At 35.7% G+C, this 72,089-nt stretch overlaps 4 protein-coding genes across 5 annotated transcripts; 2 read left to right on the top strand and 2 right to left on the bottom strand.

Annotated features, from left to right (window-relative positions):
* Positions 1-5,096: 5,096 nt before the first annotated feature.
* On the bottom strand, positions 5,097-6,166 carry LOC123535154 (sodium-dependent proline transporter-like). Its single transcript, XM_045317705.2, has 2 exons — positions 6,039-6,166; positions 5,097-5,897 (listed from the first exon to the last, which is right to left on the bottom strand). The coding sequence occupies exons 1-2, from the start codon at positions 6,142-6,144 to the stop codon at positions 5,563-5,565; spliced, it is 441 nt and encodes a 146-aa protein (XP_045173640.2). The 5' UTR covers positions 6,145-6,166; the 3' UTR covers positions 5,097-5,562.
* Positions 6,167-24,772: 18,606 nt separating this feature from the next.
* On the top strand, positions 24,773-29,816 carry LOC123535234 (uncharacterized). The gene is made up of 3 exons (XM_053518974.1): positions 24,773-25,098; positions 26,724-28,784; positions 29,224-29,816. Exons 1-3 carry the CDS (start codon positions 25,068-25,070, stop codon positions 29,412-29,414), a joined length of 2,283 nt encoding a protein of 760 aa, XP_053374949.1. The 5' UTR covers positions 24,773-25,067; the 3' UTR covers positions 29,415-29,816.
* Positions 29,817-31,247: 1,431 nt separating this feature from the next.
* LOC123533623 (uncharacterized) lies at positions 31,248-53,320 on the bottom strand. 2 transcript variants are annotated; one of them, XM_053518972.1, is made up of 6 exons: positions 53,190-53,320; positions 46,982-47,213; positions 45,279-45,426; positions 44,106-44,251; positions 43,208-43,387; positions 31,248-41,562 (listed from the first exon to the last, which is right to left on the bottom strand). In XM_053518972.1, exons 2-6 carry the CDS (start codon positions 47,178-47,180, stop codon positions 41,381-41,383), a joined length of 855 nt encoding a protein of 284 aa, XP_053374947.1. In that variant the 5' UTR covers positions 47,181-47,213; positions 53,190-53,320; the 3' UTR covers positions 31,248-41,380. The 2 variants fall into 2 exon arrangements, with proteins under 2 accessions (XP_053374947.1, XP_053374948.1); XM_053518973.1 differs by lacking the exon at positions 53,190-53,320 and adding an exon at positions 47,803-47,892.
* A 115-nt stretch (positions 53,321-53,435) lies between these two features.
* Positions 53,436-71,695, top strand: LOC123533622 (mitochondrial ubiquitin ligase activator of nfkb 1-like). The gene is made up of 3 exons (XM_045315345.2): positions 53,436-53,626; positions 58,978-59,180; positions 60,034-71,695. The coding sequence occupies exons 1-3, from the start codon at positions 53,516-53,518 to the stop codon at positions 60,767-60,769; spliced, it is 1,050 nt and encodes a 349-aa protein (XP_045171280.2). The 5' UTR covers positions 53,436-53,515; the 3' UTR covers positions 60,770-71,695.
* The last annotated feature ends 394 nt before the right edge of the window (positions 71,696-72,089 follow it).

Below are 72,089 nucleotides of genomic sequence, written 5' to 3'. Positions count from 1 at the left end.
ACTATTAGTTCATAAGTTTGCCCTTATATAAATATAGATTCTGGATCAGTTTTACATAAGAATATCTTAAAATTTGTCCCAAAACCGACCTTGTGGTAAAATTCTAACATTTAATTTGACACTGTTCCTGCGATTTATTGTGTTTTTAATGATTACCATTCAAAACCTGTTACTGAAGGAGCTCTAATCCTGTTGTAAGGACCCGTTTTAGCTTATGTCTTGTTGGTATATTAATATACTTGTTGCGATTTAATCTCTTTTTGGGTCCTTTCAGCTTTGCACATGGAAGAAGAAGGTCGTTTGCAAATAGATGCGAGGGTTGATTTTGCCTCTTATCGAAGGAATCCTCGGTTGTTTATACTTGCTGATGTTTAATATCCCACCCTCCACTCCCCTTATTTTGCTTGTGTTCTCCTTTTTCTTTATAATTTCAGGTACATCTTATGTGTTCAAGTTCAGCCTACACCTTCCTTCCCTTCAGTCGTTACAGCTTCACATGGAAAATTGGCAGTTTTCACATGTTGATGTATGGACATGACAGTGTCTGTTTTCCAGAACTGTGAAACGTGTATGTGTCATATAAAAACGTTTAACGTAGTCACTGATTCTGTATGTCTGTTTTTGTATACCTGATCTCCGTTGAATTCTGATCCCAGGTCCGGCGGTTAGGTCAGCCTCCACCAGTATATCTTAACGTTGTGTAATAAGAAGTTTGTTTGTTTCAAGTATACTGTATTAGGCCTCTGTTCACAGGGCCTCCACATCTGCATTTTAAACATATACTTTATATCATATGTATTTGTATATTGACATTTATGTGAAGCTGTGACCAATTTCTGCCAACCATTGATTTAAACGAAATTAGATACTAATTGCTTGCTATTGTAAAATTGTTAATAGTAAAAGTAATGTATTCATACAACTGTCTTGTGTTGTTCTTTTTAGTATTATTACTTCTGTGCCAAGCTATCTTCAGTAACTGACTTATTTTCGTGAAACATCTTTCTTCTTAGTTTAAGCTGTGTGAGATGTATACTTCTCACAACAGACTCAGTAATAGAAATAATAATGACAAAATTAACAAACACTAAAAATCTCCCGAGTTAATTATTAATCATATATTATCAATGTAAGCATGTTTATGTTTTTAGACAGTACGTCTAAATTAAATGTACTTCACTGTACAGTTCATGTTTGTTTGTTTGTTTGTTGTTTTTTCGGGGGGGGGGGGGGGGGGGCGGAAGATCTTATGCCATTTTAAACAATATTTCATTTAAGGTGGACAGTCTATGGATCTATATTTATAACAGGGCATACTTATGAACTCATAGTCTTATTAACCTTTTACAATGCACGTACTCGTGTTTCGTTAAACGGCTTCATATTTGGCTGCATGGCATCAAATTTTGATACGCCGCTCTAAATCACACAACACGGTTTCAGTATGCATTAGACGGCGTCAAGCTTTAATGAATCGTTTCATTTTACACTGCACGAACTCATGTTGCGTTAAACGTCTTCACATTGGACTGCATTGCATCAAATTATTTTACACCGCTCTTGATTACACAAAGCGGTTTCAATATGCAATAGATGGCGTCAAGTTGTAATAAATCATTTCATTTCACACTGCACGTACTCGTGTTAGACGGCTTCACATTGAGTTGGATGGTATCATCTTTTGTTGGATGACTTCATAGTACGGTGCATCGCAACAAGTTTTTCAATGCATCGTTCCATGTTTAGATAGACGGAATGAAGTTTTGTGTTAAATGGTTTCAAAATACAATGCGTCGAATGCAAATTTATTGGACGGGATGGAGTTTTAGACTAGACGGCATTGAAATGCACTGCACTGACTGACATGTTTATGAATGGATTGTATATTAACTAATTTTGGCGGTAACCGCCGCCCATAATTGTGCGACCCGCAACAGTTTACTGTTTATCATAAGAGTCAGTGTGTTTTAGAAAATCTATGTGAGTAACTCAGTAACAAGTAGGCCTTTATTTGAAACTTAGGCTACTTGTCCGGTTAATATTTAGCCGCCTGATTTCCACTGTTCTATTTTAAGGTCTAGTAACAATTCCATCTTTATAATTGGAATTGTGGACACTCGATGTTACATAAACCATTTCAAATTATTTTTATTAATCTAAGATATGGTAAATATGCTTTGAAGGACCACATTTGTAACAGATCGCATATGTAACAGAAATCATGCACATCTGTAACAATTTTTGAAACGAATGTGATCGATGCCGATTTTTGATTTGACATCTGATCACATTTGTCACATGTCATTTTCAATCGGAAAAATGAACAAAAAAGTGCATTTTTGCACCTGAAACACATTTGTAACATGTTTTAGCTCTCTTGTAAGAAGTGAAAAAGTAAGCTGTTGTGATCATTCTTTGTACGTCGTCCGTCGTCCGACCGTCCGTCCGTTCACATTTTTCTTGTGAATACGACAGAGACATCATTTATTATTTGATTTTTTACACCTGAAACACATTTGTAACATGTTTGAGCTCACTTGTACGAAGTGACAAAGTAAGCTATTGTGACCATTCTTTGTACGTCGTCCGGCCGTCCGATCGTCCGTCCGTTCACATTTTTCTTGTGAATACGACAGAGACAACATTTATTATTTGATTTTGACAAAACTTGCACAGAACTTATATAATCTATGATATCTCGGTTCCTTTCGAAAACCAGCCATATCACTTTATTCGTCTTGGAGTTATGGCCCTAGAGATGGCAATAATTACTGATTTTAGCCTTGAGAACGCGATAAAGACCACATTTTTTGTTATTTTGACTCAAATTGCATCAAATTGAAGAAGTACATGTAGTAATAGCAATAGAAGTAGCGGCATCAGTAGTAGTAGTACAATCAAAATGTTAACAGTTGGCAATGGAGGGTATTAGAGTTGTAGATCTAGTAAAATTGTCCGTTAGGTATGGTGGGGATCACTTTTTAATAGATATTATCGTCGAAAGTCTTTTTAGGAGCCGGTGTTTTACACGGAAAGAGTAACTTTTTTAAACAGAATAATGTCCGGGAATCGATATTGTATGAGAGTTCGAATGTAGTAATTTCGGCAGTGAGTATTTTACATGGAAGGAGTCACTTTTTCTATAGAATAATAAATGGGGTCGTTATTCTATGATATTCGAAGGGAGTCATCTTTAGGGAGTCAGTATTTTACTTGGAGGGGTCAGTTTTTCTATAGAATAATTACCGGGGGTCGTTATTCTATAGAGTTTTCAAAGGGAGTCAGTTTTTTATAAGGGTAGTCAATATTTTACAGGAAAGGAGTCACATTTTCTACAGAATAATGACCGGGGGGTCGTTATTCTATGGGGCTCGAAATACTTCATTACACCGGCATGGGTAAAATCACCGGAAACGCCAGTCCGGTATGCAAGAATGACTATTCGAAGACTGCTCATGGCTATTGTTCTGATGCTGATGCGTCGGCGTCCGCGGCTGCTGGGGGTTTCGTTTTGAAGAGGCTGCGTTTTTGGTGCGTGGCATTCCCTGTTTGATATTTTTCTTTGGTTTTTTTTTTCGCTATACAAGATAGGTTTTTTCGTTTTCGTTTTGTTTATTTTTGTCAGCTTTAAACATTAAAAACACTTATACTGGCGACAATGGATACATCAAATGAAATATGTCCCACTTAAAACCCTGACGTGAACTTTATTGGATTATATTTACTGAGAGAGTTTTCTTGCCAGACCTGGTGCTTGCATTCGTATGGAAACACTCTTATTTTGTATCTCTATAGGAGCGGCACGAGTAACTCCATCGGTGAGGGTGGTGCAGTGGATAGTTTTGCAGATTACGAAACCGGCGGAGCGGGTTGAATTCCTGGTCGGGGCCGGAATTTCCAGAGATATTGTGTCTCCCACTCACCCAGTTAAGACATTACGTCTATCGGTGCTTTTTACCAGACCCTTAAACGAACGTATGAGTGTAAACTCGTATATGAGCAAGGGTATAAATTCAATCCAAATTAATGTGAAGACCTAAACATCGACTAGAGTGTCGAGGAACACACGTTCGAGACCGAGTGAAAACTACTCGTATCTGTTGCGATTTTCGGCACTCGAGGCTGTTTCAAGCTGGGAAGTTGTCTGTTACTAACATAAAGATACTGTTGTACTGATTTTAATATTATTGACATTTTTATCATAATTATCATCATCATCATCATCATAATAATAATAATAATAATACACAATGTAATCATCATCATCATCATCATCATCTTGTTCTGGTCCGTTCTAGGATCAATGGTAAGATTAACTGCCCTAAACTGTATTACCTAAATACTTTTGAAAACAGGCGCTCTGAATCCAACAAACAAGCATAATATTCATCAAAACCATACTACAAGGTGCCACAATTTGAGACGTTTGGAGTAATAGGTGTAATATGAACACAACAGATTGTCAATAAATGGTGGTTATTTGTAATCAAGTATTTGGAAATCTGACTAAAGCTAGTTATCCGGGCACACTGGTTGCAATGCCTCGAATATTCCCGAAGGCCCATTTTCTCATGATGCGGCTCAAATTTTTTTGACGTCATTGACATCGACGACGCTAACTTGTGATGGTGCTTATGACAGTCATTTAATGATGTTGCGATGACAACCAACTCATTGAACATTTGCAGTATAAAACTCAACATGATACACATGTGCTTCTCATGTCAACACCCATATTGGACAAACACATTCGTAACACATTTACCTGTTACGAATGCGATCGCATACGTACGAAATCTGTTACAAATGCGATCTGTTACGAATGTGGTCCTACAATGCTTAGTTTATTGACTTGATTACAAATAATTTTAAGTACTAGCTAAATTAGATGAATGTCAGCAATTGACATTGTACTACAGTTTCCATTGCCTTATAATGCATACCATATCAAGTTATTGTCCTTTGAAAATAATAGTGGTGCGCAATTTATTTTGAAATATTACACTGGTATTGAAAAGTTAAAGCAGCTGTTCATATATGTAATACAAAAACAGATTTAATTAAAACTAACTGGGTTCTTCTATTTCAATTATTACTCTATTATATCATAATTCAATTCATATAAAAATAGACAGATTTGCGCTTTGAACGAGACTTTATATTTCGGCTCGTTTTGCCTGGTCGTGCGGGAGCTCCAACACGACAGCAAAACATGGCATGAACGAGACAACCTACAGTACTAGAAAAAGAGATTTATGTAGAATTTAAACGAGTTTCAATCTATATACAAAGAAGCTTATATAAAAAATCTTATAATGTTTGAAAAGTGTGGAAAGATCAAACGTTGTTTACAATACCGTTCTAGTAATAAGGAAAATGCGATACGCAAGCGATTTTTTATGAATTGAGTATTAGGAATTTTACTTGCGTTTCAGTACGTACACTTTATGAATTCAATTGGGTTTAATGCAATTTTAATTGCGTAAATACGCAAATACAAATTTTCTTAGTTTTAGTAGCTAAAATACCATTATACATCTACTGTAAAGCGCAATTCTAAACTCACTGCCAAAACTCTTCAGCAGCAGACATTTCTGTTCCGGTTACATTATGATGTACAGAAACGTCTGTTTTTGGTCCACCTGCCCATGCAGAAGACGTCATGTTGGCGTCAGTATCGCTGCCATTTTGTAAATCAACAAGTACTAAAGCGTTGCTGTTCCTTGAAACCAAAATTCGATTACTTTTACAAAAAGGTGTGTTCCAGTCATTGTCACAATGACTCCATGGTATTGGATCCCGGAAGGCGTAGAGAATACACTGTCCAATCCAACACCGGAATATGCTCGCGCCAACCATGTAGACACCATATCCCACAGATACCTTGACTCCAACACCTGAAAGTGGAAATACAATCGTTAAACGACCTTTTTATTATTTCTTCTAAATTGTATGACGTTTGATTTTCATTTACACATGTACTAGGTCTTTCAAATATACTTTATCGGTATGAAAGAAATTGTTGTTTCAATTATTACCTCTAAACACAGGGCTGATATCCCATATTTTATATGGTCCTCGGCCGGCAAATGTCCCAATGGAATATTCCAGAAAATACAATGGAGTCCCGCAGATTATTAACATGACAACGTACGGTATGAGGAAAGCACCTGAAAATGAAATCATTTGTATCTGAAAGCATTGTAATTGAAAGGGTGACAACGTCATCGTGTTGCTTGCAATTATCTTTCCAAAACCATACCAAATCTCAAGCAATAGCAGCCATTAAATAGAAACAACGAAAATCACCAAACAATTAATACATATTAAAGCAGCCATTAAATAGAAACAAATAAAATCAAACATTTAAATGTAATGATTTTAAGCAAATATCAAACAGAGTTATAGTAATTCTAATATGAAAAAAAACATGCGCGTTTCCATTAAAACAATATTGACGTCACATCGACGTATTTATTTGGCCCCATATAGGCGCCGAGAAAGAGTGCTACCAACTTTGTTCTTCTATTTTATAAATATAAAGGACGTTTCAGAATCGAAATGGTATAAGAGTATGGTAGTAGACTTAATTCACACGCCTAGGTGCGCAAAAGAACTCACTAGACGTGTATGCACTTCTAAGTTATTCTGAGGGACGTGTTACCTCATGATTGCGCGTTAACGTCACGTCGTCCTACTATGGTTGGCGTGTAGTTAGTCACTCGGGCTACGCTCTCGAGAACTATTTCCACAGGTGTATAACCTCTGCGTATTTTAGATATATTAAGATATATTTAAGAGCTATTAATAAAAGGCTATTAAATATTTTAAAGTTACGAATACTTTATCTAACCTCCTCCGTTCCTATATTCCACACATGAAAACCGCCAAATATCTCCCATTCAAAGAGCATGTCCTATATAAATAGCCTGACATAATTTACCTCCTCCGTTCCTGTATGCCATAAATCATCTCCCATTCCAAGAGCATGTCCTATATAAATAGACATAATTTACCTCCTCCGTTGCTATATGCCATATATTAAAACCGCCAAATATCTCCCATTCCAAAAGCATGTCCTATAAAACTAGACATAATTTACCTCCTCCGTTCCTATATGCCATAAATGGAAACCGCCAAATATCTCCCATTCGAAAAGCATGTCCTATATAAATAGACTTAAAACACGGTTGTGATGTAATCCTTTGTTAGTTTTGTCTACTATATAGGTTATTGTACCGACACCGTTCTATACACACGATTATTTTACTATACCTGTCCATTATTAACCTGTAACTGTCCATTCTTAAAATAATGGATACTTTAAGAATGGACAGGTACAGGTAAATAACGGACAGGTATAGTAACAACCATGTGCGTTGAGAGGTGTGAGTACATTAACCTAAGAAATTCGAAAGTTTCGAAATTTAAACTACAACGTTTTACAGAACTTGTAACTGAAATAAAAAAAAAAACCTGAAGAGGAACGTATGACTTTAACCTAAATCGCCCCACAAATTATCAGTCAAATGAAAATCAAACAGTGTGCCAAAAGTAATTACAGAATGTTAGTTTAAATCTTCAACCGTTAGAAAGTAATAATGTTCTCTTTGTGTACTCCTAAATCGCAATAGAAATGTATCGCAGATATACACCTGGTATGGCATTTTCAGTCAAAAATAGATAAAAATAGGCAACGTTATGTAAAAACAAGAGCTGTCGGAGTAAAGCAACGCTCGACTATTCAACAGCCTTGTCAACTGAATGAATATTTAAGTCGAAAAGGGGGCATACTTTCGTAAGATTGCAAAAAGGGTTATTGAACCTGTACAAAGTATATCAGCTCATGACAATGGACAAATGTGCAGGTTTCAATCCATTCCCATTAGTGGGTACTGAGATATCAGCTTGCATACAAAAAAATTAACCAACAACTGTTTAGTCGAAAAAATGGCATACTTTTGTAAAAATGCAAAGTAGAGTTATGGAACATGAGTAATGCATGTCAGATCATCGCAATGAACAAGTGCGTGACGTTTCAATCCATTTCCATTAGTAGGTACTGAAATACCAGCTTACATATAAAACCTTAATAAAAAATTATACGAAACAGAGTTATGGAACCTGTGCAGTGTAAGTAAATTTATCACAGTAAATAAGTGTGTGAAGTTTCAATCCAATCCCACAAGTGGTTACTGAGATACCAGCTTACATACAAAAACTTAACCAAATCGGGACGCCGACGCGGACATCGACACAGGGATGAAATAAAAAAGTGGAAAACCACAGGTCGCCTAACACGACATAACCGCAAATGTTGCAGGCTCGGTCTGATTGAGCCTGTTCATGGACGGTAGTGGAAGTGCAAGCTACCGTCCACGCCCTCTAGCCCCGGGTTGAGCAGAACTCAACATTTACACATGTTATAAGTACCAGAATGTAATTTAGACATTCGCAGATGTATTCATACGACGGTGCACATGGAACCTTCAATGATGCACAGAGTGCAAATCCATGAAAAGTGGCGTATAGTCCCCAGATAAAATAATGGCTGTGCCCTAAACAAGAAAACAGTGGCAGAATTAAACAAACTGGAGTCCAATAGCTCCACCTATTCTTTGAATGTCGAGCTAAAACACATAATTGTTCCTTTTTTTTTTTCAAATGCTGCAGCATTTCTTTTCATCATGTTACATGTAAAATTGTTAAATGGTATGAAAAATTGTGACATTTGTGCATCTACCCAGAATGTGCAATTTTATTTTGCGAACTTCAAAGAAAATCAAAACGTCAATTTCCCTAAGTTTTACTGCACATTTCGGTATTACGAGAAAATGGCCGTAAATGAATCACATTGAACTTGAAAACAATTGTCTTGCATAACGGTGCAATTTATGTGTTAACTACAAATATTTAAACGTACATATTCAGTCATACAGATTAAAGATATTCAACTGATAACGAGAAATTTATTTCTAATAAATAATGAAATAAATAACTTCGTAATTAGAGATAAGAACGATTTTTTCTAATAGAACAATAAAATACTCATATAACATACATTTAAAGTCTTATTCCCATGGCCCGAATGTATTAAATTACTTGATTTTATTAAAATGCAAACTTGCAGAACAAAAGCATGGCATATTAATAACATACATAAAGGCCAAAGTAAATTTTACATTTTAGTTATGAGGAGGCATTCAAATCATTCATAATTAGAAAACGGTTATATGGTTCGTAACTTTCACTAGGATCAGCTCTAGAACTATCATTAGGTTTAAAAACTTTTAAAATTGATATTAAACATTTATATGGCAATTAATTTTAATGTTAAATCATTTTTGACTTGTATTCTTATATTACCCACAAGAACACAAATATCAAAGATTGTCTTTGCCTCAAAGCGACAATATTGAGTCTTATATAATATATCACGCAATCTGATTTTTCGTGACCGTGTTTAAGTCAAGATAAAACCTCAAATATCCATTAATGTGTAAAGAATAGGACAATCCTCGCTCGCGCTTATGCCCATAAATATGTCCATTCTTTCAAAATGGCAGTTTCGCTTTTCTACCTTACATAATTTACCTCCTCCGTTCCTATATGCCATATAGTACAATCGCGATCCTACGAAAAGCCAAGGGACCGGTCGTTTTTTTTTCGTAATATCGCATTTTCGTTCGAGCGTAGCATAGGAAATTTCGCTATACAGCACCTTAATATCTACACGTCGTAACTCGTGATATTTATACATGTGATTTTCATATCGGACTACATGTATACCAATTTTATATGTCGTCTGGCTTTACTACAAATCTTATTCGAATCTAAACTCAGATGGTATGTAGAATGTAGAACGGGTTGTCTTTTTTTTCTTCACTTTTTTATTCACTGTACATAAAACATATACAGGGTACATTGTTGCACGAGAAAAAAAAATCGCTGTTGCATATTCCGATACCCTCAGCTACCCTTTACCGAATTGTTTGGTATAATAAAACAACAATATACAGACGATCAGGCATTAAATATTGTTTTATTTTCTATATGCAGTGTTTCTTTGAGACGTATAGATATCGTAGCAAGTGTGTCTTGTATGCCGTCCGATCGGACAGTTATAGGAGAAAAAAAATAACCACTAACTTGTGTCATAGTGTACAGCGTGTGTTTTGAATTTAATTACTCAGTTTTCACACTTTAACCACTGTTTACGCCAAGCTAAATGATAGTGACACTTTCCATTCTAAAGCATTTTCACGCCGTTATGGAAGGTGTGAAAACTTAGACGATACATTCGTAAAATCGCAACTAAAACAAGTTGAAAACAGACTTTAAGGTGATAACAATACATTCGTAGCAGCGCATTTTTCGTAAAATTGCGTTTTCGTAAAACCGCGACTTTGTTACATAGAAATAAGAAGGAAAGCAGCCGGGACCACAACACCTTTTCGTAGTATACCGGTATTTCGTTAAATTGCGATTCGTAGCATCGCGAATGCACTGTATATTAAAACCGCCAAATATCTCCCATTCGAAAAGCATGTCCTATATAAATAGACGTAATTTACCTCCTCCGTGCCCGCGAAATGGTGGTAAAGTGACTGCATAACGGTACTTTCTCTTTGATGTCATTCATTCCGTTCTGTTTATGTGACCTTTTTCTTTTTATGTGACTGTTAGAACAATAGAGAGGACAATGGGGGTGTCACATAAATACCGTTTCGTTAGAACGTCCGTTCATATATGCCATATATTAAAACCGCCAAATATCTCCCATTCGAAAAGCATGTCCTATATAAATAGACATAATTTACCTCCTCCGTTCCTATATGCCATAAATGGAAACCGCCAAATATCTCCCATTCCAACAGAATATCCTATAAGCGTCAAATAAGAGCTGAATGTTGACGAAAATTGGTATGATTTTCTTTGATCTTGTTGTGCGCCTTTCTCGACAGATTCCATGCTGTACAATTTGAATTTGTCTAGATTTCAATAGACTTCAACCGGTGCAGACTCGCTACACCTTATGTTCTTTTAAATATTGCACTGGTGAAACCTATTGTATAACATATATCTGTGTATTAAATGGTTATGACTAAGCCAATAAATGTCATGGGTTGTTTCTATTAAAGGGAGATACCAATATTTTAAATAAAATACATACATCAGACTCTATAACGTGATAACGCGACGAGTGTATATCAAAATCCCCTTGATCAAAATCCCCTCCACTGAAAAATGACAGGGTGTTACAAAATCCCCTTCATACTTTTGCAGGGGGTATCATAATCCCCTCTGTGATTTTTACTTATTTCATCAAGTTCAAATACAACTATATACAACTTAAAAGTCAATTGCATTAAGCACGTAAATACAATGCCTTTAGCAAACATAATATAATTTGGAGCACTGATATCTATATATATAAATGTTAATCACAGAGGGGATTATGATACCCCCTGCAAAAGTATGAAGGGGATTTTGTAACACCCTGTCATTTTTCAATGTAGGGGATTTTGATCAAATTTTGACCTAACGCGGCACCACAAGACAACATGACACCAGATCGGACAATGTGACACTTTAATGAGATTGTTTTTGTTTTGAAGTAAGTATTTTCAATTTTGTCTATACACAGTGTGAATCAATAAAATAGAGAAAAGTGGAAAAAAAAAAACCCAGATTCCTACCAGGTTTCGAGGATAGAAAGAGGCATCAAAAGGAATGTTTTTCTGAATTAAAAAGACCACCAAATAATCACACAGATGGCTAATCCACGGCCAGATTTTCATTGTTTTGGATATTGAAACGAGGATTTTTTCACATTTCTGAAGCAACAAGCTTGGCATTACCCTCAATAAAAAGCCCAACATTCTATCTCTTTGTCTGCCAAATATCCCGGCGAAATCTCCATTACTTCCGAAAATACGAGGTGTTAAAGTCGGATGGGTAGACCAAAAATGTTCTGTCTGACACCACATGTTTCGCTGGGAATGTTCTTACTGACACCAAGTTTTGATAATAAGATGTTCTGTCTGACACCAACATTTGATCATACGTTTTCTTGCCTTCATTTTGCTCGGTTTGCAGTATTTGATCGAATTTACGCGTGTTTTCGGGTATAACGGGTCGTTAAATTTATTTTTCTTATAGGTTATAATGCAGTTATTCGGTCCAAAATGTGCTTCCGTGGTGTACTTGAAAGAAGCGCTCATAGAATAAACCCTCATTGTTTCATTTTTGGCACTTTTGCGTGTAAAATGGGGGCTTATTTCATTCGGAGAATGTATTTTCAGTAAAATAAGACAGAAGTCCCTAATAAACAGATCCTAATTTTTCCATTTTTGCGCATTTGCGCGTAAATCGGGGGCAAAATTTCACTCGTGGAATGAATTTTACATAAAATAGGACACGTTTCATGCTAATGGTAACAAGGTACAGTTACCTGCCCTTCGTTACCCAACTAAAGAAGGTGTATCCGAGAGAAAAGAGGTGACGTCCCTCATTTCATGATGGATTTGATTGTAAATAGATATTCCGAGCTTCTGAAAGTAGCCAAATTTTATAGATCTGATGTAAATGAAGAGAAAGGGGTAAAAAAATTCTGGAAAATCATGGTTTCTTGTGCAAATGACTGTCTGCGGATTTGTACAAAAAGTAGGCTGGACCGCTTCACTTTGTAAAAATGCAATACACTATTCATTCTGACAGATGTGAGGAGAAAAGTAGCAGGTCAACAGGTCACTTCAAAGTGATTTTTGTGTTTCTTTTGGATAGATTTCTAAAGAGAATGTATTTGCATTTGTCTTCAGAACATTGTGTCAAAGCCTTGCATTGATATATTTGTCTGTAACCCTATGGGAAATTAATTGTACTTTGGGGCCTGATATTAGTACTCGCATGTTTTCGAGTTGTTTACTTGAAAACGAAAGTAGGGTGTTTATTCTGCGGACCGCTTTCTGAAATGCGGCAATATGAGGGTACCTGACTTCAGTTGACTTGCATTTCACTGCATACTATTCAACACCCCTTTTTCTTTTCGTTTTCTTGAAGCAAATGTATGGATATCTTGTGGAAAATAGGTCTATGGCGTAGTGAAAATCTAGAAACTGTAACAAAATTGGTCTGAAGTAGCTGAATTTTATATGAAACAAAGAACAATTTCTTTTATTGGTATATAGCAAAATTAGGTTATAATGTAGCAATTCACCGTAATTCGGTCGAAAATGTGCCTTCGTGGTGTAGTTGAAAGAAGTACCAAGAAAAAAAAACTTTTTTATTTTGGGCACTTTTGCGTGTAAAACGGGCGCTTATTTCATTCGCATTCATTTTCAGTAAAGTAAGACAGGTTTCATGTTAAATTTTGCGTGTATATGGCAAATGATAAGAGAAAACGAAAGTAGGGTCGTTTACTGTGTGACGCCGTCAACAACACAGTCCGAGAAAGGGTCAATGGCTTTAATCTCGTGGCGTTTCACCACAAATCTGTCTACACCCCCTTTTCTTTTCATAGTTTGACAGCTTATTAATTTTAGTTTACGACGATATATGGGTTTCTATGGGTTGCAGTTCTAGAAAGTGTAGTAAATTGATAAATAAATAATTTGAGGGTTGTGTCTGGCAACCCTATCAATATTACTCCTGAGACCCCCTCCGAGGTGCACAAGCCTCAAATTATTAGAGGTTTTACTTTCTCTGGACATTTAGTGTTGTGACACAAAATCGTGCTGAATTTCCTCTTGAAATGTAAAGGTTTTATACCAGTAAACATTTCCCATATTGTTCTAGTGTAAATTCGCCACGGTTGAGATCCATTTACTATACGTTCTAGAACTGCAACCCATAGAAACCCATTTAAACTACAAATAATAAGTTGTCCAGCTATGAAAAGTAAAGGGGTGTAGATAGATTTGTGGTGAAACGCCACCAGACTGAAGCCACTAACCCTTTCTCGGATCCTGTTGTTGACGGCGTCGCGCAGTAAACGACCCTACTTTCGTTTTTTCTGTGAATCATTTGCCATAAACACGCGAAATTTATCATGAAACCTGTCTTATTTTACTGAAAATACATTCTCCGAACGAAATAAGCCCCCATTTTACACGCAAAAGTGCCAAAAATGAAACAATGAGGGTTTATTCTATGAGCGCTTCTTTCAAGTACACCACGAAAGCACATTTTCGACCGAATTACGGTGAATTGCTACATTGTAACCTAAACCCTATTTAACGACCCGTTATACCCGAAAACACGCGTAAATTCGGTCAAATACTGCAAACTGAGCAAAATGAAGGCAAGAAAACGTATGATCAAATGTTGGTGTCAGACAGAACATCTTATTATCAAAACTTGGTGTCAGTAAGAACCTTCCCAGCGAATCATGTGGTGTCAGACAGAACATTTTTGGTCTACCCATCCGACTTTAACACCTCGTATTTTCGGAAGTAATGGAGATTTCGTCGAGATATTTGGCAGGCAAAGAGATAGAATGTTGGGCTTTTTATGGAGGGTAATGCCAAGCTTCTTGCCTCAGAAGTGTGAAAAAATCCTCGGTTCAATATTCAAAACAATGAAAATCTGGCCGTGGATTAGTCATCTGTGTGATTATTTGGTGGTCTTTTTAATTCAGAAAACATTCCTTTTGATGCCTCTTTCTATCCTTGAAACCTGGTAGGAATCTGGGTTTTATTGATTCACTCTGTGTATAGACAAAATTGAAAATACTGACTGCAAAACGAAAGCAATCTCGGAAAATTGTCACGTTGTCCGATCTGGTGTCATGTTGTCTTGTGGTGTCGCGTTATCACGTTATAGAGTGTGTTGGTACACATTATACAGGAAAAAGTTAAATGAAAAATGCAGACTGACGAAATTCCATCTATCTTCCAGGTGACTAAAACGAATCATAATGAAAACGTATACAGGGAAAAGAGTGCGCCTAGCGTTTTTTGACGTTGAATTTCATGCGGATACAGTTATCGGTCGACGGTAACAAGGTTAGTTTATTTTGTAAAAGCTTGTCAGCGACCCGTATATTATGACGATGTTCTACATAGATTTGTGGAGTACATATACTGGTATACGATCGACCAGTTGCGCAAAGTTCTCAGCTTAACAATGCATTTTAAAAAAAATTGCAATTGCACGCACAGATAGCAAGGTAAACAAAAGTCGCCATTGGATTCGAAAGCTTCGGTCTTTTTCATTGTTTTAGGTTAGAAGGTATTAAATGTTTCCGCTACTGTTTTCTATGTCAAAATAACAATGTATATCATGTTTTTATCAGCATTTCCGGCCTTTCACTTCTAGACTACCCTTGTCTTGAATGTTTGTCTTTAGGCAATCAAAAAATACCAAAAACTATGGAGTTGACCCAATCTGACTAAAGTACATCTCCTACAACGCTACGCTTAGGATCTGAACACGAGCTATTGATAGCCTCGTTCTGACGACCCTTCCGCTAGCCAATCAAAAGCTAACTTACAACATTCTGCAAGCTTAAAAAAAACTTGGTTTTTGATATCTACAATTCTTATGTCGTAGGATGTCAGATAGCCGGTTAGCTCAGTCGGTAGGACACTTGCCCTGTATGCGAGAGGTCCCGAGTTCGAACCCTGGACAATATGCAAATTTTTCTTACTCTTTCACTTTCGAACAAGTCGTCTGATTGGTTCAAATAAAAATAGATTTGCGAAAATAAAAAATAGCAATATTGGAAATCCAAAATATACAGAAGACGAATATGAATGGGTCTTTTTCAGATCTTCGTTTAGAAGATCAAGTACTTTAGTCAGATTGGGAGTTGATAAAAAACAAGCTAAAATTGCATAGGCAGACATCGGGAAATACATACTTTCACTATCATTTTACCCAGCAGCTTCGAAATTGGCTCCAACAGTTGGTTTTAAAAATGAGGGTGATTATTCGTTTCTTTCTTTATGTTATATCCAAACCTGGGTCGACGGTAATAAAACGGAACTCTAGGATTTGATTTAGACCAGTGGCAAGGCTCCATCCAACATCTAACGCTAAACTCGGTAAATAACAAACGTATGAAATTATCGTATCCGAGTGAAAAAATGATATGTAGGGGCCTATGTTCTGTAAATATGACATTAATTAAAGAAAACTGAAAAATGATATTTTCACACCACAAGAAAGGGTTTAATTTGTGTGTATCCTCCTTTAGTATCTAATTATTTTAGCAATAATACAAAAAGAATATGAAATTGAAATTATAGGCTATGAAATTATGTATCTATCAAATAAATGTCCAGTTAACATTTCATCAATTCAAAATCAAACACCCGAATTTACATCATTGTAAATAACAAATATTGACTACGAATCTTACTGTTGACCAGCTAGCTCTGAAGAATAATCTGTAAACAAGGAGTATGTAAATCTTATATTGTTCTTATCCAGGTTCCTTATTAAATAGTTTTATTCAAACTAGAAAACTGACGCTACTTCTATCTGAAATAATTCTTAATGGAATTTGAAAAGAAGTATTCTAAATCAACTTGTTTCGGTGACTTTGGTGCATACTACATAGGATCAAAATTCTACGTGAGTTACTCTTATACATTCTCATCCATCAGATGTTCGTCAAAATCCCGAGACGAACGTCTGATTTATTTCTGTCGTTTATTTGGTGAGCATGCGCACTCGTAATTACTACCGGGAGAAGTTTCAGCCAATCAATGTTCGCCACTATTTGGCACGCCGAATTGAAATTTCAAACTATATGTAAGCAAGGTAGTTGCTAACGATGGATAAAGACGATATTCCATGATTGCGATTAATAAAGATTTATTTCTGTTATTTGATGTTAAGAAATTTACCTGAAGAAATAATAATATTCCTCGTAAGTCGGCATCGATATGAAAGGACGCGGTCACGCTTTTCACGGACGATTTTGATTGGTTCGCTACATTTTGTCGCGAAACGACGCTGATTGGCTGAAACGTTTTACCTGTAATGTAAGCAAACCACAAATATCGGCGAAATGTGCCAGAGGTTCATCCGGGGAACCACGGTAGACCTCTGGTATGCGTTCATCCGGGGAACCACGGTAGACCTCTGGTATGCGTTCATCCGGGGAACCACGGTAGACCTCTGGTATGCGAGAATGCTCATATATAACAATTTTGAAAAAGAGACTAGGAATAATAGGATGGGATTGTTTAAGCTGAAAGTGTAAAGAATCAAAACAGAATTAGGTTTTCTTTGGGGAAATATTTTAAGTAAAGTTTTATATAAAAATGGGTGTTTTTTCCTTTCTGTAATTAGATACACTTGACACATTCGTGCGTATTGATACAAAATGTCTATTTAACATAATGAAAGGCAAAAAAGAGTTGTTACAAATAAATGTTTCACAGATTTTTTTTATTAGTTCTTATGGCAATTTTCCAGCTTTTGACGGTGAAGGAAGCCCCCTTGTTCGCCTCCGGGCACTATTTCAGATAGAAGCGGGTACTTTGGTAGAACTATTGACCTTCCGCACCCCAGCTAGATGACTTTCTTCCATGAACGAACTCTACACTGCAAGCGAGGGTTCGAATCCATAGCGGTTAGGTGCAAGTAATTCGTATTCTAATATGCTTGTCTCTGTTAAAACACTCTTACGCTAGAATGACGTCACGTTAACGTGCGGTGACGTCAAAGTTTTTGTTGCGACAAAGAAAAAGCACTACTGTATTTTATCTACTGTTTTGGATTAAGGCCATATTAGAATCGAAATAATTTATAGCAAAACCGTCTTTTAACACTATTTATACACTCGGGCGGTAATACGTCGTACAAATAATTTCACGAGGGCTGGGCTCTCGTGAAATTATTACGCCCGACGTATAACCGCCCATCGTGCATAAATAGTGTTAAACACTCTTTTGCTATAAATTATTTCTTAAATCTGTGACCTTAACCATTCAGCAACGGAGTCCCCTTTCTGTGAATTTAATAGAATGTGTTGTTTAGATATTGAGCTTAACTTGAAATGCATATCTACTGTAAAATAGCTTGTGCTTGCCATGTAATGTGATTTCCTTCTAAAAGTCTGTCCCATCCCATCGGTTAGCATCAACTTGGATGCACGGTGACAAAACTGGAGCAGCTATCGGTAAAGTAAATAGAATCTAGCGTTAGTTAAACTACAAAAAAGTCACCCTCGAAAATTTCAAGGATTTTTCTCTAAGTACTCGAATTGCTAAATGAATGCCACATATATTTTTCCAACGGCAGCTCACTGTTGTAAAAAATCGGCCGCCATTGGCGTTTACTCTCTAAAAAGGAGGAGAACATGAATGTTCACGTGAATTACTTGGGGAGCCACTCAAAATGGATTTAAAAATGAATAATCGTCGTTTTGTACTGAAATACCTTGAAAGCTCAACAGATTGAACAGTTCGTATATTCAAAACAAATTTCAAATGCAAGGAAGACAAATTTACTCACATGCAACTTTCAAATTCCAAGTTAACTGTATGCTGTATTCCAAGGTCCGATTTTTAGATTTCTACAAATTATCAATTCCCAATTTATTTTTCCACAGTCCAATCTGGATACAACTTCATTTTTGTTCTATGTCGAACAACTACGCTCAGTGGCTCCGGCACTCTAGATGATATTCAGGCACCAATTGAACCATACATATGAAACAATGCGTTGATTACACCATTTTTCATACGCATGGCTCAAAAAATAACCTGTATTCTACAATTTAAAAATCCTTCCTTCCCATTGAATGTATTTCAAAGAATTATCCTCGGTATTATATAACCCTTTCCAAAATTAATTTCCATAAAACTACTGCTTTGAAAACACACTACACTTTTCTATCGCGTCCGATTTGACAGTGACATCACAAATGACATAAAACTGAATGACGTCACAGTAGACTTGCCTTAAGTACTGTTCATCTAATCAGTGGCGTACGCTTCTTTAAGGCACGGCAGGCCTGGGCCTGCAGATATCCGAGAAAACGAAAAATAAAAATGCTAAATAAGCAATAAAAATGGAATGGTAAGGGGGGTAAGGCTATAGGAGCTTATGATAATCTAAAATCCGTATTGAACATGTAATTAGAGTTAATTTTATTTCCATGATTGATAAAAACAGATACCAGTAGTTTAACTATTATCTCGCTCGTATACCACGGCCCCGCAAAATATCGCCCTGCAACTTTGTTAATGTCGGAAAACAGACATTGCTTGCAGCTTGTAGTAAACATTTTATAAGCGCTTTTTAACCCTGCACTAAATATTTTGGCACCAAATTTGAAAATGGCATCATCGGGTCCGCCTTATCCTGACCAGTGAGATAAGAGAGATGATTAGGGCCTAATTACGACGCATATGAACGGAAAAAAAGTTTTATTTGCCCACAAAGCAGGCAAAACTAAAATCTATTTCCATTGAAGGGATTTCAATCTTTAATCCTTTTTAGGCGTAAATGGACGCATTACCAAAAGTAGGTCATTTTGTGAAACATGTTTCAATCGGCAAAACACTACACGGTAAAAGCCTTCTATGTTTATAAAAAGAAAATGTTAAAAATATTAGAATTATCCTTAAATCACTTAAACTAGAATTTGGATAATCTGATTTGATACAAAGAGGGGCCACACTTGTAAGTCTGCATTATTGTGCAACTTTTAAAAAATATATATACAATCTCATAATTCTAACATTGAAGTGAAATTGAGAGGGCACCGGTGCTGATAGAAAATTGTGTCAGAGAGGGTTCCCGTGCCGGGTAAAGGGAGTTAAGAGAGATCCTGTGAGGCAAAGAGGCAAAATTTTGTCGACTGCATGTGAGAGGGATCCCGTGCATTGGCGAAATCGAAAGAGTTTTTAAGGAAACGTGATGAAAAAAAAAACACACACACACACACACACACACACATGAAGTGTATTTAAAAATAAGATGGGATCAACGGCTTCACATTTGAGATACTAGATCGTGACTTAAAGCAAAGCAAAGTTCTCTCCGTCTGCATTCCATCTTCGTTTGAACTTGTGACAACTGATAAAACAAATTTAACGATAAAAAAGCAAAGGCATATGGCTACGTCTTCCCGTGGTTCAGATTTTTTTATGCACAAACTTTTGTTCAGGACGAAAAAGCCAGCTACGCCCCTGCCAACTATAAATCCGTAATGTTCAGAGCGTGAATCGCGGGTCAAATGCTATAGAGCCAGATCGATTTAGAATGTAGATCTACGTATATATACGTGTATGGGGCTGCTTCACGTAGAGCGCTAATTCATATTTATGTTAATTATCTCAAAGATACGAATAATTCTACCTTTTAATTTAACAGGTGAGCTCATAAAAATGTGAAAATAAGGGGTATATTGTATATACAATGGCAATGGGAAAGATGTTATTAAATGCTTCTAAAACGTCCCAGAATGCAGGAAATGAAACGCTGAATTTCAAAATATTCAGGGGGAGTATGCCCCGCTATTTCCTCTTTTAGCCTGTTCAACAAATACTTTTTGACAACTCTTTATTTGTAAACGGCTAACATCCACATAAATAACCTCAAATTATTAAATATAAACAAACACATGTTTGCCATGGTAAGGGTTCGGTCGGAACACCACTTGAGAAAAATGGCTGGATCCGCGCATGATGTCTACGTACGGTGTTCCGGTAGGGCCATCGCCTCATAACGTATGTGAGCTCGAAGCAACGTCAGAACGAGACTACGATGTTTAAAAGTCGAAACCACGAAACTATGATGCTGAAAGTCGAAATCATTTCGTATTTTCACCATCGTGGTTTCGCGGTTTCGACTTTTTAGCATCTTAGTTTCGACTTTCCACTATCGTAGTTTCGAGTTTTCATCATCGTAGATTCGAGTTTTCACCATCATACATTCGACCTTTCATCATTGTATTTTGGACTTTTCATCATTGTAGGTTCGGCTTTTCATCATCAAAGTCTCAACTTTCCACATCGTGTACCGCCTTCCTGATACCCATGCAAACAGGTTTACCAGGTTGAACGTAATCGGGTTCTTTTGAATATGAAGGATAATTTTTGTACATGCATTAATATGAAATTTTTTTTTGTAGATATTTCGACTTCCTGAATTATAGACTGAATAGAACTATAAAACATATGCATCTAAAGTCACATTTACGAACCAACATTACACATACAGTGGTAATCCATGTTTTATTTACTTCACAACAGCGGGTGTTAAAAGTCGCCCCGACTTCATCTCAGTGTTGTTATATTTTCTGGTCCTTCGGGATCATTGATTTCAACTCATTTAGATTTGAAGATTGAATACTGCATAAGCCGGTACTAGGGGGCGTGGGCAGTGTTGCATTTTCCATTACTGCTGATGAACAGACTCAATCAAACCGAGTCTGCAATTTTCACTGTTTGCATTGTTCTCGGTGCTTCCGAGGGATCTACTTTCCAGATTTTATTATCTCTCAATGATTTCAAAAAGAGGGCAATCTTTATATAATATAAGGAAACCAACTTATAAAACACAAATGAGTAATATTTTTGCAAGAACTTAGGCATAACAGTTACTATCATAATAATGAACTTTCAGACCTCTATTGATATTATGAAAGATCCTCAGTTTTCAATTTGGCAGTGGCTAGGTAGCCTGTTCTACCGGAACCTTTAGTCTAAAGGTCTAGGTAGCCAGCCCTATATCTACATATCATACATGAACATAAGTCAATAATCTTAGCTTGATTGGTTCTTGTTGTTTGTTTGAACAAAATGATGAACTCTTTATTCTAAGGCAATTGTATTGTAAGATAATTACATATCAAAAGACCTAAGTCTAAATGACCGCCGATAATTGACATCTTCTATCAAAAATGATTTTCAACATGTAACAAACTACAAAACTTTATTAAAGACTTTACTTTAGGAAGCTATAAACATGCCGATGACGATAAAGACACTCTGATCATTTGTTGACAACTAAACACAATATCGGCCGATATGATATGAGCGAGTAAATACGGCGAAATAAATAGGTAAGTCACGAAAAGATCTTAAATAATTAATCACAAGAAATGTAATTTATTTAAATAAAATAATGATCCTTTATAATACAGTTTATCAAAGCCGGCTACCTTGACTTACATATCCATATATTACATCCCGAAAATAAGCCAATTTATCGTAGTTATTAAAAAATTAGCTAATGAAAGTTCTGCAAAAATGTCGTAGGGCCTAATGACAATTTTTAAACCTTAATTCAAAACAGACGTTAAGATATCGTGTTGTTTCCACGTACATTTCAATTTATTACGATTATGTCATGCTAAAATCTCATATATGTGCGATAATTACAGGCCTAACCGATAATGCTATTTTTACTTAAAGCATGTGTTGTCATAAAAAAAGGATTGCTTTGTATATCCTAAAAGTTAAGAAACGAGATTTTTGACGCCGGCCGATGATTTGTGTATTCAGTATTTATTTTAGAATTTTATAAAAAAAAAAAAAAAGATTAAATGACAAAGTTATCAAGCCAAACTTCATGATAAAAATATCAAGTAACTGATATCCGCTATTAAATTCGGAACGATAAATACCAGTGTTTCTTCCACTATGTCAATTGGTTTATCCAGGAAATCGGGAATCTTGTCCGTAATCTGTTCATGAGAATGTTCAAAGCGCTATCATCTAAGGTACGTCTTTTTATTAATATGCAGGTAGATCTAGGCAAGTTATATTTAAGTATTTTTAAAAAATAAAAACAATTCATAACGCAAATGCTGGCGACCCAGATACGCACGAGGGGAAATTAAGCTGGGCATGAGAAAGGGTAAGATATTCTGCCTTTTTCTGCTTTACGGGTAACATTAATCTCAAAATCGACCCAAATTTTGGGAAGCTCTTAAAACATTTTGATCTAGATCTACTAACGATTAATACTCAAACATCAAAAATATGTTTAAATTACTCTGTAACACTGGAAGTGAAACATGCCAATTGTTCCCCGTATCATCTTTTATTGATAACATTTATTTGAATTCATAAAACAACAGTGAGACTTTTTTAGCAATACAGAGTGAACTCGGCCCGAGTTTTATTTTCTAATACATTAAAACGTCGATAATTTTGAGTTGTCCCCTAAAAAAAAGTATTACAGGGCGCCGCCATATTGTTTATATACAAGAAGCGACGCGACGTCATTTAGCATTACGGTCTATGGAGAAAAATACAAAATTGAACATATCAACTTCAAAAAAATTTTTTTTTTTTTGAAAAATGAAAAAAGTGCCTAGAGATATGAATCTGCGCTATATAAAAACATATTTTAGGGCATCATAACGCATATCATAATTTTAAAAATGATGTTAACCAGATAGGTGGGACAGACTTTAATGACCCTTATCCCTTTATGTGTTACTTAACGTCGAACTAATTTTTACTTAAAAATGCAGTAAATGACTTAACCGAAATGGAATCGCTCACCGTTCCTAGTTTATGTTAAAATTATTTTTATAAAAATGTTATCACCATGTAATCATTGGAACAGTCTCTAAATTTATACACGTAATAAGTTTTCCTTTGCATATTCCTTCATATCAACCTGTTCGTTAAATCAAAATCCCAGAGCCTTATGATTTATTTTATATGCGAAGTGTAGATCACCAGACCTTAAAAACAAATGGATATGATAATATTCGTACTTTGTCAGAAGAAATGCATTAAAGATCCCGCTTAATTTGCGCTAATTAATGTAAATTGGCATTCACCGAGTTTCTGATATTGTCAATGTCAATTTGCACGTAGAAAAAATTTAGAAATTGTCAGACTGGATTCCCAGGCTGCAACATTGTCTGCATAGTGCAGTAAAGATACCATAATATCGTCTATAATAGTACCACAGTTAGGGCAAAATTTATTTTGCCAGGTCATTAACATAGAATGAGAAAAGTGTCTGAGACAGAACACAACCTTGTTTTACCCTTCCATTTATTTTAATGAATAACTCGTCTTTACATCACATGAAACAAGTGTAAAGACTGAACAGCGTGTACAAATTTTACATCAATACCAATTTGCATAAACCTATACCAATTTAAAAGCCTTTCTAAGTTTTTTTTTTTATCAAACGCTTTCTCAGCTTCAGTGATTCCTAGCTGATCAATGACTATCTATGAATGCAGCGCTGATAAATATTATCTAAACCACACTTTTTCATGCTTATCACACAAAAAAAAAATGAAGGTAAAAGACCGTTAATGATTATCGGAAATGTCCGTTCGATTTCGGCAATCTCTGGTGTGAACAAGATGTCACATATTATACAGAATTCACTTTCAAAAGCTTCAATATCATCAAAACAGTTACCCTCAAACAGGCAATTTCCATCTGCATCTACAACCAAAATGTTCAAAGTTGAACAGAGTACACGTAAATTCTTTTTAATCATATGGTAGAAAGTTGATAAATTCATAACTGTAAAAATCTACATTCTACAGGCAAAAGTATAAACAGAATTGTGATTTTCTTAAACTGCAAAATTTAAGGGTTTTCATTGGCTAAGTATCTTTGTATATCACAATATTTTGAAAAAAAGTACATTGCAGGATTCTTTTTTGACATTTCTTGACCTATAACGTCCAATGCAATGCGCCTACGTAACATTTACATACAGTAGCTACATCTTCATGCCCTATTTCCGCCCCGTTAGTAAACTTTGATGCACTTTAACTTTTTTTCTAAACTGACGCGCATAGGCAAGCGCATTTGCGGTTGTCTTGTCTATTTTAATGACTGTTTACAATTAATAAAGAATAACCTTGGTGTCATAAAAGTGATATTAATTACCATGTTTTCTAGGTAATGCATACATGTAGATGACAATTAATAACGGAGGTCAACAAAAAGTGACCATGTCATTTTGTCCACTTAAAGGAGATATGATAATTTGTTTACTATTTAATACGTATACTTGTTTTGTACGGTGTTTATTCCGGACTTACCTTAACGTACGACCTGACATGTAAAAAGACGTTGCACGTTGTTATAACTATTGCTGGATTAAAAATAAACAAAATGAATTTAATTGTTTATGTTACCATTATTGGTAAGTTATGTTTTTATCTTTGAGGAGAGGAATTAATAATTGGACTTTGATTAGATTGTTATTAAAAATACTTTGATTTTCAAGATAATTTCCTTTAACTAAAATGTAACTGCTTTTAAGAATGTTAGAAAATCTAAAATAGGTTAATTTTAACTTGGAATGGTTATTATTTAAAGGTAATTTACTGCGTAGAGGTATTTTCATATTTCATTCTTTATTTTCAGCGAAACATTGAGTGACAGCATTTTGTCCATATATATGTTTAAGCTGGATCTTAAATACAATGTATATCTTTACCTCCGCGTTTAGTTAATACTAATTTATCTAAGCTCGATTGTGATGACAGTTTCTAGCTTATTTGAACCGCTTCTTGGAAATGCAGCACTGGTGTCATACAAGAGAGTGTGGTCATGACCCAATGAGGCTCGAAGGCTTACGGCCCCGGGTTGAGCGGCTGATAGTCACCTTTCCTCCAGGTTTTAGGCCGTATATGCTCGGTCAGTATGGGCCTGTGGCTGCATGTCAGATTAATCACTGGATGAAATGAATAACTAAATGTTGATTAATAACTAATTGAAACAAATTAATTTCACCGGGGGATGTATATCTTAGGCCGTACAAACTTGGATCTATGTTTAGCGACATTTGGCTTATAGGTTTTAGCCTGTCTGGTTGAAAAAAAAAAACAATACTAAAAATGTTATAAATTGTTTGTGACGATGTATAAATTATGCCTCTTCTGTTCATTTATGAATTAGTACCTCACTTTAAGGTAATGTCATTTTACGCTGGTTTTTAATGCACTTAATAAATATTTCATTTGTTTAAAATGCATAACATTATCAAAACTCTTAGGTGTAGTATCAGGTAGAAAATTTACAAGAAGTCTATGTTGAAAAGTTTAAAAGGGGTTTTATTATAAGTTGTTAAAAACATGTTTTATTATGAATAGTCATTTTCTTTCTTTTTTAAAAAAATATTTTGTTTTGTAAATTAATTATTTGTATTTTATGTCTTGTTTTTAAACGCCTTCGTCTATGCCGAGACAGATGTTGTCAATACAAAAGATAAATATACATGCATCGTCATTTCTTGCTTTTTTTTCCTGGCGACACTTTGTTGTTGCTTTTTCCTGCATGGTAGGTAGGTTTTCAGAAAGGACGGGACACTAATCATAGACGCAATTTGGTATGGCCTTACACACTGTTTCTGTCAAAGCAGTGAGACTTTTCCTTACAACCTACTGTAAGCAGAGACCACTCCGCTCTAATGACCATACATTTTATTTCAAAATTTAAACAACTGGAGTATATTTAACCTTTACCCTGCTATATTTCTAAAACTGATTGGTCCATCATTCAATTTGGGCAGTACCATTTATTATTTAAAAGGGTCTTCGCTGAAAATTTACTGACTGAATAGTGAACTGTGCAGACTATGATCAGCCTGAACGTCTTGATCTGTACTGGTCGCAATGGTAGAATCACTTGCCGCGATCAGGCTAAAGGTTAAACTGTGAATAAAGACCACCTATAAATAAACACAATGGACTCTATACAGAAATTTTCTGCATATGTAAAGTGCATTGATATATTTTTATCAACCCACAGTCTTTAATATTTCAGGATTAGCGCACGCTAGTAGCACACCTTCCCCACAGAACGTAAAAGTTGCCAGTTCCCAACCACTTCCTGCAATAACCGGAAGTACTACTCAGCCACTTCCTGTAGTAACCGGAAGTACTACCCAGCCACTTCCTGAAGTAACCGGTAATATCAATAAACAATCGTCAGTGACAACTGCGAGGAAAGATGGTATACCAGAAATTAGCACCACAGCTCCTTTTGCCACCATATCTACTTCAAATAAAAATTCAGATAATTCTAATGCGCTGGAAAGTGGGATTTTAGGCATTATAGGAACGCAAGACGCTGTTAATCTAGAGGTAAAGGCCATTGCAGATATTCCTCACGGTGGATTAAGTAACACGAAAGAAAGTGGTAATGCAGTTCCTGCTGAGGTAGCCGAGAATCCTGGTAAAGATTCTAACGATATTGTACTTATAGATCATGCAAGCGGGCAAGTTGAAGTTTTAACAACAGTTAACTCAGATAATGGGATATCAAATGCATCAGTAGATGCCGTAACTGCAAATAAACAAAACATAAATAACAGTACTCCAACAGAAACCGCCGAAATTCCAAAAGAAGTTAAAATATCAGCGAAAGAAAAAAAGATCACTGATCCTTCTAGTGACAACATAATTAACCCAGCTATAAATTCTGTAAGTGATAAAAAGGTTGCAGGCTCAGACATGCCAAGTGAATTAATAACAGACCAATCTTTAAACGACGTAAAGGTAAAAGACCAGTCGATCACTATAAAAACAGGCACGCAAGGAAATAATATGAGACTTGTAAATGTCGCTCCAGAAACAGTACATGGGAATGATCCAAAGAGCACACAGGAAGTAAATAAAAACAACAGAAAGGTAGACAAACATTCAAAAGACGGTCACAGTCAAAAGAGCGATCCAATGGTAAATGAAGATGTTGCAATGAACAAGGTGTTAGTTACCGGGGATATCAATTTAGATACAAATAAAGCTGATAAAACGACAAACTGTAACGTTAAGAATAGTAAATGTGTACCCACAAGAGCAGAACTTGTTGCTGCAGGAGTTGATAACGTCGACTTAATGCAACACGCCGTCGATCTAAAATCTCCCAAATTTATCTTGGACACAAGTAAAACAGCCGAGGCAAATGGAAATAAAGCTGGTGAGAACAACAATTGTAATGTCAAGAATAGTAAATGTGTTCCCACGCGAGAAGAACTTGTCGCAGCAGGAGTTGATAATGTCGACTTAATGCAACACGCCATCGATATAAAACCTCCCAAGTTTATCTTGGACAAGCTGTCCACAAGTAAAACAGCCGAGGCAAATGGAAATACAGCTGGTGAGAACAAAAATTGTAACGTCAAGAATAGTAAATGTGTTCCCACGCGAGAAGAACTTGTGGCAGCAGGAGTTGATAATGTTGACTTAATGCAACATGCCGTCGATCTAAAACCTTCCAAGTTTAATTCAAATAAACCATCTAGCAGTAAAACAGCAGAAACAAACTCAAATAAACCTAGTACAGGTTGTAATGTAAAGAACAGTACATGCGTTCCTTCAGAGAAAGAACCTATCGCTGCCGGAATGGACATGAACGTTCCTATGCAATTTAGTATTGATACAGAAAATGCTTTCCTTGGACAGTTAAAGCAAAGTGAACCAGACGTCGTTGATACGAATACAGCGAAAGCATTGAACATTGTTGATAGCACTAACACAGGCATCAGTATGACTTCCAGTTCCGAAAATAAAGACAAAAGGGCAGGAAATGCGCCGACTTTTAAAACGTCTGCAGATGAAATCACCAAGGTGATGCAGCCAGCAACAATTCAACAAATCCCAGAGCCGAGCCAAACAACACAACCGACGAAATCAGCCGAACTGACTACAGCTAGCAACGCATTACAAACTTCAACAGCAATTAGCGCTAAAATGACGTCAGCAGCGGAGCAGACGACAAGCGCGACAACAGAGTTCCAGACTTGTCCTAGCATAAAATGTCAAGAAACATGTGCTTATGGCAGAAAAGTCAACTCGAACGGATGTGAAACATGCGAGTGCAAATGTAAGTACCAAAGGTAGTTTAATGAGTATTGCACAGAAATCTTATAATGTTTCTTCATTAGTTTCCATAAGTTATTGTGTCTGAAATCATTAGTCCTCCGCCTCTGATTCATAGGGGGAAGTTGGAAGTTACTTACGGAGAACATATTAGTACTGATACAAAATACAGGAACAATTTTTTGGTTAACTGTCCGCCAATACATAACTGAACTACTGTTGGAAACGGTACAAAACCCTATAAATAAAAAGATGATCTGCTTTAAATAACTTCTCATTCAGTGATATATTCCATCTACTTTGACACCATAATGCGGTAAGATAAATCGATTCCTGTTACTTCCAAACTTTTTCAGCCGTCGCAGTCAGTCTTAATGTTATTTTTTCATATTTAGGGGGAAAACAAGAAATTTGGATATATACACATTTGTTTTTGCTTTCAGTTTCAAACAATTGTCCACGAGTTTCAACAGCGTCTAGACTGCTCTGTCTTCTTCGTGCAAGAACAGATCAAAATTGTGCATCGAACGCAGACTGTAGGCGGAACCGGATATGCTGCCCAGGCGCGTGCGGACCAGTTTGCAGACGAGCGTCCAGACGCAGTTCCATGTTTCTGTCTATGCTAGTTGATTAATAGCTGAAGTATTTTAGAAACCAGATTAATCCTACATTGTGTATAATAGTGCATTTTTATCTTAGAGGGAATGCAGTCATGATAGGGTGTTTTAAGGAAGAACTAAGGAAAATAGTTCACACTTAATATTATGTCCGCCATGTGTTTGTATCGTTTATGATTAGACTGGTGATAACGTTTGTTTATATTTTTTTCAAATTTGTTCAAATATAATCCAATTCGCGGTGTATTTTACTTTCTCTAAATAAGGACATTAACTGACGATATCTGTAGTTTTCAAAAGTGAGGTTCCACGAAAATCAACAACTGCGAGTGGCTCCTGTGCAAATATTTAAAACAAAATACAGGTAGACTGTAGGTGTACATAGTATACTGTATATCGAATATATTTGGTGTTTCTTTGTCTTGCTTTGTTCATTTCTGCGACTTGCAATAAAATTCTCAGTATTTTATAATGACATAGGTAAATATCTGTTAAGACAACCTTATTACAGCGAAAATCTGTGCTACGATGTTTGAATATCCGACAATGCAAGACGAAGTTGTTTTATTTTTCTGAACATACACATAAACATACAAACGGACCGACGAACGCACGGACAAACAGGAGAAACAGTATATCCCCATTACCAAAGACTGGGGACATAAAAATGATTTATAAAAGAAATTAAGTACTCTGACCTTTAGATCCTGCACCAGTATTTTTATGCTTTTTTGCATCATAGAAGAATTTCTGCATTTTAATTTAGAAAACAAATCTGAAGTGATGTTTGCGATTTTGTATTTTTAACTGGTGACATTTCACCAGAGGCGGGTTGATGAGAGGGCGGTGGAAATGGCCGGCACAAGGATACAATCAAGAGGGCCATGATGGTCCTAAATACTCTTTCCTGGTCTTGACCTTGAATATAAGTGATGACATGTTTCATATATGCAACAGTTTTGTTACTTGTGAAAATCATTAATTCTAAATTATGATACATAGATCCGTGGTAAAGAGGAAATCAAGCATCCATCAAGTAGTTCAAGAGAAGTAAATTAAAGGTTCTACTTTTAAAAATTTCTCAAAGTGCAGTCAACCAGAACGACTTTAAAGGAAATTAAAAACGTATTTTCAGGGATGTTATTGACCAAGTTTGGTGAATATCTATAAAGCGATTCACTCGAAGCCACTTAGAGGCATTTTTCCTGTTTTTAACTTTGACAAACGCTAAGGGTTGTGGTGGTGGGGGATGAGGGGGGCAAGCAATACTATTTTATAGGACAGGGAGAACCATTTAAGGATGCTACTGATCAAGTTCGGTGAAGATACATCTCATCTTCTGGTTCGTAAGAAGAAGTCGTTTAATGGATTATTCTATTTTTTAAACTCTTAACAACCCAGTTGCCTCAACAAAGGATAGAGTGCAATCATCTTAACAAATTTGAGAGGTCAGTACATACTGGTTGTGAGAAGTTCCCGAGTTAGCTCCGACGGCCCAGATTCATGAGAGGAAGTTATTATTTTCTTTTTTAGCTTTAGCGACCCTAAAAGGACTCAAGCTGAACTATTTAAATCATCCTAAGCGGTCTATGCCAGGATGCTACAGACCATGTTTGGTGTAATTCTGACCAGAAGTTTTCAGAGCAGAATATGTTTAAGCAAAAATTGACACAGGGCAATGGACGCCAAACCATCCACCTATACTAACAACTAACCCTGAACAAAGTGAAGGAAGATGAAGCTGTTCTGGGTTGGTGGGATAGTGGGATGGAGTGGAAAATTTCACAAGGATTCGCCAAAAGGAAGTTGTATAACTGTAACTTCTTGGTGATAAAAGAGCAAGCAGGAAGTTGTGCTTAAACAATACTTTATTAACATCAATATCAACCTTGGTATAATAACAATAACCATCGAAAATATACACTTTCAATAAAATATATATGTACCATGGCCGTACAGGATATAAGAATCGAAAGATGGTGACCAGTCTAAAATGTCAAGCATGCCATTGGTTGATTCTTAAATCAGTCATAAAATTGACCATTGACCAGTGACAGGCTTTCTTCGCAAGACTGGTCTTCAAACTTTTATTTTATAAACTTGGGCCCATGATATGTCAGACATATTTGTGACTCACAGTCTGTTGTGGTAACCATCATATCAAGAACTTTCTACTCTTAAAAGACAGTGTCCTCACATTCAGCTTTTTAATGCTTAGAGTAAGATAATGTAAAAAATCCAAATTTATATGTCATTTTTATTGTTTGAGTAACACTTAATTAACAGAACTTGCCTACATCATTTACAGATGGCATAAGTATTTTAAAATGCCAGATAATTCTTTCATAAAGCTGTTTTTATTTTATTTTAGTTTTTCAAACAGTACAATTATGCCTCACATTTAATACAGAGGAATTGGCTGACAGACAGACAAACAGAGATCAATATATATGTCTCCAAGACGAAAGACTCTCAAAAAACTTAAAAAATTACTGAGTAGAAAATGCACCAAAAAATACCCTAGAAACTGGCTTAAAACAAACAGTATACTTGTAAGAACTTTAATAAATGTAAATTAAACATAAAGGTCCATAATGCTTCATCAAAAAGAGAAAACATGATCAATATCAAATTTTGAAATGCAATGTAACAATGCCCTATTATATTTTCCATTCAGGAGTTACTTATGCACTGTTAAAAAACAATCAGAAATCTTAACACACAAAATATGCCTTCTTTTGTCACCAAGGTTGCATAATAAGTTTAATCAGGATGATCATACAAGTCAAAGGTTTCTAGTCTATTACACACAGGTTTAGAGTGGCAGTATCAATGCTTGGCGTAAAATCGTAAAAATGAGTAACCTTTCTGCACCTATTTGGACTCCAAGCTAATGTGCATGGTTTTTTCAAGTAGTTGAGGCAAAAAAAACAGTTGTTCGACAATTATATGATATGTTAATATCGAGTGTACATGTGTATAAGGTGTTTCAGTGACCTGAGTTACGCAGAGTTGAGTCCACACAAAAAAGATAAGAAAGTCCACAAAAAAGATAAGAAAGTGCCAGACTTTTGTCTTCATAAATACACACTTCAAACAATATGCGCTTTCTACATGCAACTTAATCTACGACCAGAAAAACTGTAATTTTGATTTTTGAAAATAATGCAGTCAAACTTAGACTAGTATTCTGTCAAAAATATGATATCAGCAACATGTTGGCTAATTTGTTTTTTCAATATTCTACAACATCAATTTTAAAAGCACAAAATTTAATTTAAGTATATAAAATACTGGCTATAAAGATTTTTAAAGTTGTTTACTGCTTCGAAAAATATTGTAGTTTTAAAAAGAACATTTTGTAATCATGATGAAATTTTATTAACTCGGATAATCCCCGATTTTAAAATTTAATATTTTGGGTTAGTGAAAAGTGTGTCATTACTGAATGAGTATTCAGAACCCACTTGAACAAGTTTAAAAAAAAAAAACTGGAAAAAGCAAACTTCAAATACAATTTGTCTACATATATAAGTAAGAACCGTTTGCAACAGTCACCATGGCAACTGGAAAATACATTTTAGACTTATTACATTCACAGTTAATGTATTTGATCACCAATGGCTTACTTGATAATCTTGACATATAATTATTTAAGAAACCATTAACTGCCAATTCAAATAAAATTAAATTTACAATATGTAATTGTACCAAAAATAATACTATATATATCTATGCATTACAACATTTACAATTCCTCTGGGTTCTAAACAATAAACATATAAGACCCGTGTGTTTGCAATTCCCAATAAACATAATTTTCACAGTTTAAGATTTATAAGTACTTACATAAAATGTACCCAACTCATAACCTGTATTACACAGTAACTTTCTACAGAAAAAAAAGAACTAAACATGTTTAAATTTCAAATATTTAATATACTGTGGTGGACTAATTTTAATGGATTCTGTTACTTAGTTAACCCTTATCATGCTGGACACGATTGATTCTGCCTTTGCGACCAGTGCAGATCATGATCACACTGCACGGATGTGCAGGCTGATTATGATCTGCACTGTTCACCATTCAGCCAGTATCTTTTTGGTAAGCACCCCTTTTAACAGTTAATCATTACTGTCCAAACTGAAATGTAGGATAAGTTCATTATAGAAATTAAGCAGGGTAATGGTTAAAGGTCAAAGTCCACAAATTCTTATCCCCTCAAAACAGCCATTTTGGCCAAAACCAAAATTTTGTCCCCTCAAAATTGAATGATTTCATAGTAATTGATATGTTACAGTCTATATGATGATAAACTTCAATGAAAATATTCTGCTATAAAAATATCCATTCCTTAATATGTAAGAAAATATACTCGTAATTATGAACAACCACAGTAGTATATCTATATTCAATTAAACCTGGACCTGGTCATGACGTCATACATGTTTGTATAAACATGTATTGTATGTTTGCCCAAAGAAGTATTTTAATACGAAACACATTGCAAACTTGAGCCGTCTTCTTTCTTTTACTATATTAAACCTGGACAGATTTTTTTTTTCAAAATCAACATTTTTTAGCAATTCAATACTCTGACACAAATAATACTCAAAAATATCAGCAGTTTTGTCATAAAAATTAAACAAGAGGACCATGATGGTCCTGAATCGCTCACCTGTTCCCACATGACCCAGTTTTGAGTATGACGTCGTTTTTTCTATTATTTGACATAGTGACCTAGTTTTTGAGCTCATGTGACCCAGTTTTGAATTTGATCTAGATATCATCAAGATAAAAATTCTGACTACTTTTCATGAAGATCCATTGAAAAATATGGCCTCTAGAGAGGTCACAACGTTTTTCTATTATTTGACCTATTGACCTAGTTTTCGAAGGTACCTGACCCTGTTTCGAAACTGACCTAGATATCATCAAGGTGAACATTCAGACCAATTTTCATGAAGATCTATTGAAAAATATGGCCTCTAGAGAGGTCAAAAGAGTTTTCTAATTTTAGACCTACTGACCTAGTTTTTGACCGCAGTTGACCCAGTTTCAAACTTGATCATGACTAGATATCATCAAGATGAACATTCAGACCAATTTTCATACAGATCCCATGAAAAGTATGGCCTCTAGAGAGGTCACAACGTTTTTTTATTATCTGACCTACTGACCTAGTTTTTGAAGGCACGTGACCCAGTTTTCAAACTTGACCTAGATATCATCAAGATGAACAGTCTGACCAATTTTCATGAAGATCCATTCAAGGGTATGGCCTCTAGAGAGGTCACAAGGTTTTTCTATTTTAAGACCTACTGACCTAGTTTTTGATCTCAGTTGACCCAGTTTCAAACTTGACCTATATATCATCAAGATGAACATTCAGACCAACTTTCATACACATCCCATGAAAAATATGGCCTCTAGAGAGGTCACAAGGTTTTTTCATTATTTGACCTACTGACCTACATTTTGAAGGCACGTGACCCAGTTTCGAACTTGACCTAGATATCATCAAGATGAACATTCTGACCAATCTTTATGAAGATCCATTTAAAAGTATGGCCTCTAGAGAGGTCACAAGGTTTTTCTATTTTTGGACCTACTGACCTAGTTTTTGATAGCACGTGACCCAGTTTCGAACTTGACCTAGATATCATCAAGATGAACATTCAGACCAACTTTCATACAGATCCCATGAAAAATATGGCCTTCAGAGAGGTCACAAGGTTTTTCTATTATCTGACCTACTGACCTAGTTTTTGAAGGCACGTGACCCAGTTTCAAACTTGACCTAGATATCATCAAGGTGATCATTCTGACCAATTTTCATGAAGATGTTGTGAAATATATGGCCTCTAGAGAGGTCACAAGGTTTTTCTATTTTTAGACCTACTGACCTAGTTTTTGACCGCACATGACCCAGTTTCCAACTTGACCTAGATATCATCAAACTGAACATTCTGACCAATTTTCATAAAGACCTCATCAAAAATGTGACCTCTAGAGTGGTCACAAGCAAAGTTTACGCACGGACGCACGCACGGATGGACGGACGCTGCGCGATCACAAAAGCTCACCTTGTCACTTTGTGACAGGTGAGATAAAAATTAGCACTGTTCTTTAAAATAACACTTCCATTTCACAGAACCACACTGTTGCACTTAACTTGAGTATTCTGTACTTTGTACAAGGTAGAATATGTGAAAGTTTCCATGGGGACAGTCTTACGTCAAAAAGTTTTTTTACTTTTGGAAATGTCAGCTTAAATTTTTTTTGGGAAAAACGTATGATTTGCCACTGTGATTGGGACCAAACTTCACTTGATAGCACAATTAACTAACATTATTCAAGTTAATGTATTTGGTGTTCAGCACTTAATTTCATCCAAATGAGTTTTTTTGCAATTTGACATGGGAGAATAACAAAAATTCCTATGCTGTATTCTAGTACACTTGAACCTGTCTTACTGGCCACCTGCATTAAGCAGCCACTTGCCTTAAGCAGCCAATCAGCTTACTCCCAAATTGACTTTTTGTTCAAATTTCCACCTCTCTTAAGTAGCAGATTATGTCACTCTATTGACTGGCTGCTAAAACAGGTTTGACAGTATGTAACAATGCAGTGGTTTTTAACAGCTCTCTAGAACAAGTGAGATTTATATCTAACAAAGCTTAAATTTTACACAACAAGTCAAAAAGCTTCAAAAGAACTTTTCATCATACTTTTCGTTGATTAAATTATTACAAATGGAGTTTGCTCCAAGACACACACATATATATTTTACTTTTAAACTGTACATTCCAGCAGTGTGAATTTATTTAAGTCCAATCTGATCTTTTTTTGCCCAAAATATATTTTAACTTCAGAATATCTGTATGTGTAAGACCAAAACAACTAACATCAGAAAAATGCCTGTGCAAAATTTTTATAGTTAAAACAGGTTGAGAATTTTATACATGCATTTATACTGGTACACATAATATTACCTGTGATGTCAAACTTCAAGCATTGCAATTTTAATGAAATTTAGATGCAAATTCAAAAAGCACTCCTAAAACATAATTTTCTAGTTCAAAACCATGTACATTCATTATATACAGCACAGCTACTAGGCTGATCAGCAGACACCTAATATTATGTCTTGATTTGTAAAAAGTACAAGTTCAAATATTAACCCTTTTCATGCTGAACACGATTGATTCTGCCCTTGCAACCAGTGTAGATCATGATCAGCCTGCACATCCATGCAGGTTGATAATGGTCTGCACTGTTCGCTATTAAGACAGTAAATTTTCAGTGAAACCATCTTCGAATAATAAATGGTATTACCCAAAATTGAATGATGGACTAGTCCATTTTAGAAATTGAGCAGGGTAAGGTTAATATCTCAATCTGTCCAATGCTTAACTTTAGATAACTTCAATACATAACAATAGCAACAACATTGAAAACAATAACTTCCTGCAAACCCATCACAAGAAAATACTAACACAATTATGTTCTAACAACGGAATGTGACACATTGAAACAGAGCTCCAGATAAGCTGCATATTTGAGTATTTATGCAATTTAAGTTGCAAAAAGCCCAACTGAATTCATACAGCGTGCTTACTGAAACGCAATTAAAATTCCTAATACCCAATTCATTAAAAATCATGTTGGGACTTTAACGCTAGACAACAGACTGGTTATACCCTACAGCAGAACAGGTTGCTATTTATCAGAAAAATCACAGGACCATTCAGTCTGATCGTTGTTATTTGGACGCTTTTGTAAACAATTACGCCGATAAAATGACCTAAACCAAAAAAGGTCGCAGAAAAAAACATTGTTGCAGCACAAACAATCAAAATAGAAAGATATTTTATTGTTCAACAAAGACAGTTATCTGTTTGTGATGATATAATGTTACCGATACATCTTACATCATTTGGGATATCATATATGGCCCCAAAAGTGCACCTCTGCGAACTTGGCCGGGTCAAGTCGGCCATTTATGTATCATTTATTATTATTTATATTATATTAATTAAAAACAGAACAAAGAATATTTGGAAATTGTGTATGCATTTTTCTTATAGATCTATATTGCTTGTATTTTTAGAAAATAAATTAGTTGTTGAGTGATTAAGACTGTTTGATGAACATTTTCAGGAGAGTTCAATCATGAATATATTTATTAAAAAATATATACTGGTATAGAAATTTTTCTTCTGCTAAATACAGTACATATTAATAGGCCAACTGGACTAATTTAGCAAATATCCAATTACTTCTGAAAAGGCTGGGTAATATTATTTTTACCCATTTCAGATTTCAAATTCCCAATTCAGACAAAAAGTGATGGGTAAATACCCAATTGCACCAAAAGCTTATCTGTTGAAACTAAAATGTTCCTGTTTTAACATTTTAACAAAGCAGTATGATAAACAAGAGGACCATGATGGTCCTGAATCGCTCACCTATCCCCACATGACCCAGTGTTGAACTGAGTATGACGTCGTTATTTCTATTATTTGACATAGTGACCTAGTTTTTGAGCATATGTGACCTAGATATCATCAAGATAAAAAATTCTGACCAATTTTTATGAAGATCCATTGAAAAATATGACCTCTAGAGAGGTCACAAGGTTTTTCTATTATTTGACCTAATGACCTAGTTTTTGAAGGCACGTGAACAACTTTTAAACTTGACCTAGATATCATCAAGGTGAACATTCTCACCAATTTTCATGAAGATCTCGTGAAAAATAAGGCCTCTAGAGAGGTCACAAGGTTTTTCTATTTTTCGACCTACTGACCTAGTTTTTGACCGCACATGACCCAGTTATGAACTTGACCTAGATTACATCAAGCTGATCATTCTCATTAATTTTCATGAAGATCCATTGAGAAATATGGCCTCTAGAGACATCAAAAGGTTTTTCTATTTTTAGACCTACTGACCTAGTTTTTGACCGCACGTGAATTGGTTTCAAACTTGACCTAGATATCATCAAGGTGAACATTCTGACCAATTTTCATAAAGATCTCTTGAAAAATATGGCCTCTAAAGAGGTCACAAGGTTTTTCAATTTTTAGATCTACTGACCTAGTTATTGACCGCACGTGACCCAGTTTCAAACCTGACCTAGATATCATCAAGGTGAACACTCTGACCAATTTTCATAAAGATCCCATGAAAAATATGGCCTCTAGAGAGGTCACAAAATGTTTTCTATTTTCAGACCTACTGACCTAGTTTTTGACCGCACGTGACCCAGTTTCAAATCTGATCTAGATATCATCAAGGTGAACATTCTGACCAATTTTCATGAAGATCCATTAAGAAATATGGCCTCTAGAGAGGTCACAAGGTTTTTCTATTTTTAGACCTACTGACCTAGTTTTTGACCCCACGTGACCCAGTTTCGAACTTGACCTAGATATCATCAAGATGAACATTCTCACTAACATTCATGAAGATATCTTGAAAAATATGGCCTCTAGAGAGGTCACAAGGTTTTTCTATTTTTAGACCTACTGACCTAGTTTTTGACCCCACGTGACCCAGTTTCGAACTTGACCTAAATATCATCAAGATGAACACTCTGACCAATTTTCATGAAGATCCATTGAGAAATATGGCCTCTAGAGAGGTCACAAGGTGTTTCTATTTTTAGACCTACTGCCTAGTTTTTGACCCCACGTGACCCAGTTTCGAACTTTACCTAGATATCATCAAGATGAACATTCTGACCAATATTCATGAAGATCTCTTGAAAAATATGGCCTCTAGAGAGGTCACAAGGTTTTTCTATTTTTAGATCTACTGACCTAGTTTTTGACCCCACATGACCCAGTTTCAAACTTGACCTAGATATCATCAAGATGAACATTCTGACCAATTTTCATGAAGATCCATTGAGAAATATGGCCTCTAGAGAGGTGACAAGGTTTTTCTATTTTTAGACCTACTGACCTAGTTTTTGACCCCATGTGACCCAGTTTCGAACTAGACCTAGATATCATCAAGATGAACATTCTGACCAATTTTCATGAAGATCTCATGAAAAATATGGCCTCTAGAGAGGTCACAAGGTTTTTCTATTTTTAGATCTACTGACCTAGTTTTTGACCGCACGTGACCCAGTTTCGAACCTGACCTAGATATCATCAAGATGAACATTCTGACCAATTTTCATGAAGATCCATTGAGAAATATGGCCTCTAGAGAGGTCACAAGGTTTTTCTATTTTTAGACCTACTGACCTAGTTTTTGACCCGACGTGACCCAGTCTCGAACTTGACCTAGATATCATCAAGATAAACATTCTGACCAATTTTCATGAAGATCTCATGAAAAATATGGCCTCTGGAGAGGTCACAAGGTTTTTCTATTTTTAGATCTACTGACCTAGTTTTTGACCGCACGTGACCCAGTTTCGAACTTGACCTAGATATCATCAAGATGAACATTCTGACCAATTTTCATAAAGATCCCATGAAAAATGTGACCTCTAGAGTGGTCACAAGCAAAAAGTTTATGCACGGACGCACGCACGGACGACGGACGCCGCGCGATCACAAAAGCTCACCTTGTCACTTTGTGACAGGTGAGCTAAAAAATATTAATAATTTTGATCTTTAATGCATTTATTCATTATCCCAGCTTTTGATAGTGAAGGAAGATCCTAGGTGTCCTCCCGTGCTTTGTTTCAGGCAGGAGCAGGCCCTTAGGTCGACTCATCGACCTTTAGGAAGCTAGCTGTCTGAAGAATTGAACACCTCAAGTGAGGTTTCAGACCAGAACAGTGGATGGCAAGTGTTTTGAAGTCAGTAACCTGTTCCACACAGCCAGTGGCCCTCTGATCCATTAAGAAAGCATAATTTTGGTATTGACTAACATTGCATGTCAACAGTTGCACTGAATTCTAAATGGAACTCGCCTTTTGCAAATTTTGGCACCTTTTTCATGCAAGAACCAAGGTCACTCTGATATAAGTAACTTTGTAATAGTACTGTAAAACTTAAGAAAAACTGTTTATATATTGATATTGATTTTATGTTAATTTCTACCTTTAACACAAATTATGTATAAACTACAAAGACCAATCACTTTTAAACTTTCAAAAAAGCATAATCATATAAATATATGTGTGTCCATAGGACACTGGTGCCCCACTTTCTGCCACTGTATGCATATTTTTGACTAAGCCAAGGGCCATAACTCTTGTTTGACTGTGTAAAATCCCAATTAAAACACCAGGTGCATAACTTCACATGCTGAATAATAATCCTTCGAGGTTTGATGACTCCAGGTCATTATACCTTTTGAAATCTGCACAACACAAATTCGGACAGACGGACAGAAGTACGAACAAGGGCAGCTCTTAAGTGCCCCTACAAAAAAATTTTAGGGGTCACAAAAACAACGAAATGATGTGAAAGCAATACAACAAGTATGTACATGTACAGTCTTGACTGCCTTAGCAATCCTGTTTCCAATGACTTCCTGTCTTACCTGACCATTTTCCCTTCAGTATGTTTCATTTTACAATAAAACTATGTTAATAATGACTCTCTTGCTTAAATAACTACTGACCTTGCAATATAATGCCACAAATGAATAGATAAAACTATAATTTGTCTGTTAATAGCAACCTTTTACAAACTGCCAAAATTAAAACTCCAACCTATCTATTCATCTAGAGTTGTCTTTCTTGACCAGTCTAGAAGCCATTAATTTTTCCAAAACAAACAACATTTATAAGATAATCCACATATATTTAATGGTAGGCAGTTACATGTCTATGTTATAACACCATCCGTCTTGTACAACATTTTTCTCCTGATTCCCATGGATAGTCACATAAGACAGTCCAGACTGTGCTACAATTATCACATAAATTTCTACATTATTTTGGATTCTGATTAATACTTATATAATTTATGGTAAAATATATATCATAAATATAACAAATTCAATAATCTAATAATAAGTAGACGACATTGAGAGTTTGCCGATGGCAGTTTTCAGATCTTTTTCGATATCGTAATGTGAGGAATCTATCGGCAAAAATCCAGATATCCCATGGTTCTGCAGCTGCGCATTCCACTTCATCGATTTGGTCATGCCAAGAAATCCTTTCGTGATCTGAGATTGCAATTTTTCTGTAAACAATTAAGTCATACATATTTACTAGTTAGATAATAAACTTTCTGTAAACAAGTCATACATATTTATTAGTTAGATAGTAAACTTTCTGTAAACAATTAAGTCAGTACATATTTACTAGTTAGATAGTAAACTTTCTGTAAACAATTAAGTCATAGTACATATTTACTTGTTAGATAGTAAACTTTCTGTAAACAATTAAGTCATATATATTTACTATTTATATAGCATTTTTTCTGTAAACCATTAAGTCATACTTATTTTCTATTTACGTCGCAACTTTTCTGTAAACAATTAACTCATTCATATTAAATTTTCTACTGTTTCTTTCACCAGCAGCTTTTAGTTAAAAGGTCTCCAGTGGTGATTGTGCAAACTTTTAGAATTTTTAAGATCTCTCACATAATGTTAATTTTGACCTTAAAATCTTGAATTAAACCTGATAATTTTACATAAACACTAAAACATATTTGAGCCGTGCCATGAGAAAACCAACATAGTGGGTGTGCGACCAGCATGGATCCAGACCAGCCTGCGCATCCGCGCAGTCTGGTCAGGCTCCATGCTGTTCGCTTATAAAGCCTATTGGAATTGGAGAAACTGTTAGCGAACAGCATGGATCCTGACCAGACTGCGCGGATGCGCAGGCTGGTCTGGATCCATGCTGGTTGCAAAGCCACTATGTTGGTTTTCCCGTGGCACGGCTCATTTAAGTAGTTGTCTCAAGCTTATTGCTTGTATATCATTTATACCTGCAGGACTCTACACAGGTAAATGCAGGATTTGCTTAAGAGGGCAGCGGCAATGCTAATCACGGGTAATTTTTCCAAGGCAAGCAAAATTACTTTCACAGCAGTCTCATTTTTAACAGTTACAGTGATCAAGTAATAAAATTTCACTTAACAGGTATTTTCATGGTTTACCTACAGAAGATCTTTGGGCTTTCGTACTGAACCTCGGGTGAATATTATAAGATTCTTTCACTGGTTGTAGGGACAGATGGGAATTTCCGGCCTTGTGGGTAACTGTCTAGGCGATGATGAGGCTCCTGCCGAGTTACCACGTAAACAGTTACCAGAGAGCTGGATATTCCCATCTGCACCTACAATTAGTGACAGAATCTTTTTCTTGCATACTATTTTCAAGAAATAGTAATGAAATTAATATCAATCAAACGGCTTTCTTTCTAGAACTATTTCTTATAGCAGCGTATTTAAACAAAGCGCGGGAAACCAATGTCCGTAAACAGGAAAGATGTCATGATGTTTCAAAGACAAATAACAATGTTAAATTCCGGTTTTGTTTTATCAGGTGCAGCGTAACGTTATGAATTTTTGATAAAATAACGTTTTTTGAGTCGAGAAATATACTATCTGGAACAAAGAGGAAATGTCAAGGTATGGGATTTTTGTTCCGTTTTTTTGAAATAAAATATAAATTACTGCATAAATTTTCTAAATAAATGTAGTTCATAATACGTCATTTACAGCACGAGAATCATCTTACACCCCGGGGTGTAAGATGGATTTTTCTAGCACCGGTAAAAATACCGGAAATCCCCATCTGGTATGCAAGAAGACAGATTCTGGATCTTTTAAAGGACCATTATGAATAACTCTACACTACTGTTTATGGTATTACCTGATAATCTTGTATTAAACACTATAGCATATGTCGGTAGAGGTCCTAACGAGCTAATTACATGTAAATCATCCTTAAAGTTTGGATGCGATCGTAGAAAACCTGCGAGAACATTGGAGTCGACGGCTGCCACATCCACATCACTGTCTAAAACACTCCTTATAGAAGCAAGATGAGAACCTGTTGATAAGAAAATATATAATTAGGCTTTAATCAACATACTGATACATTGCATTAAGACAGTCAATTTGTAATGTTCCTCATCCATTTCAATGTGATTATATACTTTTGTAAGGTAAACCGGTATTTTTCTGATATATAAATACAAGCCGTCTGCCCTTTTCCATGACCAATCAATAAGTGAGCTTTGATAACAATAATTGGAGCAGTAGTTAACCTTTCCCCTGCTAAATTTCTAAAATGGACTGGTCTATCATTCAATTTTGGCAATACCACTTATTTTTTAAAGGGGTGTTCACTGAAAATTTACTGACTGAATAGCAAACAGTGCCTGTACAGTTGTGCTGGCTGATTATGATCTACACTGGTTGCAATGGAAAACTCAATCTTGTCCAGCATGATAAGGGTTTAGAAGATGTAGTGAAATTTCGAAACTTGCCATAAAACTTTAAACTGAAAGCAACGCGAAGGCAACACGTGAGGAAGCAATACAGCTGTCTTATTGAAGAGCGGTTGTTCGCCCATGATGAAATAATGCACAGATGGGCACTTGGGGTTTTCCTCCACCACCAAAGTTAGAAAGTCGCCATATGACCTATGATTGTGTTGGTGTGACGTCAAACCCAACAAAAACAAAAATCCGCCATAAAAAAATGGGAAAGTCACTATAGGACCTAAAATCATGCTGGTGTGACTAAATCTAATTAAACAAACCAACCTGATTCATAAACTTTCCCGAAGAATGAAGCATCCTGTCCGAGTTTTTTCAATTGTTCCAACATAACTACACTGCCCGAGACAGAGTTCCTTGAACTAAATCCAAATGTATGGCCTCTAAGATCGTGCAACTCTTTGTACTTTAATCTGAAATGTAACTGGGCTATAATTTCAACCTGCACAAAAAATAACACAATTATTTGAAGCCGTTTCACATAATACCTTTGCAAAAATTTTCTAAATGGAAAAAGTGGCATAATTTTGCCAAAATGTAAGCAAGAGTTATGAAATTTGCCATATGAGGTCATGTCAAGATGCCAAAAATGTGATGAAAAGCTGAAAACATTTGGTCAAGTACTTCCTGAGAAATGTTTCAATATGCCAAACTTCACATATTTTTCTAATGTTAAAAAAGGGGCAATATTTTCACAAAATAAAATCTAGAGTTATGATACTTGTGATGTAAGGTCATTTCATTAAGCCAGAAAGTATTTGACTTAATAGCTTTATAGAATCCTGCTTACATGCAAAACTTTGGTGATGTGGATGTCAATGCTGACAAAAAGCGACAACAAAAGCTTTACTATTTGAAAAATTTCAAACAATCGAGGTAAAAAAGAGAATCAAAGACAAGGGTGAGATTAACATATATCGAGCGCAAAAAAGTTTATGAACTCTTCAATCTTTAATGTACATTTTTTTTTTTTTAACTGGATACAATTAAATCGTTATAATACATTTCTCCCCTCAAAAATGAGTAACCGTATCCTAATTTGAAGATTAAAGTGTTTTCTCAAATTCTTTTGTTATTTTTTTGTGGAATGGCTTAGTATACACTAATTGGATAGCTAGCCGATCAATAGCCAGAACTATTGTCTGAGGTAAGAAAAGCAGTTTCGACTAATGTAAGCAATCCGGTAAGCATGTCATATCAGAAAAAAATTTCATACCGTAACTATTTTCTTTAAATTTGAATTAAGTACAGCATAATTCAGTGTTGATTACAGAAACTATGGACCGGCCATTTTTAATAAGAAGTTATGTAATAATTAATAATGCCACTATAGATGTCTCTGGTTTTCCTAGTGTTCTCTACAGATTAAGGACTGGTACTCCAATTAAAAAATCTAGATATTCATTCAGCAGCAGAACCAGACTAAGATAACCAACTTACTTGTTTCTGGCATTGATAATGATGTCACTATAGTAGACTGGTCTTCCTGTGTTTTTTGGATGAACATGGACTGGTCCTACACCACAAAGTTCTATGAATTTATTGTTATGTTTAACCAGCCTAAGATAATCTGTGCTCTCCATAAATGCTAAAATATAAAAGGGTCAAGTAAATAATAAGAGTATATATATATATACTTCTTACACCATTTTGAATAATTGTCACACCTACAAGCAAAAATAACAAAATCATGTTTTTTTTCAGGTATCTAAAATGTTAAGAAAGAAGTTGTTTATCCTCCAATGACATAAGGTCCTGAACTCAGTGGTTCTAAAATCGTGCCCTTCAAAGTTATCAAAATCTTATTCATTAAATAACTGCTCCTCTGTGAAGTGTTTTCTCCTCTGAAGCATAACTGATCCAACATTAAAAAACTATGCTTGGAAACCAGTCTCAAACTCAAGCATATGATTGGTAGATTCTGAGAACAGTTATGAAATTGACCAATGGCATTGTTGTGTTCTGAGACTGGTATACAAATGATAGCCTCTAAGCTTTATTTGCAATCAACTTAATATAATCTATGTTTCAGAAAACAAGTCATTATCAGTCAGGGGTGTAACTGTTTTAAGTTATGTAACCTATTTCAGTTATTTTTTCAAGCATTTTATAACCTGTATTAGTTACAAAATGTAAGTTAACTCTGGTAAGTTATTCAAAAAAAGTCTTTTTGCTGTTCTCACAAAGTGACCTATACAGTGAAATAAGTAGCGATCTGTGGTAAACCAAATTCTCTTTTAGTCTGATCATGACCTGATAAGCATAATGGGATGCTAAGAGTTTTATAGCTTTAAACCTTTTGGGTAAAACTTTATCAGCCTTGCATAAAAAAATTTACTGCATAGCTGTAAAGATAAAGAGTTCAAGGATTCAGGAAATAATTGCATTAGTCACATTCAAAATGAGGATTTGGCACAGGAGGGCTTTGTGATATTTTATGATAACTGAAACAAGTTATGAAATATCTCAAATGGGTTATAAACTGCGATAACTTGAAACAGTTACATCCCTGACTGATTATAGGCTGAAAATCCTATACATTTTTATTAGTTAATCAATAGCCATCCACTCTCTGAGAATTTTGTGAAGATGACAGAAAGATGAGAGCACATTTTGTAACATACATCAACATTTAGCAATACCGAAACTCGGTATATCGCATTCCAAGGGAGTGAGTGTTTTACTTCGTGGTAACTGAAATTCAGCTTAAAAAATGACACTTGGTTCCAGTGTTACCATTGCCTCATATATATTCATATGTTAACACAGCATATACATCTTTAATATAAATATTTTAGGGTTCATAGCAATCTGAAATGCATTTTGTTTAATTTTTTTATCTATTTTCTATTTGCATCACACAATCATGCCAATATTTAGGAAAAAAATTACTTCAACACATCTAGATTTAAACGAACGGGACTTTGAATGAGGGGCTGACAAAACTGAAATTCCAGAATGAAGAACTTGACAGACATAAAAACTGACATGGAACTTTGATTGGGCTTGAACATTTCCTTGAGATAGCAAAGATTTTGAGATAAGATATCAAGCTTTCAACTGTATTTTCACTCTCCAATACCGGAGTTTTGACCCATGACTTAATCAAAATAGCCACTGTATTATTAAGAACAAATTCTTACCAATGTCAACCTCGTTAGCTGTGAAAGGATCAGTCCTGTCTGCAGGGGGTCCTGACCATCGTGACTCATAGATCAGGTACGCGTCTCTACCTGTCACTTCCTCCTGGTAATTCATGAATGTCTCGAATATCTCCACGGGTATACCTGGTGACAGGTAGGTGACCAGTCGTAGTTTCTCCATTTCCTTGGATTCAGACATGACTAACCACTACAGTCTGTTCCTACTTCTTAACTAAAATGAAAATAAAAAGAAAATAAAAAATATATAAGATAAACCTGCCTTAGCTACCACCTGTATTAAGCGGCCACTTGCTTTAACCAGCTAATCAGCTAACTTCACAGATTGACTTTTGTTCTAATTTCAACATGTCTTTAAGAGCCACCTGTCTTCAGAAGTCAGATTGTGCTGCTCCCAATTTCTAAAGTGGACTGGTCCATCATTCAATTAGGGCAAAACCATCTATTATCCGAAGGGGTGTGCAGTGAAAAATTACTGACTGAATAGCGAACAGTGCAGACCATGATCACCATGCACATCCCATGGGGGAATATGGCTGGTTCAAAAATGGAACCAAGATCTTATGGCGATACAAGTTGTGTGTAAGTTTGGTTAAAATAAAATCATAAATCATTTAAAATGAAACCACTATCATGCAGACAAGACAAATAGCCAATTTTTGCCCTTTCAGGGGCTTTACTCTGGAACCCATGGTGGGATAAGGCTGGTTAAAATCAAATCATAAATGAAACTACTATCATGCAGACAAGAAATTGTAGATGCATACAATGCAGAACGTCATCAAGTAGTCACAAAAGCTCACCTTGTGCCTTTGGCTCAGGTGAGCTAAAAACACTTGCAATTTGCCTGTCTCATAGCAATCTGAAACATTTTTTACATAAAATAAGATATATATTGGTTAAAAATGTGTAAAATCTGTGATTATGTACAATTCATCTGGAATCTTTTTAAACTCCTATTTATTTAAATGTCTCTTTTGGAGAAGAAGAAATCTTGTATATGTGTAGATCTATATTTAAATAGAACAACAATTCCCTATTAAATTTAGTTTTACAGCAAATATATCTCACTATACAACTTCCAATTTAATTAATGTACATCATGAATATTATTCAATAATAATTATTATGTTTTGAAGGTATTGCTAATTCACATACCTGTATATTGCCTGATATCAAATCATAAAACTCCTGCATATATACATGTAAAAAAAAACTATATCCTGTTTGGCTATCTCCAATTTCTTATTTATAAATTCAATGCTCGGATAAATATTACAGAAAAAGTATTTAAATTACAAAATGAAGGTTTAGTGACAAAATAAATTTGTACCTGTACAGGCAAATGAGTAAAGGCAATCTGCTGCAGAAAAATAATTAAAACATCTACAGATTTCTTTGACCTTTAGCCTGCTGATGGCAGTTGTTTCTACCTTTGCGACCAGTGCAGACCAAGATCAGCTTGCATGTCCATACAGGCTGATCATGGTCTGCATTGTTCGCTGTTCAGTCAGTAAATTTTCAGTGAACACCCCTTTGAATAATAAATGGTATTGCCCAGATTGAATGATGGACCAGTCCATTTTAGAAATACAGCAAGCTAAAGGTTAATGACTCTAAACTTACATGTACATGTACATTGTAAATTGCACATCATTAAATTTTGGTCAATTTGTGACTTTTTTGCAACAAATAACAAACTATCAACCATGGCTGGTTTCACATTTTTCTTTTGTTTTCGCAAAAAAATAAAATAAAAATTATGCCACAGCAAAAATTAGCTTAACAACAACACCTTATGTTGGACCTTTTAAAGTGTGTTGCTGCCACTATTCAGGCGAACATTTTTCTCTCAAAAATTGATAAAAAATGGATGCTGTGTGAAAGTGTTCAGAGAAGCAAATGTATTGACATCCTAATAAATTAACAAAAATAGTGCACAGAATGGAGTAAATTGTAACACTTTTGAAATAACAGAGAAAATCAACATTCTTCTTGCTTTTTTACCCTTTCCCTGCTAAATTTCTATAATGAACTTGTCCATTTTTCAATTTGGACATAACCATTAACTGTTAAAAGGGGTGCATACCAAAAAGATTGTTTCTACCATTGCAGATCATGATCAGATCTGCACTGTGCGCCATTCAGTCAGTATCTTTGTGGAAAAAGCACCCCTTTTAACAGTTAATGGTACTGTCCAAATTGAAAGATAGACAAGTTCATTATAGGAATTTAGCAGGGCAAGGGTTAGAGCAAATCAGGCTAATACTGTAGACTTACTTATTTTAGCGGTGTACTAATAACAGCGCTTTTAGCGCTATCGCATTTGCGCTATTTCGTGTCCGCGCATTAATTTGTCCAAGCATTTTCATGTACATTTTCGTCTGATGATGTTTTCTTCGAACTTTTGCAAATAAATACTCTTGCTTGCTAATATTTTAAGGTTCGTATGATATTCCTGTCTATTGTTTATATTATTATTTTAAATATATGATCATGCAAAATAAAATATTTAAGCTTGTAGTTTGCGTTTTTTCTCATCTAATCAAGTTGTTATCGATTTCTGTATCACCTTCGGGCATGTCCGTTGTTGCAGTCGCTCGTTTACGGAAAGGTGTGAACGTTTATATTAAGACAAAATGCATGTAGGACAAAGGGGATTCAATGATTAAAATGTGTGACAATCTCGTTTTATTTCAGCAATTATAACTAGTATACAAAATATAAAATATGTAGATTATTATAATTAAATACAAGAAGACAATACAGTCACCTAGGCAATAATATACTTTATATACTGTACGTAAACATAAAGCTACATCACAGTTGAAAGTATCACTGAAAAATACAAGTATCATCACTATCTTAAAATCATACCTGGTACATGTTTTAAAGTTTTTAGCTTACGGATTTTTTTGCAACATTACGATTGGAATGACAAATGAAAACTGAATTTTATTAGACTTTAATCAATCATCAGATATTTACTAGTAGTAACTAGTATTCACAATAAGTTCACTGACCAATTATCGTATTTTCGAGAGATTTATGGTACAACACTTAAGTAAATAATTTCAAATAAATCGTACTTTCTTTAGCCGACTAACAGTGAAGAAAGTTGATTTCATAATCAGTATGACGTATAATTACAGCAGAAACACATTACATAAAAATTGCCGAAAGTTTATTTCCGAAAATCTTCGTGAATCTCCGTAAATCTCCGACTCGGAGAGCCTCATCTCGGACAGCGCTAAAATTAGAAATTAGCGGTCTCGCGAGAGCGCTAATTCACGTCCACACATTAATTAGATATTTCACCAAAAATTGCGTTTGGGCTAAATTTTTGCCGCACCAATAAATGTACGCCTACAGTAGTGTGGGAAAAGTTGGACACAAAAGATTTTTCTCTATATTCCACATAGCAACAACTATCAAAGGCCCTAAGTTGATAACTGTGGTAAAAATAGTCACAGATTAAATTCCTTCCTTTATGGTCATCTAGACTTCAAGCTTGCTGATCTGTGAAAGTTTGAAGTAAATCAGCTAATAGTGTGGGACACACAAGATTTCGGGACATACGGATGGACGTAAGGACAGCAGCAACGCTATATGCCCCCCGCATAAATGTGTAGGGGCATAAAAATGGTCATAAATGCATTAAGTTAGCATACTGATATATGTGTTTCAAATATGTTTAAGGTTCCATAGGTACAGTCTGGGTTGAAAAAGTAAAAGAAATATTTTTTTCTTTTACATTAGAAATTTTAGCTTTGAAATTAGGAAAAAAAAGCATACCCTTTGGCCCCAAATTGGCCTGAAAAAAACACTGGCCAGGGTGCAAATCTGAAAATCTACAATTATTGTTAATAGCTTTTTTACATCTTTCAGTATCAGTCATCATAATCATGATTTCATTTTTTAAATTAGTGGGAAAACTGATGAAAAAAACACATGTTTTGTTCTTTACCATATAAAAGGGAAGTAATTTCATCACATACCAACAAAAAAGAAAGTCAACTTTGGTACCTGTGACCTTGACCTTTGCACATGACACATTATCTTGTAATTAAATGAATATTTATGCAAAGTTATTTAATATACATCAATGCATAAAAAAGTTACAGACCAGACAAAGAAAATACCAAAATTGTTGTGACCTTGACCTTGAATTAGAGGTTCGAGTCTTACATGCAACAAATCAATTTGTTATGGCAACTGTTTTGTGCTAAGTTACCTAAATATCCAACCAAGCCAAGCAGAGTGAAAAAAATTGACCCATTATCTTTGACATCTAAGTGTGACCTTGACCTTTGACACAGGGCCCTGGGTCTTGTATACAGGGATCTCTCACATGCTATAATAAGAATTTTAAATGTGGTCTTGTATACATGTGACAAATCATCTCTGACATAATGGTAAAGCCCCATTATTAATGGGGAACATTTTGTGCCAAGTGATTCTGAAATACCTTGATTGATGGTAGAGTTATTGACCAGACATGAAAATGATGTTCTACATATGTGACCTCCAAGTGTGACCTTGACCTAAGAGCTAGGGGCCTGGGTCTTGAGCACAACAATTGTCTTATTACGACATCTGTACCAAGTAATTTCAAAACCCCTTGATGAATTGCAGGTTTGTACCGGACATGAAAACAGACATTGTTAACCTTTGAGTGACCTTCCTTGATCTTGGAGCTAGAGGTCTTGGTTTAGCACATGACATATGTCCTCTCATTTTGGCCAAAATTGGAGGCAGCGAATCTCTGTGTCCACCTATTTTATTCAAGCAGGAAGGGGGGCAACCAGACAGATTACAGTCAGTAGAGACATCAAGTACTGTATTGTTTCTTATTAGCGCCCCCAGGGACATTGCAAAAACCAACAAAGGGGCATCTATTAGAAGTACCTTTGCATGGCATCACCATCAGCAACTTACCACATGCTGCATGCCTGATTAATATCGACAGTTACTGCTGCAGAAGAAAATATGGCGTTACATACATGTAGCTACACTGCCAGGTGTTGTTTATTCGATCATCAATTTATTTATTTATTTTTATACTAATTTGTTTTAGTTCGATTGCGATGAAAGCTTCAAGCCTATTGGAACCACTCTAGAGTCTGCTCAAACCAGTAATTATGTCATATGAGAAGTTACAGTTCAAAGCGAGGGCCGTTAACGTACTGGGGTCTGAATGAATGCTGTGACTTTATTCTGGAAACAAGTTCTTTGTACATTTTTAGTGTTTCAGAAACCTGTGTATCCTTTGTATTGATGTTAACCCAAAGCCTAGTGGTAGAGCGTCCGCTTCCAGTACGGGAGGTCGTGGGTTTGATCCCGGCCGCGTCATACCAAAAATGTGAAAAATAGTACCAGTAGCTCTCTTGTATAACGTTTTAGTGCCATGTACTGGCACCCACACGGACAGACACACACAAATCCCGTCGGTGAAAAGCTAGCTCATCACCAAAGGTGATTTATTGCACCTATATACTGTCATTTTACTCCAATGACAATTGACAGGTTTACAGATTTGCATATTAATGGAATGACTTCCCTTTATGCATTCAGTAATCGTTACACTTGCTTGGCGCTCAGCATTAAAAGGGAAACTGGCCTCTTCTCTCATACCCTTGTGGTGATGGATTCCATCAGGAATGAGATGTCGAGAGTGATTAATATAAGTTGTAGAACTTCCTTCACAATTTACCTAAAATAAATTATGTATTTATACGATAAAACTAACCCATGATAATTTTGACTGATTTTTCAAAATGTTCTGGTCTCTATTCACGCATATGCCTATGTTCTGGACTTTATTCACGCATAATTATGCCATATGCGTGAATAATAAAAGTCCAGAACATTTTGAAAGATCAATCAAAATTATCATGGGTTAAAAAAAAAATTAACATCAATACAGTGAATACACAAGTTTCTGAAACTCGGATGATGCCTACGGATATTAAATTCCTAGTCGGGTAAGATTTTGTTGTAAAAACGCCAGAAGGGGAGCGCTAAGAAGAAACAATACGGTAGATCAAGGCTCTTCTTACACTGCCGACATCATTCACTTGTCAGACACTGTATGCGTGATAAAAATGAATATATTTACTGACAACCATAAATTTTCAATTATAAACTGATGCCTAACCTTAAGGAAAAATATTCATATTAGAAAACTTACCAAGATTTGATTTATGATGTATTTTTCTTTAAGTAATACACACAATTTGATGCGACAAGTCAAACTGAAAGTAGCTCAACGGAGGTCACAGTCACAGTTTTGAACGAATTTTTAACCGTTAATCTATCGGTTAACAAATCAAATATTCTGACTTGTTTTAGAACAGTTTGCAAATATTTATACCAGAATAAGTCAAACTCTTATTTTAAATGCGTCAGTTTTAGAATCGCTATAAAGGCATTTTTTAGAATTCGTTTAAAATTATTTCTTAATGATTCGAATGGAAACTAGGAATTTGCAACAGAGAATTTCGGAAGAAACACACTATGACATCATCTAATTTCGGTTCTGTTGTTGGGCTTGGTGTAGATCTGATATTTTTTGCAATCTTTTACTCCTGGTACAAGAGAATTAATCGTTCGGCTGATGAAATAAAGGTAAAGAAGTGTAACGGTGTCAACATAAATTTCATATCTTAAAAAATGTCCTATAGATGTGTTGCTAACCACAGACACTTGGGGGTCAGCACCCCTCCCCCTCCCAGTCCGCCCCTGCCAACCTACAGCCAATGTATTTCGTCTTAAAACAAATTGAGCACATGTCTCAATCATACAACAACTCAGAGCTCCAGATAAGCTGCGTATTTGCGCAGTTAAAATTGCAGAAAACCCTATTGAATTCATACAGTGTGCGTACTGAAACGCAAGTTAAATTCCTAATACCCAATTCGTAAAAAATCGCTTGCGTATCGCATTTACTTTATTACTAGAATGGGTACGAGACTTAAACGTTAGATTTAACTGACTGGTTATACATTACCACAGAACAGGTTGCAATTTATCAGAAAAATCACAGGACCATTCAGTCGGCTGATCGGTGTTATTTGGACACTTTGTAAACAATCTTTACGCCGATAAAATGTAAAAGGGGTTGCAGAAAAAACATTGTTGCAGCACAAACAAACAAATTATTGGGGTATTTTGCTGTTCAACAATGACAGTTATCTGTTTGTGACGATGTTGTGTCACCAATACTGGATGACATCTTTTGGAAGAATGCATATTGCAGTGACCACATCCTTCGGGATACTGTGGATGAACTGATCTCGGACTGCATTAAAAGTGAAAAAGAAAACAACAGTATGGAACATTCATTACAGTTTTAAATACATTTTTATATTAAACATTGAACTTAGGGTGCCATTAAAGTACTTAGTCAATCCTGTGTAATGATATATACCATGTATACTGTAAGCAAAAATACTCAATTGTCAGTGTGAGATTGGTAAAATACCCAATTGGTTTTAGCAAATACCCAATTACTTCTGAAAAGGCTGGGTAATGATATTATTTTTACCCAATTCAAATTTCCAATACCCAATTCAGACAAAAAGTGATGGGTAAATACTAAGTTGCACCTAAAGCTTATCTGGAGCTCTGAGTTACAACTTCTGTTACCATTTCAGCATGTTTAAAAAAACTCCAATATTCTATCAATGCTCAGTAATGAATTGACAGAATTATGCAATCAATAACAGTTTTATGATAATTTAATATTAGGAACAATAACCGAAAATCTCGTTGTTTTTAGCACGTAGGGGGTGAAGCTACATGTTGCCTTTATGGAAGAAATGGCTGAAAACGGTCAATTAAACGATGATTATTTTAAAAGATTGTAATCTTTTAAAATGTAGATTGATTGTCACACATATTCTAAATTAAGATTTTGACTGTTGAATGCCTTTGCCGACCGATCCATGAAAATTGACCCAACCCGAAATATTTTATATCGATTTTATCTACAAGATTTATTTTATTCCTTTCAGGATTCCATTTTATTAATGATTAGATAAACGTTTAAGCTTTAAAATGATACCAAATAAGCTGGATTCTAAATCACGATGACCAGGTTAATTCTTCGTATGTAATAAGTCTCCTAATTTTGTTCACCTCGGGAACGCAACCAATTCACGTGCCGAACTATAGTATAATAATTTTATGATATGCATGAAACAGACGAATACTAATGTCACAGTGTATGTCCCGGACAAAGGGTAAAAATCCCAGAAATTTTAACTCAGAATCCCGGAAATGTCCTGAAAAATTATGGCATGTATGTGGGACACAGACGTTATTGTTAGTAGTTATAATAAAAATACTCGCTGCCAAAGTCAACTGCCGCCGCGATGGCCGAGAGGGTACAGGCACTGGTTCAGTAAACTCTTTGTTTTGTCAGGGCCGCAGATTCGCTCTGCGCTATTGGCGATTTTTATGCCCCCCCTTCTAATAAGGAGGGGTATATTGTTTTGCAGATGTCGGTCGGTTGGTCGGTCGGAATGTAGACCAATCAGTTTCCGTATGATAACTCAAGAACGCTTTGGCCTAAGATCATGAAATTTGATAGGGAGGTTGGTCATCACCAGCAGATGACCCCTATTGATTTTGAGGTCAGTAGGTCAAAGGTCAAGGTCACAGTGACCCTGAACAGTTAAACGGTTTCCGGATGATAACTCAAGAACGCTTAGGCCTAGGGTCACAAAAGTTGATAGGGAGGTTGATCATGACCAGCAGATGACCCCTATTGATTTTGAGATCAGTATGTTAAAGGTCAAGGTCACAGTGACCCTGAACAGTTAAACGGTTTCCGGATGATAACTCAAGAACGCTTAGGCCTAGGGTCACAAAACTTGATAGGAGGTTGATCATGACCAGCAGATGACCCCTATTGATTTTGAGGTCAGTATGTCAAAGGTCAAGGTCACAGTGACCAGGAACAGTAAAGTGGTTTCCGGGCAATAACTCAAGAACGCTTGGGCCTAATGTCAGGAAAATTGATAGTTAGGTTGGCCATGACCAGCAGATGACCCCTATTGATTTTGAGGTCATTAGGTCAAAGGTCAAGGTCACATTGGCCAGGAACAGTTTAACAGTTTCTGATCTTCTTGTCCAAAACCATGGGGCATAGGGCTTTGATCTTTGGTATGTAGCAAAATCTAGTGGTCCTTTCCCAAGATTGTTAAGATTATATCCCTGGGGGTCAAATATGGCCCCACCCCGGGGATCAGATGGTTTATATAGACTTATATAGGAAAAAACTTTGAAAAACCTGTCCAAAAGCACAGGGCCTAGGGCTTTGATATTTTGTATATGACATCATCAAGTGGTCCTCTACTAAGATTATTCAAATTATTCCCCTAGGGTCAAATATGGCTCCGCCCTGGGGGTCACATGGTTTACATAGACTTGTATAGGGAAAAACTTTGAAAATCTTCTTGTCCAAACCACAAAGACTATCATGGCTTTGATATTTTGTAATTTAGCATCATCTAGTGGTTCTCTACCAAGTTTGTTCAAATTATTCCTCTAGGCTCAAATATGGCTCCGCCCCAGGGGTCACATGGTTTATTTAGACTTATATAGCGAAAAACTTAGAATCTTCATGTCCATAACCTGCATCATTCAAATTTGGAATACATATATAGTCAGGGTTTTTTCTAGCTATTTTGGGAACATAGCCTATACCCCCGAAATTGGGAATTTTGACACGTAAATGTTCCAAATTGGGAAATATTTAGTCCCATAGGATATAGTAAGGATGTGTTTAAGCACTTTCTCTTACACTTGTTTCCCATTGTACACCTCTTTAACAAACTTCCATTACAAAATTGTCCATAATTTGGTCAATGTTTGTGCAATTTTGATGAAATTTTTTTCAGGATGTAGATTGGGAATTTTTGCACTCATTTTGGGAAAAAAACATACTTTTTGGCATTGGGAATATAGCCGAATAACGGCTATAAAAACAGCCGAAAAAAAACACTGATAGTTTTGAGTGGCAAGATGAATGCTGACATGAGTTGACCTTGATCTTGACCTAGTGACCTACTTTCACATTTCTGTAGCTACAGCCTTCAAGTTTGGACCACATGCATAGGTTTGTGTACCGAAAAAAACTTTGACCTTGTTATTGACCTAGTGGCTTACTTTCACATTTTTGAAGGTACAGGCTTCAAGTTTGGACTACATGCATAGTTTTTTGTTCCAAAATAAAATTTGACTTCGATTTTGACCTAGTGACCTACTTTCACATTTCTCAAGCTACAGCCTTCAAATTTGAACCACAATCAAGATCACTCTGTAATCTCTTGTTAGGTTAATAGGTTAAAGGTTAAGGTCAGATTAAACTAGATTGGTAGAACTTTTGTTTACAGTGAGCTTATAATTTCTGTTCCTTGTGCAATTACTGAATGCATCAAGGGGGGCATTTCGTGTTCGACGAGCTCTTGTTTTTATGTAATATCTTAATTTTCTTTTTAACAATATAATCTCAAGATAAAAAAAAAAATCATTTAAACAAAAAAAGAAAAAAAGGATCGCCCATAGCGCAGAGCGAACCCGCGGCACTGACAAAACAACAGAGTTTACTGAACCAGCGCCTGCACCCTCTCGGCAGTTGACTTTTGTAGCGGGTATTTTTATCATAAATTCATTTTACTATCAAATCGCCGAATAATGGAGTGCCCTGTCTTGCAGACAGCTCATGTTTTGTTTAAAAATTCGTTTTTCTCACAAATGTACAGTTTATGTTAGTCAAATGATTGCACTTTTGAAACATTTAAAGCCCTCCCGAAATACTAGACTGACCCCATAAATTACTTAGAGTTAGAAATACACATAATAACTAAATAAATCTCTATGGAAGATCTATTCCAGTTAGCGGACATTTTCCTGGTTTTATCACTTCGTTTCGCAAGCTGAATTTGCTGGGGATAATTGAATTATTTCGGCCATATAGACATGTACTGTAAATTCCGAAGCAATTCATCATACTGTCCAAAAATGTCCTATTTTTTGGACTAGCCATCTGGAAGGTTATTACATGTATGTCTGTGTCTAGTTATTGTGTGCTTGTATTGTAACATTCTTATTGCCCTCCATATTTTTATTCTTTTATTTTGTTATATCTGACTTTGTAGATAACAAACATCCTATAGAAAAATCAATATATATATTCAGATGTCTCACTTTATAAGTCATATTTGTTTAATAATTGTGCCCGCCACATGACCTTCATTTTCAAACTTAAAACCTTAATAAACAATATTTTTAGTTGAAAACAATTAGTTTTCAACTGTCCGTTTGTTTGTTTGTTTGTCACAACGTTAACTTTTTGCATGAAGGCACTTTACTCGCAAACCACTGCACCCAGGACCTTCAAACTTCACATGCTGATAGTACTTATTGAGTACACGAGCCCTACTGACTTTGGGGTCACCAGGTCAAAGGTCAAGGCGCTGCGGGGGCATTTGTCACCATTAGTGACAGCTCTTGTTGGTCCTACAGCCCACATAAATGACCCAATTTAGCTCATACTCACTCATCAAACCTAGTGGCAAGACCTACAAACTGACTTGCACACTGTGTATAAACTGTTACCAGCTTCGAAAAATTTGAGTGCACGGTCAGCTTGGACAGCTCTTGTTAGAACTTGTAATCAGTTTTCAAATGTATGTGGTTAAATATTAAATGCCTATAATGGAACTAGGAGCAGCATTTTCAAAATGCAAAATCACACACATAAAAGCTCACAAAGTCAAAACAGTAAAAAAAAAAAGCAAACCCGAAGTTAACAATCATTTGAGAATTTAGAGTTCAGAATTGAGGAAAAATAGACCTTTTTGCATTGGGACTGCCTCCTTCTACTGAAGATTGCTTTGTAGGGGAAAGTTTCCAGTTTATTATTGAATGGTGCTATTCAGACTTATTTGGATTTATTTTATTTTCTTCAGAAAGCACCATATCGCCGGCTAGATGACCAGCTTATAAAAGACCTGTCAGAGGGGAAATCCCCAAGTCTGGCATATGCCTGTGTTGAAGGAGAAGTTATGCCAGTGAGTCAAGTGTTGCATAGTCGACATGTAGAGGGTCAGAATGGAGTTATTCAGCATATAACTCTGACTGAACACAAATCAAAAAGAATACAGGGTGTTTGGTAAGATTTTTTCCAGTGTTTTTCAGATACAAGTCATTTTAGGGCAAGATGGGTTTTTTTTTTTATCTGTGTAAAATCAATGTCGCTAAATTTTTGGACATTTCTATAAAAAAAAATTTTGGACAGTAAGAAAAATATATTTTTTTGTTTCCCCTAGGGAAAAGTACAATATATAGGAAAGACTAAGCAGATTTAGTGTGATTATGCTCCCCTTCAAACAAGATAAAGATAGGGTTTCTTCAAACAAGATAGTGTTTACTGGTTGGCTTAGACCAATGGCTTTCAGACTTCAACGGATCATTAGATGATTGTGTTTTGGTCTCATAGGTCAAAGGTTAAAATAAAAGTAGTTCAGGACTGACATATCAGTATTTGGAGAAAGCAAAGGCCTACAGTCGTCAAACTTTATAGGTTGGTTGCTTTTTGTCAGTAGATGAACCCTATTGTTTTGGCCGTCAGAAGGTCTAAATTTGAACTTACAAAGATCTTTAGATAACGGAGCAGTGTTTGATATATGGCAGTCAAATTTTATAGGATAACTTCATATCAGATGATCGCTATTGTTTTAAAGGTTGGTATGTGAACGTTCAGCTTACAATCGCCAATCTTGAAGATGATTGCCAGGGATCGGTAAGTGACTCCATTTGTTTTGCTGTCTGTAGGTCAAAGGTCAAGAATCAGTAGCAGCAGAATGCTTAGGTCTGCTGTCTTGAAAAGAATATTGTCTAAGGTAAGCAGATTGATTTACAAACAAATACCTTTAGCCACAGGATAGGATGATAAAGGTTTCATTTTGATTTTGTTTACGCATGTTTTATTAAGTGTATTATATTGTTAAGTGTTATATTTTCAGGACGGATATAAAGAATGTGATTCAGGACAAAATACAGGCAGTACCATTTTATCTAAAACGATGGCTGGGAAAAGAGTCGCAAACAGAAATTCTGGTTACTGAACCGACTTCTGCTAACTTCCTGTTGGACGACCTCACAATTACCCATGATTCTTTTGAACCGGTTGAAAGAGGTAATGTGGTTGCACGAGGGATTGATCACATTTTTGGCGAAGTGAACAAAGGCTATCATGAGACAGAAAAAATGTTACTTACGAATACATTGATTCTAGGCATAGGGGAAATTGCATATATTGACAACAAATTACAGCTTTCGCCACCCAAAGATGGACAAATGTACATACTGACAAAAATGAGCAGAGGTGAAGTTATTAAAAAACTGGAGACTCGTTCGTTCTGGGTGAAATTTTTTATGTTGAGTGCAGGTGCTGTAGGAGTATCATTACTATTACATATCTTATACAAGCAGTTCAAACGATGGAAATCGAACAGAAGTCGTGAGCAATTTATATCGGAGGTTAGGAATTTACGTCTGCGGAATGAAGAACGAGAGGCAGACGAAAGTAACGATAGTAATACATGTGTTGTGTGTCTCGCAAATCCCAGAGAGATAGTATTGCTGGATTGTGGTCATATATGTTTGTGTGCCGAGTGTGTCTTGAATTTGCCAGAACCCCTAACGTGCCCTGTTTGTAGACAAAATGTTGATAGATATATTACTACTTATCACCCATAACAACATAGATATTTAGTATTATTGAAATTGTTATGCAAACTATCAGTGAAAGCATTAATTGTTATGTAGTGAAACACCACTTGCTTGAGCCCCAGGACTCACTCAGACAATGTGATAAATGGCAGTTTTCTTTATTATGCCGCAGTATATAGCGATTGAACTGTCCATTTGTCCATCAGTCTGTTTTGACCAGATTGTCTGCAGTCCACATTAATGACCCGATTTAGCTCACATTCACACTCAACAATCCTTGTAGCAAGACCTACAAACTGACTTATATATAAATGACCTTGACCCCTCATATGAGCTTCACTTTAAAACTTAAAAACCTTAATAAACAACATTTTTGGTCCTACAGCCAACATAAATGACCCATTTTAGTTCATACTCACACTGAACAAATCTTGTAGTAAGACCTACAAACTGACCTATATACAGATGACATTGACCTTCAAATGATCTTCACTTAAAACCTCAAAAAACAACATCTTTGGTCATACACCCAGGGCAGGATTTTGCATTCTGAAAACGCAGCTCCTTGAATTTTCCATATTTGGATTGCTAAAAACCCAGGATAGTGGGAGGATTTTGGTCGTACCTTTAGTAGATGGTGTTTTACTGTTAATATATATGCACTACAAGAGCTGCTCAATGTGCCAACATTCTCCTCCTTAACTCTGTATTATGTAAAGCTGTGGTCTGAAAAATTGTTTTCCTGAAATATGAAAAATATGTACTACCTTTTAAACAGTTATTTTTGAGCCATATTTTCGAAATTGAGGCCAACTTTATGTTAAAACTTTGCCCCCAGTTTCTAACTTTGTTTGCTATTCTCGTAACTTTAAAGAGGCCCTTAAATAACCTTTATAGTACTGGTTGAACTTAATTTTTTTTTACATTTATGGAAAATTGTAGCATAAACTCAAGCTGTTCATGTGATATAGAAACAAGTAGATAGATGATGATTTTGTATATTTCTAAATTCATTATTACATTTCCAATTACAAACACATTAAGTTACAATGGAACTAGAACAATGGAACCTGAAATATCAGTATTTTTAGCTCACCTATCACAAAGTGACAAGGTGAGCTTTTGTGATCGCTTGGCGTCTGTCGTCCGTCCGTCTGTCCGTCCGTCCTTAAACCTTTGCTTGTGACCACTCTAGAGGTCACATTTTTCATGGGATCTTTATGAAAGTTAGTCAGAATGTTCATCTTGATGATATCTAGATCAAGTTCGAAACTGGGTCAGGTGTGGTCGAAAACTAGGTCAGTACGTCTAAAAATAGAAAAACCTTGTGACCTCTCTAGAGGCCATACTTTTCAATGGATCTTCATGAAAATTGGTCAGAATGTTCACCTTGATGATATCTAGATCAGGTTTGAAACTGGGTCAACTGCGGTCAAAATCTAGGTCAGTAGGTCTAAAAATAGAAAAACCTTGTGACCTCTCTAAAGGCCATACTTTTCATTGGATCTTCATGAAAATTGGTCAGAATGTTCACCTTGATGATATCTAGGTCAATTTTGAAACTGGGTCACGTGCCTTCAAAAACTAGGTCAGTAGGTCAAATAATAGAAAAACCTTGTGACCTCTCTAGAGGCCATATTTTTCATGGGATCTGTATGAAAGTTGGTCTGAATGTTCGTCTTGATGATATCTAGGTCAGGTTCGAAACTGGGTCAACTGCGGTCAAAATCTAGGTCAGTAGGTCTAAAAATAGAAAAACCTTGTGACCTCTCTAAAGGCCATACTTTTCATTGGATCTTCATGAAAATTGGTCAGAATGTTCACCTTGATGATATCTAGGTCAATTTTGAAACTGGGTCACGTGCCTTCAAAAACTAGGTCAGTAGGTGAAATAATAAAAAAAACTTGTGACCTCTCTTAGAGGCCATATTTTTCATGGGATCTGTATGAAAGTTGGTCTGAATATTCATCTTGATGATATCTAGGTCAAGTTCGAAACTGGGTCAGCTGTGGTCAAAAACTAGGACAGTAGGTCTAAAAATAGAAAAACCTTTTAACCACTCTAGAGGCCGTATTTTTCAATGGATCTTCATGAAAATTTGTCTGAATGTTCACCTTGATGATATCTAGATAAAATTTGAAACTGGGTCACATGTGATCAAAACTAGGTCAGTAGGTATAAAAATAGAAAACCTTGTGACCTCTCTAGAGGCCATACTCTTCATGAGAACTTTATGAAAATTGGTGAGAATGTTCACCTTGATAATATCTAGGTCAAGTTCAAAACTGGGTCATGTGCCTTCAAAAACTAGGTCATTAGGTCAAATAATAGAAAAACCTTGTAACCTCTCTAGAAGTCATATTTTTCAATGGATCTTCATGAAAATTGGGTCATGTGGAGACAGGTGAGCGATTCAGGACCATCATGGTCCTCTTGTTTCATATTGACGTTCAGATTTTATATTAGGTGTGTGAAGTCATTTGTGATGTCAGTTTGATGTTGCCATGTTCAGAACTGCTATAATGATGATTTTTTCAATTTTACTCGGGCTAAAGAACAAACTTGTTATGTTGTATCATCTATATCATAATTATAAGTATAGTATGTGTATGTATGTATCGAGAAATATGCACTTGTTGAATGTTCTTTTGACCCCCAACAGAAATTAACCATTTCACAATATTATAATTTTTTTTTTTAACAGATGAAATGAATATATGAATACTAAGATAAAAATTGATTTTTTTTACTGGACACTTCAAAGAACAAATCAAAAATAAATCAAAACTTTACAGGGATAATCGTTTTATTTGTTGCAGTGTAAAATGGAAAAATATTGATAATTTTACCAAATGAATGTCAGTTGCAATATTTTCATGAGTGGCACAGCCGTGATTGAAAAATTTTATTCTGACGTTCACCGGCAAAATATATTTCAGTCTTACTTGTAAAACAAGCATTTTATTTTGGCTGTGACTAAATACAGAGTTGGTGCGCCCGTGATATATTACAGACTCCGGTATATACCGGATTAACTAAATTTGAACAAAAACACCTTAAATATATTTATTTTGTAACCATGGTGATTCTAACCCTAACCTTTAGTCAGTATATTATGCACATTATACACTAAATGCGTGCGGACATGCAAAAAAATGAGAATTTTTGCCGTATGTCCATTTGATAATAATTCCGCGCATGCGCAGAACAGCTGCACCAACTCTGCAATGAAAACATTCTTTTCTTTTAGTTTCAAGACATTTCAGTGATTTTTAACCAGTACAGTCAATTCCACTTATTTGAATACTGGTTATTGGAATATTCCACTTATTTGGATACAAAGTTAAAACACCAATCTACTTCCAGTATAACCTGTTCAACTTTGGCGACATCACATGCAAAATAAAAAATAAAAGTTGAATAATTCTTCGGCATTTTTTTTTTAGCTCACCTGTCACAAAGTGACAAGGTGAGCTTTTGTGATCGCGCGGTGTCCGTCGTCCGTCCGTCCGTAAACTTTTGCTTGTGACCACTCTAGAGGTCACATTTTTCATGGGATCTTTATGAAAGTTGGTCAGAATGTTCATCTTAATGATATCTAGGTCAAGTTCGAAACTTGGTCACGTGCCTTCAAAAACTAGGTCAGTAGATCTAAAAATAGAAAAACCTTGTGACCTCTATAGAGGCCATATATTTCATGAGATCTTCATGAAAATTGGTCAGAATGTTCAACTTGATGATATCTAGATCAAGTTCGAAACTGGGTCACGTGCCTTCAAAAACTAGGTCAGTAGGTCTAAAAATAGAAAAACATTGTGACCTCTCTAAAGGCCATACTTGTGAATGGATCTCCATAAAAATTGGTCAGAATGTTAACCTTGATGATATCTAGGTCAGTTTTGAAACTGGGTCACATGCCATAAAAAACTAGGTCAGTAGGTCAAATAATAAAAAAACTTGTGACCTCTCTAGAGGCCATACTTTTCATGGGATCTGTATGAAAGTTGGTCTAAATGTTCATGTTGATGATATCTAGGTCAAGTTTGAAACTGGGTCAACTGCGGTCAAAAACTAGGTCAGTAGGTCTAAAATTATTAAAATCTTTTGACCTCTCTAGAGGCCATATTTTTCAACGGATCTTCATGAAAATTGATCTGAATGTTCACTTTTATGATATCTGTGTCAGTTTGGAAACTGGGTCACATGCGGTCAAAAACTAGGCCAGTAGGTATAAAAATAGAAAAACCTTGTGACCTCTCTAGAGGCCATATTTTTCATGAGATCTTCATGAAAATTAGTGAGAATGTTCAACTTGATGATATCTGCATAAAATTTAAAACAGGGTCACGTACCTTCGAAAACTAGGTCAAATAATAGAAAAACCTTGTGACCTCTCTAGAGACCATATTTTTCAATGGATCTTCATGAAAATTGGTCAGAATTTTTATCTTGATAATATCTAGGTCAAGTTCAAAACTGGGTCACATGAGCTCAAAAACTAGGTCACTATGTCAAATAATAGAAAAAAACGACGTCATACTCAAAACTGGGTCATGTGGGAAGAGGTGAGCGATTCAGGACCATCATGGTCCTCTTGTTTTTTTTAAGATTTTAGTATGGAAGAATGCATATCTTTATGATTTTGTAGAGGTTTATATACTTCTAAAAAAAAATTATGTATGTTTTTGAAAGAATTTCCAATTATTGATAAGCATTTAAATGAAATTCCATATCACTGTTCACACTGTTTGAAACAGTGAAAGTTATAGAATATAATCTTCTGTTATGGTTCAATAACCCAATGAAAAATATGAAGTAAATGATTTTTTTATGCCCCCGAAGGGAGGCATATAGTTTTTGAACCGTCTGTCGGTCTGTCAGTCTGTCGGTCTGTCAGTCTGTCGGTCTGTCCGCAATTTTCGTGTCCGGTCCATATCTTTGTCATCGATGGATGGATTTTCAAATAACTTGGCATGAATGTGTACCACAGTAAGACGACGTGCAGTGCGCAAGACCCAGGTCTGTAGCTCAAAGGTCAAGGTCACACTTAGACGTTAAAGGATAGTGCATTGATGGGCATGTCCGGTCCATATCTTTGTCATCGATGGATGGATTTTCAAATAACTTGGCATGAATGTGTACCACAGTAAGACGACGTGCAGTGCGCAAGACCCAGGTCTGTAGCTCAAAGGTCAAGGTCACACTTAGACGTTAAAGGATAGTGCATTGATGGGCATGTCCGGTCCATATCTTTGTCATCGATGGATGGATTTTCAAATAACTTGGCATGAATGTGTACCACAGTAAGACGACATGCAGTGCGCAAGACCCAGGTCCGTAGCTCAAAGGTCAAGGTCACACTTAGACGTTAAAGGATAGTGCATTGATGGGCGTGTCCGGTCCATATCTTTGTCATCGATGGATGGATTTTCAAATAACTTGGCATGAATGTGTACCACAGTAAGACGACATGCAGTGCGCAAGACCCAGGTCCGAAGCTCAAAGGTCAAGGTCACACTTAGACGTTAAAGATCATTTTACATGATAGTGCATTGATGGGCATGTCCGGTCCATATCTTTGTCATTTATGCATGGATTTTAAAATAACTATGCATGAATGTGTGACACAGTAGGACGCTGTGTCGTGCGCAAGACCCAGCTCCGTAGGTCAAAGGTCCTAAACTCTAACATCGGCCATAACTATTCATTCAAAGTGCCATCGGGGGCATGTGTCATCCTACGGAGACAGCTCTTGTTTTTTCATTCACAAGATTGTTAAATAGAAACTTGTATGAAATTCTTTGGATCACAGTTTCCTTATACTTTGAACTCACCAGGACTCTGTTTAGGGTGAGTTATAAGTATAGGTAGATTTACTGTTGACCTGTATCAACATTGTCTCCTCATCAGTCCTTCTTTTTCTCAGAATTTCATCAAACATCGTATGTAGCATCCTTGCATGGACATTTCTGACATGTGTTCAAATGGTTCCTATCCAAGTTATTTAAATTTTCCACTCAGCTAAACAGCGAAAACTCTTTAAATAACATTTAATGAACTTTAAATAGATGTTCACTGACAGTGGTCAGCAGCAAGGTAGACTATGGCCCATTTCATGACATGTGTATATTAAATAAGGGATTAATTGAAATGTTTTTTAAATTTTGAAGATTTTGGTATCTGTCTGGAGAAGTGGCATACTATATTTTTATGTGCATTTTTATGTTCAGTTATTAGTGATAATTTATCAGATCATAGTCATGAGATTAATGAAGATAATGAAGATTACTATGTACTGTTCAAGATAGATAACTCTGTCAGTCTTGTAGGGTGTTTAACTGTATGTTATCTCCCATACAACAAAGATATTTTGTTCTGTTTGATTTAGAACTTTTTTATAACAGTTTTCCAGTTATATACAGGAGTCAGTTAACCATTATGGACCCGTTTCTGTAATAACCTGCTCCCCACAAGTAATGGACAGCTTCTCTGACCAAATGAATCAATAGTGGACAACTGACTTCATTACGGTGACGGGTCAAAACGGCCCAAATCCATGACGGTCCGTCACCAAAACGGCCCAAAACCAAGATGGCCCATACCATGACGGACCAGTTTTCATTAATAACCAAGAATAACCAAGAATTTCAAATAATTCTTTTTATTTATGTTTTATTTATTTACATAGCAAAAATGACAACAAATTTTATTATACATATAATTGGACAACAGGACAGGACATGAAAAAAACATCTATGAAATGAACATTAATTAATTTTTAAAACAATTAAAGCAATTAAATGCCCATAAAAGATAAAAAAATATGGATAGGAAGTACGAAAATAAGCCATATCTTTTTTTTTAACTTTTATGTCTTATTTAAATTTATTTTATATCGTTATATAGATACGATCATTAGACACTTAAAAAGCAAAAATAAATTATTTTATTCTAGCAATTAAGAAGTGAATAGCGATTATTAAATCAGAAAAAATAATTGTCCCTTAATATAATTTTATTCTAAATCAACTATGATCTTACAAATAGCATCTTTAATTTGTCATAACGGTATATTACGGTATATTTAATATATCTGGGCCGTCCTGGACTGGGCCGGCTTGATATGGGCTGTTTTGGATTTGGGCCGTCCTGACCCGCATTCCTTCATTACACATTGTTACATCACTAGATCATTTTAGAAAGTATATAAAGTATATTCAAACCTCCAACCCCGTTTTGAATTCTTTTACTTAACTTGTTGAATGTCCAGGCCAGGATTAACTTATGTCAAATAGTTTATATCTAACAGTAATGGATCTGAAGATATGTATGAATGATTTCAGACAAATTGCATTCTGTCAGATTGTTGTGTTTGCCAGTGTGTGGAACGGTGTTGATTCATAGTCTTGTGTTGAGTGGTTCAGGCCGCTGAATTTGGATCACTTGCCCCTCCATGTTATGTGTTCAAAACCTCTGCTTGAGTGTATAATATTTTTATGTGAGGAAGTGACCCAGCTGGCTTAAAAAAGATAGGTAGTTCTACCCAGGTACCTGCCCATACCTGAAATGGTCCCCAGAGGGGCACCTGGAGTCTTCCTCCACTATAGAAAGTCACCATATGGCCCGTAATAATGTCAGCCTTGAACCGAACAAAAACAAAACAAATGAGCCGTGCCATGAGAAAACCAACATAGTGGGTTTGCAACCAGCATGGATCCAGACCAGCCTGCGCAGTCTGGTCAGGACCCATGCTGTTTGCTTTTAAAGCCTCGTGCAATTAGAGAAACTGTTAGTAAACAGCATGGATCAGCAGGCTGGTCTGGATCCATGCTGGTCGCAAACCCACTATGTTGGTTTTCTAATGGCGCGGCTCAAATGTTAATTAGCTAAATGTAAACCTATAAATGCTTGCAGTAACAGTTCATGTCTGGACAGTGTAGCATTATATTTGGTTAGCTATGATTTATTGACAGTTAAGCTTGCACATCTGTTAAGTTTCACAAATTTTGATTGCATTATTTCAAGGTTACTGTTTATTAACAGTACTCAGTCTTGAGGAAAATATGATACAGTGATAATTTAAGTAGTGATAATGAATTCAATACTTGTAATCTTACGAAATTTCCGGGAAATCAGTAGACTTTTAACATGTTTATCGTAATTTACGTGTAATTAGATAACCTTGTAACAGACTAAATTATTGGCTCATTGCAAAATGTTTGTATCTCGAATGAAATAAAAAAAAATTTACCCCCATTTTGTATTTAGTCAATGAAATGAGGATTTTTGGTGCAGTTTGTTTTGATCTAAGAGTTTTATCAAGATAACCAAGACCTTCAGGGTTGTTTTTTTAAGAACAAAAAAAATTGCTGAGCATTGTAGGAACACTGAGATAGCAAGATTTTAGTCAGAAAATATTTTATCTTTCAGATAACTCATTTCTTAAACAGGAAGGTTTACCAGTATTTTCACCAATCAGATTATTTCCTTAAAAAGAAAACAACAAAAAACGCTGTATTTTGTTTGCTTTTTTTACTCCACGTACTTAGAAACTCAAAGGGGAGCACCATGTTATCTGTGAAGAGTGCTCTTAAAGTGTCTGTGACAATCTGTGTGAGTTCATTTTTTCTCTAAATTACCATGAAGGGAAGTTGTCAATCAGTGGCAGGTCAGTGGTTCTACTCGTGCACCATTTTGTGCATGAAACTGTGCTTGGAGGGGTAGTTAAAGTCTTGCTCTAATCCTTCAAAACTGGAAAGTTGATAAATGAATGTGATTTAACCTTTAGCCTGGTGGCAGCAAGTGATTTTGCCTTTTCGACCAGTGCAGACCAAGATCAGCCTGCACATCCGTGCAGTCTGATCGTGATCTGCACTTTTTGCTATTCAGTCTGACAGTACATTTTCAGAGAACACCCCTTCGAATAATAAATGGTACTGCCCAAATTGAATGATGGACCAGTCCATTTAGTATTCCAGAAGAATAATACCTGTTTTGTTTTTAGCTCACCTGTCACATAGTGACTAGGTGAGCTTTTGTGATCGCCCTTCGTCTGTCGTCCATCCATTCACAATTTCTTGTGAACATGATAGAGACCTCATTTTGCAAACAGCTTTAATCAAACTTGCACAAAAGTTGTATTGGCATAATATCTCGGTTCCTTTCGAAAACTGGCCAGATGATTGATCCCTTCATGGGTTCCAGAGTAATGGCCCCTTAAAGGGCCAAAATTTGCTTTTTTTTGGCTTGTGAACACGATAGAGACCACATTTTGCAACCAGCTTTAAACAAACTTGCACACAACTTGTATTTGCATAATATCTCAGTTCCTTTCGAAAACTGGCCCGATCCCATCATGCGTTCCAGAGTTATGGCCCCTTAAAGGTCCAAAATTTGCTATTTTGGCTTTTGCAGCCATATACATGTATAAAGACTTCATTTATGGTTTGATTTGATACAAACTTGCAAAATATCTGCAACAACAATAAATCTTGGATTCAATCAAAGGTTCCGGAGTTATTTTATATCTGAATACCTACCCTGATTTTAATCAAAATGGATTTGTATCAGTAAGTACTTATAGGACTCATTTGAAATTTCATTAATGTCATTAGTTGGACTGAGACAATCAGGGTAGATAACTATGAACTTATTTTATGTCAAATTACCTCCCTTTATTTCAAATTAAAAAGGGTATTTCTCCGTAACTAATGAAGATACTGATCTGAAATTTCATTTATGCCATCATATTGACTTGGACAATCAGTGAAGATACATATTGACTGAATTTATGACAAATTACCTCCCTTTATTTTTTATGTAAATGAAAATACCTGGCAGCTTCTAATGAGATTGGTTTGAAACGTTATTTATGTCTTCCATGGTAAGAAATAGTCATGTTAGATAACTGATTGAACATGTATCAATATGAATACTTTTCTAATATATTGTTGTAAAGGCTTGTACTCTGTATCTTCTACATGCATTTACCAATGCATGATTACCTCCCAAGATTTTATTAAAAATGGATTTATCTCAGTAAGTATTTATAGGACTCATTTGAAATTTGATAATTGTCATTAGTTGGAGTGAGACAATCAGGGTAGATAACTATGGACAGATTTTATGTCCAATTATCTCCCTTTGTTTCAAATTAAAATGGGTGTATCTCAGTAACTAATGAAGATACTGATTTGAAATGTCATTTATGCCATCAGATGGACTAGGACAATCAGGGTAGATAACTTTTGACTGAATTTATGACAAATTACCTCCCATTATTTTATGTAAATGAATATACCTCAGCAGCATCTAATGAGATTGGTTTTAAATGTTATTTAAGTCTTCCAGGGTAAGGAATAGTCATGCTAGTACAAAAATGCAGCATTTGAGCCTAGGACCCTCAAACTTGGTATGGAGATTGGCCCTGACTAGTATGTGACCCATAGGTCAAAAGGGACTGTTACAAGAAAATATTTATCCTGATGATATTTAATGTGTATGCCTATGTGATTTATGTCAAAACTTGATCTTACCATAAAGAGCAATGGTACTCAGGTGAGCGATATGGGGGCATCATGGCCGTCTTGTTACCAAACAGACCAATCAGAAATTGTTGTGAGGAAGCCATCCAGCTGGCTTACGAAAGGTCGTTGGTTCTACCCAGGTGCCCGCTCGTGATGAAATAATGCACGGAGGAGCACCTGGGGTCTTCCTCCACCATTAAGGCTGGAAAGTCACCATATGACCTATCATGTGTTGGTGCGACGTTAAATAAAAAAAAAAAAAAAAAAGAAATTGTTGTGAAGTTCTGCTGTGTTGTATTTTGTGAGAAATTTTTTGTGTGTGTGTGTGTGTATAGGTGTGATTTGCCTGTTAGATAATTGCAGCACTATGATGACAATTGTTACCCTGACTTTTTGTACGAATAAAATATTTTGACATAAAAAATCTCTTTATGTTTATCGTTCTTAGTATTCTACAATTTGTAATTTTTTTTATGGTTCCTAAAACAGTTTTCAGCTCACCTTTCACATAGTGACAAGGTGAGCTTTTGTGTTGGCCCTGCATCCATCGGCGTCCGGCGTGCCCAAATTGAATGATGGACCAGTCCATTTAGTATTCCAGAAGAATAATACCTGTTTTGTTTTTAGCTCACCTGTCACATAGTGACAAGGTGAGCTTTTGTGATTGCCCTTCATCCGTCGTCCGTCCATACACAATTTCTTGTGAACATGATAGAGACCACATTTGGCAATCAACTTTAATCAAACTTGCACACAACTTGTATTGGCATAATATCTCGGTTCCTTTCGAAAACTGGCCAGTTCCCGTCATGGTTTCCAG

This window comes from Mercenaria mercenaria, chromosome 12 (assembly GCF_021730395.1).
Source record: "Mercenaria mercenaria strain notata chromosome 12, MADL_Memer_1, whole genome shotgun sequence".
NCBI lineage: Eukaryota > Metazoa > Mollusca > Bivalvia > Venerida > Veneridae > Mercenaria > Mercenaria mercenaria.
The sequence above is the reverse complement of the archived record's forward strand: the minus strand, read 5'-3'. Positions and strand labels throughout refer to the sequence as shown.

Coding starts and splice junctions, on each gene's coding strand:
- LOC123535154 (XM_045317705.2), bottom strand. CDS start 6,144: ATGTTAATAATCTGCGGGACTCCATTGTATTTTCTGGAATATTCCATT. Junction 5,898..6,038: donor TATCAGCCCTGTGTTTAGAG/GTAATAATTGAA, acceptor TTCCACTTTCAG/GTGTTGGAGTCAAGGTATCT.
- LOC123535234 (XM_053518974.1), top strand. CDS start 25,068: ATGAATTTAATTGTTTATGTTACCATTATTG. Junction 25,099..26,723: donor TGTTTATGTTACCATTATTG/GTAAGTTATGTT, acceptor TTAATATTTCAG/GATTAGCGCACGCTAGTAGC. Junction 28,785..29,223: donor TGAAACATGCGAGTGCAAAT/GTAAGTACCAAA, acceptor TTTTGCTTTCAG/TTTCAAACAATTGTCCACGA.
- LOC123533623 (XM_053518972.1), bottom strand. CDS start 47,180: ATGTCTGAATCCAAGGAAATGGAGAAACTACGACTGGTCACCTACCTG. Junction 44,252..45,278: donor ATTATCAATGCCAGAAACAA/GTAAGTTGGTTA, acceptor GTTACATTTCAG/ATTAAAGTACAAAGAGTTGC. Junction 41,563..43,207: donor GTTTAATACAAGATTATCAG/GTAATACCATAA, acceptor AATTGTTTACAG/AAAAATTGCAATCTCAGATC.
- LOC123533622 (XM_045315345.2), top strand. CDS start 53,516: ATGACATCATCTAATTTCGGTTCTGTTGTTGGGCTTGGTGTAGATCTG. Junction 53,627..58,977: donor GTTCGGCTGATGAAATAAAG/GTAAAGAAGTGT, acceptor TATTTTCTTCAG/AAAGCACCATATCGCCGGCT. Junction 59,181..60,033: donor AAAAGAATACAGGGTGTTTG/GTAAGATTTTTT, acceptor TTATATTTTCAG/GACGGATATAAAGAATGTGA.